The sequence below is a fragment of the Lytechinus pictus genome, chromosome 17 (assembly GCF_037042905.1).
Source record: "Lytechinus pictus isolate F3 Inbred chromosome 17, Lp3.0, whole genome shotgun sequence".
In the NCBI taxonomy this organism is placed as follows: domain Eukaryota; kingdom Metazoa; phylum Echinodermata; class Echinoidea; order Temnopleuroida; family Toxopneustidae; genus Lytechinus; species Lytechinus pictus.
Window position 1 is genome coordinate 11,134,899 of NC_087261.1, and position 72,089 is coordinate 11,206,987.

Genomic DNA, 72,089 nt, shown 5'->3' on the forward strand with positions numbered 1-72,089 from the left:
AGAATTTCCATTGGATTAAATATGTATACAAAATAATATTTTTTAGCAATTTTTGGTCCAACATAAACTCATAAAATGTTGGGTAACTGTGTATCCGGGCGTCTCGAATTTGGTCTCAAAAGCTCTGCGAGAATTGAACGAAAAAAAAATTGTGGTACCTCGTTTCTCATTGTGGACTTATCGTGAAAAATGTGGATAGGGGGGCTTATTAAGCCCCCCCCCCCCAGGGGCTAGATAGGGTTAATATATCATCATGAATATAAAAAAAAAAAACATTTATTTTGTTGCAAGTCACTGGAAAAGGTTTGATTCCTAAATAAATATTATTCTTCATGTATTATCAAATATTTAATTGAAAAATTGTAAGCTATCTTTTCATTCGATGTATTAAGCGCTATATAAAAGCGGATTATTATTATTATTAGGTTTTATCATAATTTTACTTTTTGAAAATTATGCTATTTTGTGACTAAGGCTACGTTTCATGTACTTTCCACCAATAGTATACGATATCAATGGATTCTAGTTAATCCTTTTGGGTAAGATTGGAACTATGTGTTTGGTAGATAAAGTTATATGACTAACTTGTCCAAGTGTTGAGAAACGGGCCCCTGCTGAGTACATGTAGGCCTAGAGTTTTTATGCCCCCACAGACGAAGCCCAGAGGGGGCATTAAGCGTTGCCCCTGTCCGTCCCCCCCCCCCCACTTGGGTTTCCGCGCAATAACTCGAAAAATATTTAATGGATTAAAAAAAAATTGGTGTGTAGGTAGATGACCACAAAATACAGGCTAAGTTCGAATTCGGAGTCCGCAGGTCAAAGGTCACATCTCATTATATATGCAAGTCGGTTCAAAGGTCTGAATTTGTTAATTATATATATATGCATATTGGTTTCTGTATGATATTAAGTTCAATCATATTGAATGGATTTCTGATCGCGTTAAGCAGGGGCATCTGTGTCCTTTGGACACGTCAAATTTTCTTAATTATGTGTAATTGATTTTATGACATGTGTTTACATTTGCTGCAGATTCCCATTCAGCCGTTGGACTGAACCGGTACTGTAACACAGTATGGATGGTCAATATGAAGCGAGCTTCATTGAATTCCTCCAAGAGCTTTGTACTCCGTTTTGCTCATTTTGAAGATGGTAGCTTTGACAGGACTGGGCAAGTGACTCGTCTTAGACAGGATGCTGTCCCAACCATATTTGATTTCCTGCATCGTCTTCAGAAGGTAGAGTAGATCTATATCATACATGTGTTCTAAAGAAATATTTTCTCTGTATTATCTACCTTTGGTTTGATAGAACATTGCTTTAAATATTCCATTTTCAGTAGCCAAATAGAGATGAAAATTATCCTATTTGGGAGGCTAACCATGGACCTGGGCCTTTACTGTGTATTTACAGTAAACTCTTACTAAATGAACAAATATATTAAAAATTTGGTTTACCCTACATAATAATCCTGGGCTACTTTTAGATTGCATAGCCCGGGGGGGGGGGGGGAGGCTTTTTGGTCCCCCTCTTCAGATCTCCGTCGATCGCAACGAAAACCAATACACACGTCACCATCAATGTAATCTGCAAGCATGGAGCTAAGGGTGTATCGCTGATTTTACAGAATTTAAATTTATTTTTAATAAATTAATAATGCTAATTTATGCCTAAATATAGAATTCTCTGCTTTAAAGGTAAATCTCTAAATAATTCCCCAAATTCTATGATTTCTAAACAAATGTGCTCCTGAAAAAAATGGTAAATCAAATTTCTAATCTTATGTATTGGTTCTATAATTCCATACGTATTTCTTAGTTTTGGGGCCTTATGTATTTTATTGGTTTTTGTCTCGCCTGCATAGCAGAGCGAGACTATAGGCGCCGCTTTTCCGACGGCGGCGGCGGCGTCAACATCAAATCTTAACCTAAGGTTAAGTTTTTGAAATGACATCATAACTTAGAAAGTATATGGACCTAGTTCATGAAACTTGGGAATAAGGTTAATCAAGTATTAGTAAACATCCTGCTCGAGTTTCAGGTCACGTGACCAAGGTCAAAGGTCATTTAGGGTCAATGAACTTTTGCCAAGTTGGGGGTATTTGTTGAATTACCATCATAACTTTGAAAATTTATGGATTTAGTTCATGAAACTTGGACATTAGGTTAATCAAGTACCACTGAATATCCTGTGCGAGTTTCAGGTCACATGACCATGGTGAATGGTCATTTAAGGTCAATGAACTTTGGCCGTGTTGGGGGTTTATGTTAAATTACCATCCTAGCTCTGAAAGTTTATGGATCTAGTTCATAACACTTGGGATATAAGAGTAATCAAGCATCACTGAACATCCCCTGTGAGTTTCAGGTCACAAAACCAAGTCAAAGGTCAGTTAAGGTCAATAAACTTAGGCCATGCCATCATAACTTTGAAAGTTTATGGATAGAGTGAATGAAATGTGGACATGGGTGTAGTTGACAGTCTTAAGTCTCCGTTCAAATGTCATTTATGGTCAATGAACGTGGTATTATGTCATTATATGAATGATGTTTTTGTGAATGATTATTTTATAGTAGTTTTCAAAGTTAGCACTGCTGCTATATTAAATTGCGTAATGCAGGCGAGACTACCAGAGGCGTTCCACTTGTTTTTCAATGAGATCACTTCGTGGTACTATTCCAATTATAAAAAGCAAAGATTTGATTATTTTCAACCAATCAGTGCAAGAATAATGATGCCTTTGTCAATTATGACTGAAAATAGAATTTCCATTGGATTAAATATGTATACAAAATAATATTTTTGAGCAGATTTTGATATTATGGTATTGTAGATAATGCCATGGGTAACGCGCGTGCCAATTTTCGTCGCGATTGCGAGATCAACGGCCGAGATCATAAGGGGGGCTGAATCAGCCCCCCCCCCCCCGTCTTCTTAGGCGTCGAAATAGCCCAGTCTATTTAGGGTTAAAGATAAATCCCTAAATAATTCCCCAAATTCTATGATTTCTAAACAAATGTGCTCCTGAAGAAATGGTAAATCAAATTTCTACTTTTATGTATTTTATTGGTTCTATAATTCCATACGTATTTCTTTGTTTTGGGGTCTTATGTATTTTATAGTTTTTTTTCAATGGGATCACTTCGTGGCACTATTCCAATTATAAAAAGCAAGATTTGATTATTTCCAACCAATTAGTGCAAGAATAATGATGCATTTGTCAATTATGACTGAAAATAGAATTTCCATTGGATTAAATATGTATACAAAATAATATTTTTGAGCAATTTTCGGTCCAACATGAACTCATAAAATGTTGCGTAACTGCGTATCTGGGCGTCTCGAATTTTGTCTAAAAGCTCTGTGAGAATTGAACTAAAAAAAAAATTGTGGTACCTCGTTTCTCATTGTGGACTTATCGTGAAAAATGTGGATGGGGGGGCTTATTAAGCTTATTAAGCCCCCCCCCCAGGGGCTAGATAGGGTTAATATATCATCATGAATATTTTAAAAAAAAACATTTATTTTGTTGCAAGTCACTGGAAAAGGTTTGATTCCTAAATAAATATTATTCTTCATGTATTATCGAATATTTAATTGAAAAATTTAAAGCTATCTTTTCATTCTTCTATCTGTTTTTGTTCAATATTTCTTATATGTTTCTTTTTTTTAATTCATTCATCTCGTACAGAGTTCATCCAAGCCAAGGAATTCCCCGAAAGAAAGACGTTTTGATTCAGCAAACAACCTCCCAGATACTGCAAAGTCTTCAGCACCTTCATTTCTCGAGGACCACTCCTACTCAATATCAGAAAGTCCAAGAGGGGTAAAGTGGAAGATAACAGCAATAATGGACTATTAAAAACTTGGAGAAGAGGCTGAAACCACACAGCAGAAGTCCCGCCGTGTACATTACTTGCTCTTAAGTTTGGACAAACATGACTCGCAAAACTTTACAACAAATAATTTACGCTATGTGCATTCTGATTATTTGAAATAGCTCAATGAAAAAGTTTACCACTGGGCATGTAACAAAAGTGCATTCATTAAATTTGAACGTGTTGCAAAAATGATGTCTTACAGTATATTCATTCTGACTTAGAATGTCAGAAGAGAAAAAAGTTTGTGAAAAGTAGGAATGACAGCAAGCTGACAGAAGAATAGAACAGGATAGAACAAGGCGATAGTTATGAATGAGCTGTTGGATAGAGACAAAAAGATGAATTAAGAATGGGGGTGATAGAGAAAGAGAGACGGGTGTTGGGGGAGCCTGTGATCAATGCCTGAGAAAGCGAAGATTACCATAATTTTTTTAAGGATTTGAACAGTCAGGAAGAATCTGGGTTTTTTTTTCTGTTGGTATTTCTCAAAATACTTGTATGTTTTATGTAACGAAACGGGTATAATCCTTCGGAAGTTTCACTCACACAGAAAATATTAACTAAACAAAAGAAAAAAAAGCCAAATAATTCACTGATTTTCAATTGTTCAGTAACTCTCATATCCAAAGTGCCCCCCCCCCCCCATCATTTCAATGTATTGGAGAGAGAGTATGAACGGGACATGGCTGTCTGCAGAAAAAAAAATACGGGGGGGGGGCAAAACATTTTTGGGATATGTGCAAGGGAGCGAAGCGACAGCAGAAAATTATTTTGCAATATATGCGAGAGAGCGAAATGACAGAGAAGAAAAATGCAAGGGACAAGAGATTTGGGGAATATGTGAGAGGGAGCGAAGTGACCAAACAGAAGAAATGTAGAGGACATAAAATTGTTGGGGTATGTGAGGGAGCAAAGCAACCGATAAAAAAAGCAGGTCAAAATATTTTTTGTGAATGATTATTTTATAGTAGTTTTCAAAGTTAGCACTGCTGCTATATTAAATTGCGTAATGCAGGCGAGAATTTAGGTGCTCTAAGAGTTAGATTCTGAATGAGCTGCATTTGCTGGTAAGACATGCGCAGAGGATCTTTGTCTTTCATCCATTTTCCACACTTTTCTTTTGATTTCAGTTTCCAGGCAGAAAGGCCCACCCTCCTGTGGATGCCAATGGGGCAGGGGATTACATGCTTAAAATGCCAATTTTTCTGGTTGGAATATCAAACATTATCCTGAGCTTCGCGCTCATTTTAAAAATTATGTATAAACTATTAATGCTGATAAATACATTTAGATGTGCAGTGCTCTCTTGTAAAGCAGTTTTGTACTGAAGAGGCTACCCTGGGTAAATAAAACAATAAATGAATAAAGAAATAAATAAAAATGATGTTTCTAATCTCAGACTTTCTTATGCCCCTCGAAAGCTCACCCATTTTTACAATTCTTTGTTTCTCTTTTGATATCTAAAGTTCCGGTTTTTCCCTTTCTATCGTGCACTATTCTAAGCCCCAGCCCCACTGGCTTCCACAGGAGGGGGGGGGGGGGGGGGCTTCCCCTGAAAAATGAAATCAAACAAAAGAAATGTGAAAAATAAAAATGGATAAGAGACACAGATCCTTGCCGCATGTCTTACCAGCCAATACAGTTCATTCAGAATATGACTCGTAAAACACCTAAATTCTACCGTAGGCCTATAATAGGTTTATTGCCATTTCGTCTACTGCCATTTTGTCCACTCACCAAATGGTATGTCATTTCATCTACCATCAGTTGTTCCTTTTCCACATCTTCCAATTACCATTTTGTCCAATAGCTAGTTCGTCTAATAACCAATTTGTCTACTTTCATTTGGTCTAATTGCATTTTTGGCCAATTTGTCCAATAGCCACTTTGTCCATTTTCATTATGTCTATTACCATTTAGTCCAATAGCCAATTGGTCTAAGGGCAAATGGCCACTGACCACTTAGTCTACTTACATTTTGTCTATGTTCCATTTTGTCCAACTGCAGTTGATCCACTGTCACTTAGTCTAAACCCATTTCATCTAACAATCATTTGGTCTAATCATCAATGGGTCCAATTGCCATCCCGGTCAATATTCGTTTCGTCTACAATCAAATAGGAATAGTCTACTACTAGCAGTCCTTCTAGTTTGGTGCCTGTGTATTGCTACCTCGACTCCTGTTGCTCTTGTGATTTGTTATTAATTTACACCTGTCGTTTGATTAATCTTTTATTAGTGTTTTTTTAAGCTCCATTGTAATACATTTTATGTTTTTATGTAATGTTCTCCCCATCCTTTCCCACTTTTCTCTCTTTTTTATTTTTTTTGTACCGTCAAGGCTGTTATCGTTATTATTATAGTACATTTCTTGTTTATTAGTACTATCATTAATTACTATTATTACAATTATTATCATTGTTATATGATGAGTGATGATTATCATTTTTAGGTGTGCATTTGTAAAAAAAAAGAAATGAGGGTAAATTCCAAATCAAAGGACCCTATTTCAATTTTATCATTTTTAACCACTCCAATCCCCCCCTTTTGTGTGCATGATGTGGTAGAGAGAGCGGGGGGGGGGGGGGTAGGAGGCTGCATGCTGTACCGCATCATTCCATTCCTGATAGCAGGCCTAGTTATATATTTTTTTATCTTCAGGAATTTCAAGGTATATTTAAGAAGTCATTTTGTCCCCCCCCCCCCCCGGATGATGCATTATATTTGTATTAGACAACATGGCTATTGGACCAATTGGCTATTAGACTAAATGACTATTGGACGATTTGAGAATTGAACGAACTGGGCGATTTGGTTGTTAGACAAACTGATTATTGGACCTAATGGGTGGTGGACGAAATGATAGACGAAATGACAATTATCCGGTAGATAATTTGGATATTGGACCAACTGATATTAGCCAACATGGCTTGGACTAAATGAACATTGGACGAACTGATTAATGGAGATGGCATTAGCCTTAATAGAATTAGACTAAATGGGTGGTAAACGAAATTGCTATTGGACGAAATGGCATTTATAGACAAAATGAAGGTAGACCATGTGGTGAGTGGACTGTATGGCAGTAGACGAATTGGCAATTTACCTTAAAATATGGGTTTACCATTCTTAGAAAACGCATGTTTCCTAAAACAAGTCCCTACCGCTCGGGAGTGAATGTGTCGCTCCCTCGCACATATTCCAAAATATTTTGACTGACCCTGGGTAAATGAAATAAACAATTACAAAAACAAAAATGTTGTTTTTAATCTGAGACTTTTTAATGCCCCTCGAAAGAAAAATGTGAAAATAAAAATGGATAAAGACAAATAATCCTCTGCGCATGTCTAACCAGCCAATACAGTTCATTCATAATTTAACTCTTACAACACCTAAATTCTACCATATTATCAGTTTACCATGATTATAGAAAACGCATATTTCCTATGCCATTTTTAAACAAGTCCCTATCGCTCGGGAGTGAACGTGTCGCGCACCAGCACAAATTCGAAAAATATTTTGATTGACCTGCTTTCTGGTTTTTTTTATCGGATGCTTTGCTCCCTCACACATACCACAATTTTTGTCCCTCTTTCCTTTTACTTCTGCTTGGTCACTTTGCTCCCTCTCACATATTCTCGAAATATTTTGGCCCCTGCATTTGTTCTTCTCGTCACTTTGCTCTCTCACATATATCCCCAGAATAATTTTTCTGCTCGGTCGCTTCGCTCCCTTGAACATATCCTAAAAATGTTTTGCTCCCCCTGCATTTTTTTCTGCAGACAGCCAATCCATTTCTCATCCAACCTTTCTCTCTCTCCAATACCTTGAAATGAGGGGGGGGGTACTTTTGATATGAGAGTGTCTGAACAGTTGAAAATAAGTAAAATATAATTTGGCTTTTTTTTTTGTTTAGTTAATATTTTCTGAATGAGTGTATCTTACAAAAGGATTATACCCATTTCATTACATACAACATACACATATTTTGAGAAATACCAACAGAAAAAACATGTACTATTCATTACTATCCAAATCCTCAAAAAAAAATTATGGTAATGTTCGCTTTCTCAGGCATTCATCAAAGGCTCCCCCACACCTGTCTCTCTTTCTCTATCACCCTCAATCTCAATTCATCTTTTTGTCTCTATCCAACAGCTCATTAGTAAAGGTCAAGTCTACCCAAGAAAATTGTTGGTTCAGTTAAATTGAGAAAAATCAAACTAGCATAACGCTGAAAATTTCATCAAAATGGGATGTAAACTAAGAAAGTTATGGCATTTTAAATTTTCACTTATTTTTCACAAAACAAAAATATTCACAACTCAGTGACATGCAAATGAGACAGTCGATAATGTCCCTCACTCACTGTTTATTTTGTTTTTTATTGTTTGAATTATACAATATTTCATTTTTTACAGATTTTACCATAAGGACAAACTTTACTGAACCAAAAAAGTATTGAATAATGCTAATTCCACATGATCAGGGAGGAATAAAATTTTGTTTAACATGACAAGGAGAAAATTAGAATATACCTTATTCTATATATCAAATGAAATAGTGAGTGAATGACGTCATCAGTCTCCTCATTTGCATACTGACTGTGTACAGAATGTGCATATAACTCTTTTGTAAAATTTAGCAAAATTTTTAAATGTCATAACTTTCTTATTTTACATCCGATTTTTTATCAAATTTTCAGTGTTATGCTTGTTGGATTTTTCTCTTTTTATTCATATCAACAATTTTTGGGGTGGACTTGTCCTTTATCTGTCCCCCTTGCTCTATCCTGTTCTATTCTTCTGTCATCTTGCCGTCATTCCTACTTTTCACAAACTTTTTTCTCTTCTGACATTCTAAGTCAGAATGAATATACTGTAAGACATCATTTTTGCAACACGTTCAAATTTAATGAATTCACTTTTGTTACATGCCCACTGATAAACTATTTCATTGAGCTATTTTAAATAATCAGAATGCACATTGGGGTAATTATTTGTTGTAAAGTTTTGCAAGTTATGTTTGTCCAAACTTAAGAGCAAGTAATGTACACGGCGGGACTTCTCGTGTGTGGTTTTCAGCCTCTTCTCCAAGTTCTTAATACAGTCCATTATTGCTGTTATCTTCCACTTTACCCCTCTTGGACTTTCTGATATTGAGTAGGAGTGGTCCTCGAGAAATTAAGGTGCTGAAGACTTTGCAGTATCTGGGAGGTTGTTTGCTGAATCAAAACGTCTTTCTTTCGGGAAATTCCTTGGCTTGGGTGAATTCTGTACGAGATGAATGAATTAAAAAAAAGAAACATATAAGAAATATTGAACAAAAACAGATAGAAGAATGAAAAGATAGCTTTAAATTTTTCAATTAAATATTCGATAATACATGAAGAATAATATTTATTTAGGAATCAAACCTTTTCCAGTGACTTGCAACAAAATAAATGTTTTTTTTTTTTATATTCATGATGATATATTAACCCTATCTAGCCCCTGGGGGGGGGGGGGGCTTAATAAGCCCCCCCCCCCATCCACATTTTTCACGATAAGTCCACAATGAGAAACGAGGTACCACAATTTTTTTTCCCGTTCAATTCTCGCAGAGCTTTTAGACAAAATTCGAGACGCCCAGATACGCAACATTTTATGAGTTCATGTTGGACCGAAAATTGCTCAAAAATATTATTTTGTATACATATTTAATCCAATGGAAATTCTATTTTCAGTCATAATTGACAAATGCATCATTATTCTTGCACTAATTGGTTGGAAATAATCAAATCTTGCTTTTTATAATTGGAATAGTGCCACGAAATGATCCCATTGAAAAAAAACTATAAAATACATAAGGCCCCAAAACAAAGAAATACGTATGGAATTATAGAACCAATAAAATACATAAAAGTAGAAATTTGATTTACCATTTCTTCAGGAGCACATTTGTTTAGAAATCATAGAATTTGGGGAATTATTTAGGGATTTATCCTTAACCCTAAATAGACTGGGCTATTTCGACGCCTAAGAAGACGGGGGGGGGGAGGCTGATTCAGCCCCCTTATGATCTCGGCCGTTGATCTCGCAATCGCGACGAAAATTGGCACGCGCGTTACCCATGGCATTATCTACAATACCATAATATCAAAATCTGCGAAAAATCTCATTGCTCATTATGTTAATTAATGCGTAAAATCATAAGTTTGCTCTAATTAACAAAATAATGCCCCTAAAATGCTTTCATGTTTCACTTACTCTTTATAGGCATCTGATTAAATTAATTTTTAAAAAAGTTGTCAACATCACATTCATTTTTTATGTATTTTATTGTTTTCTAAATTTCTTATGTATTTCTGTGTTTTTCGACTTTTTGTTTTTTATTGTTTTTTCAATGGAAATTGTCGGAGACGTTTTTTTTTACCATAAACAAGATAAAATTAATTGATTTTGAGCAGTAAAAGGAAAAATATGATACATTTTATAAATTTTGGCTAAAAACACTACTTGCATTGGATTTGTACACAAATACACGTTTTTGAGCAATTTTGGTTCTGCATGCAGTTACGAAATGTTGCGTAATTTCGGAACCCTGTACCTGGGGGTCACAATTTTGGTCTCAAAAGTTGCGCAAGACTTGAAAGTAAAAAGTCAACGAGTGACGCGGTCAAAAAAATGTCGAGCTCCATGCTTGCAGATTACATTGATGGTGACGTGTGCATCGGTTTTCGTTGCGATCGACAGTGCATGGAGATCTGAAGAGGGGGACCAAAATGGCCCCCCCCCCCCCCCCCCCCCCGGGCTATGCAATCTAAAAGTAGCCCAGGATTATTATGTAGGGTAAACCAAATTTTTAATATATTTGTTCATTTAGTAAGAGTTTACTGTAAATACACAGTATAGGCCCAGGTCCATGGTTACCCTCCCAAATAGGATAATTTTCATCTCTATTTGGCTACTGAAAATGGAATATTTAAAGCAATGTTCTATCAAACCAAAGGTAGATAATACAGAGAAAATATTTCTTTAGAACACATGTATGATATAGATCTACTGTACCTTCTGAAGACGAGGCAGGAAATCAAACATGGTTGGGACAGCATCCTGTCTAAGACGAGTCACTTGCCCAGTCCTGTCAAAGCAACCATCTTCAAAATGGTCAGAACGGAGTACAGAGCTCTTGGAGGAATTCAATGAAGCTCGCTTCATATTGACCATCCATACTGTGTTACAGACAGTACAGGTTCAGTCCAACGGCTGAATGGGAATCTGCAGCAAATGTAAACACATGCCATAAAATCAATTACACATAATTAAGAAAATTTGACTTGTCCAAAGGACACAGATGCCCCCGCTTAAAGGGGAATCCAACCCAAATAAAAAATTGTTTTTATAAGGAAAAGAAAAATCAGACAAGTAGATATGTGAAAGTTTGAACAATATTGGACAAACAACAAGAAAGTTATGAATTTTTAAAAGTTGTAAATATTGGTAATCACTGTACCCATGGAGACTTCAAATTGGCTGCATATGGGATGTCATAGTGATGTAAGGCAAGGACTACTCTTCCATGTACTCCAATTCATATTATGGCGAAAATGTGATTTTTTTTCCCAAAAGTTTTATTTCAAATTAATATTTTTCTTTCATGAGGACATAAAACAATATACTACCTGGGTTATATTTAGATTACTGCCCCAGGGGAATGGGTACTTAGGAGAAAACCACTAATCCCTTATAATAAAGTACATGGCCTATGGGAAAGTTGTCCTTGCCCCTTGTCATAATTTACTTATCCAGTTGCCAATTTGAAATCTACATAGTATTAGTGATCTCAATTTTAAAGCAGCTATAACTTTCTTATTGCTTGTCTGATTTCTTTCAAACTTTCACCATTCTGTTTAATTTATTTTTCTCCTTCCCAACACAACATTTAATGGCCAAGGCTGGATTCCCCTTTAACGCGATCAGAAATTCATTCAATATGATTGAACTTAATATCATGCAGAAACCAATATGCATATATATAATTAATTAACAAATTTAGACCTTTGAACAGACTTGCATATATAATGAGATGTGACCTTTGACCTGCGTACACCGAATTCGAACTTAGCCTGTATTTTGTGGTCATCTACCTACACACCAACATTTTTTAAAATCCATTAAATATTTTTCGAGTTATTGCGCAGAAACCAAGTGGGGGGACGGACAGGGGCAACGCTTACTGCCCCTTCCGGGCTTCGTCTGCTGGGGCATAAAAACTCTAGGCCTACTCAGCAGGGGCCCATTTCTCATTACCTGGACAAGTTAGTCATATATCTTTATCTATTAAACACAGAGTTAGTTCCAATCTTACCCAAAAGGATTAACTAGAATCCATTGATATCGTCATATTGATACTATTGGTGGAACAAAAATAGCATAATTTTCAAAAAGTAAAATTATGATAAAACTTACAATTATTGTGATGAATTTGGAAATACATCCTATCAAAATAATAGCAGAGGCGAAATATGCATAAAACATACTCAAACATGCAGACATGGGCATTAAATTGCTGAGGAAATGAAATTATCAGTAATTCATTTCATGACAAAAAAAAATCACATGTATGTGGACATTGAGATGGGTATCCCCAGATATAAAATTTGAATAGTTTAAGTAAACCATACAGGCTTTCTTCCTAAAATGATGATAATTATACAGGTTTTTAGGATTCCAAACACCATCAAAATATTATCATCATGAATAAACTCTTTAGATACCGAAACACACGATTTTATAAATTCTATGCGTATATTAGAGAGAGAATTGATCAAAATCTTGATAAGGGTCTGAAAGCGACGAGTACGAGTCCAATTATGGATGGCCTGAAGTGGTAGAATCTTTGTCAATTCAATTATTTTACTACTTTAAAATGAATGGTTTTGTGATGTTTTACCAACACTTGTTATAATTCTGTGCATTACAATTACTATTGAATGATTTATCCCACTTGTGTACAATATAATTCATTTTCTATGAATTATTATGTAATATTATAATTTTCGAATTTCGAGGCTCATTTGCATGTATTATGGTGTCATCTATCTAAACACCCAATTTTTTAAAAATCTGTTGAAATTTTTAAAGTTATTATGAGGATACCAACTCGCATATTTAATGACCCTGTGTAGTGGTCCACCTGCATTCCCCCAACCAGTTATCGGGAGGAGAGACCTGCGGGTCACAGTTCTGTGTGCGCGCCCTTGTAGGCGACCCAGATTGGCTGGCTCCTCCAATATGCCTTTGAATGTCTTTGACAGATATATGGTGCTATAAAAATGCAGTGGCGTAACAGGCGGGGGGGGCAGGGGGGGCAAGTTACCCCCCCCTGGCGGATTTCACCGGGAAAATTAAAAAACAACGGGAAAAAGAAAAAAAGGAGGGAGAAAGAAAGGGAAAGGGGAAGGAAAGGGGAAGGAAAAGGAGGAAAGGGAAATGGAAAGAGAAAAGGAAAAAGACAACGAAGAAAAAACTGTTTTTAGTAAAAAAAGGGAGGAAAGCGGGAAAATGTACGATAGAATTAACATTTGAAAAAGAACAAATCATTGAGAAAAGGGCCTATGTAATGCAATAGCACGGTGGGAAATAAATTAAAAGATGACAAAATGGCAAACAATAGCGGGAAATGAAGGTAGAATGTAATTAGTCAAGAGCTAAATTAGAAAACAAAGAAAAGGAACAAGAAAAAAAATAACACGACCGGGCTGCTGATGATTGAAATTAAAGAGCGGGAAGAAAGATGGACTGCATACAACATTGTGCTATAAGTTTTCTAAATTTTATGCAAATAAGCTACCGGGGCTTTGCCCCAGACCCCACAAAGTAGGGGCTCTTCATTTATAATCTTCAAATGGCTCTATAACGCCCCCGTTCAATCACGTTCAATCACTGCCATACAGGCGGGGGGGGGGGGGGGGGGTCGTGGTTCCACACCCAAGAGGATATAAAAGAAATTTTATAGGAGACAACGTACATGACGTATAATGAAATGAATAAAAACAAGGAAATGTGTTATTTGCTGATTATAATGGAAAAATCTATCACATAATTAGATTTTAATTTCAATAGGCAATTTTTTCCAGCTTGCTTTGCACACTGGCGACTTTTTACAAATTTTTCCCACATTTCTATGTTTTGCCCCCTCAAAATATTTGGTTCATTACGCAACTGGGTTGAATAAATGTGTTGTGTAAAAGCTATATTATGCCCGCGATTTGATTAAAATTGGGGAAATCTGCAAGGTTTAAATGGCTTTGATATCAAGAAGTTCCTGGGGCTCTGCCCTGGACCCCAAACGCACAGCACTGCGTATGGAAGGGTTGGGCCATGGCCCCAAAAAGTTCTACAGCCAAGAACAAAAAAAGGAGGAATTACCTCCTTTTTTGTTGGAAAAGTATTGTAGGATATGATTTTAATTACTGAATATGTTAAAAAATAGCTCAAAGTTAGATTCTCATGAAAAGTTGATTTTTTTTCTCGCTTGCTTCGCTCGCTCAGGACTTATATATATAAAGCAGCCTTTTGGCACATGTTCTATACTGCGCTCCTCGTTGTTTTTTTGTTTTGTTTTTTACTCTTCACGCTACTGCCGCAAAGAATCCTCTTCACAGTGGCGTACAGACCACCGTGACAAAAAAGGAATCTAAAGAGAGAAGAATTAAATAAATTTATTATCTGGATATCATGTCAAAATCTATCACAAAATTGGATTTTTGTATTAAAAAGGTATAAAAAAAATTGCTCGCTCGCAACTTTTTTTAAAGGTAAGTTCTGGCCTTCTCAAAATAGTCGCCTTACTACACCATTACGCCTATTCATACCATGATATGACCGGGAAATTTTTTGCTCTTGCCCCCCCCCCCCCCCCACCACCGAACCCTGTTACGCCGCTGTAAAAATGCTGTGCATCATCATCATCTACCTACACACCCAAATTTTTTAAAAATCTGTTGAATATTTCATAAGATATCTTTAAGGAGCTGTGATCTTTGACCTGCATACTCCGAATTCGAACTTAGCCTGTATTGGTATCATCTACCTACACACTCAAATTTGTTTAAATATGTAGAATATTTTATAAGTAATCATGCGGAAACTAAATTGCATATTTAATGAGCCGTGACCTTTGACCTGCCGACTACGAATTCGAACTTGACCTGTATTTTGGTGTCGTCTACCTACACACTCAAATTCGTTTAAATATGTAGAATATTTCATAAGTAATCATGCGGAAACTAAATTGCATATTTAATGAGCCGTGACCTTTGACCTGCCGACTCCGAACTTAGCCTGTATATGGTGTCATCTACCTACACACCCTAATTTTTATAAATCTGTTGAATATTTCATAAGTCATCATGCGGAAACCAACTCGGATATTTCATGAGCTGTGACCTTGGACCTGCAGACTCCGAATTCAAAGTTAGCCTGTACTATGGTGTCATGTACCTACACACCAATTTTTTTTAAAATCAATATATATAAATCGAAATATATTTCGATTTATTGCGCGGAAACCAATTGGGGGGGCGGGCGAATCAACGGACAGGGGCAACGCTTAATGCCCCCTCCAGACTTTGTCTGCGGGGGCATAATTACCGAGGAGCTGCATTTGAAGCGAGCCTGAATCAAGGCTGTGAAATTTATTAGCGCCACCATCAGGCTTCCTTTTATTTGCGTAAAAAGAAGAGACACGCAAAGTCACTTTCTAGTCCAAACTCCAAAGTAATCAAATTTGCTTTTTTTTAAATATGATTTTGATTTAGGCCTAATTAAAAATATACTATTGACTTTTTGTATTATGGCTACTCACCGCAAAGCGCCCCGGTGAGTAGCGAGGAGTTTCGGCAAATATTAATTCTGTATTGTAATGAAGCGATGTTTGCCAACTTCACAGAAATCCAGGGCCAAATGCAGTTCGGTGTACGAGGTTAGTACTGTAGATCTATACATGTACTGTAGCAACTATATGTAGCCACTAACCTCGAACTAGTAATGAGTGGGGCCAGGGCTAAGGCTACCACAACTATACTAGTACAGCAGGCGATGGTTCGTGTAAGCTCCACTACACTTCACTAATGCTAACCTCTGCTTCACCTATAGGCTATAGTGGAGTGTTTAATGGCTGGCTATACGAACCATTGCCTGAGTTTTTTAGGCCTAGTCACTCAAGGGTTCATTACATGCCGCCGCGCACAGAAAAATCAAGCAATAGAAGTTGTGTGTTGTGGACACCAGAAGTGGGATCACAGCACGCGTGACCCACTAGTTAGAAATCCATTGCCAAACGTGGTTAATGGTGCGAGGTTAGTATACTAATACTAACCTCGCAATACGCGTGAGTCACTGAGTGGAGTAGCCTAACGTTAGAGTTTCATACGGCATGTACCATGTGTACGGCCAGGCATCAATAACTTTTGTTGTCATCCAATTTCAATGAAATTTTCAGCATTTTGCTCGGAATGAATTTTACATTATTTATTAAGATCAAGGCCTAAATATCTTCAACCTGTATAATTCATAACCATTTTACTTTTTAGGTGTGCAGAAAAGACCAACCCCCCCCCCCCCCCAATGGTCTGCTGACTACAGTACATAAACTTAAATACACGGGACTAGTATTGTTACACAGCTTTTTGCAAATGCAAGTTTGGTAACGACTAACGAATTCCCATTTTTTTTTCAACGTAATTTTGAAGTCGAAAACATAGCTGAACTTACGAATGCAATGTCCGTCCACATCCTACCGATTAGAGCAGTTGTATGCAGCTCATGTAGGCATGAATAACGTGAAATTTAATCTAAGCTAATAAGTTCACCAACATGCCAATCTGAGCTGTGAAAAAGTGTGATCGATCGTCCCGGAGCGAAAACAGCTTGAGCAAGGTGCAGCCAATCAGCGACCTTCTTATGTCCCATTGGAGACAGAGGAGACGAAATGATTTTATGTCAAAAAGACTCAAAACACAAAATCATTTCGTCGACGAAATTTTTTTGTCTTTTGACACAAAATCATTTCGTCGACGAAATTTTTTGGTGTTTTGACACAAAATCATTTCGTAGACGAAATTTTTTTGTGTTTTGACACAAAATCATTTCGTCAACGAAATTTTTTTGTGGTTTTGACACAAAATGATTTCGTCGACGGAATAGATTTTCGCATCGCAACGAAATAAATTTTGTGGACGCAATTACATTTAGTCTCGACGAAAATTGATTTTGTGTGACAAAAAATAATTTCGTATACGAAATAAAACTGCGTCATGACGAAATGATTTTCATATGAACAAAAACACATTTTGTGTACGGAATTGCGTGAATTGGACGGAATTTACCATCGGACATTTGGTGCGCCATTTCGTTTGATAAAAATTCATTTCGTATGGCACGCCAAATAAACTTGGTGGACGCAATTACATTTCGTCTAGACGAAATTGATTTCGTGCATTTCGTCGAGACGAAATTGATTTTGTTTGACAAAAAATAAATTTTGTGTACGAAATAAAAAAGCGTCATGACGAAATGATTTTCGTCTGAATAAAAACACATTTTGTGTACGGAATGCCGTGATTTGGACGGAAATCACTGGCGGACACTTGGCGCCCCATACGGTACCGGGTACGTTTTGCTTCAGGAAAGTAAAAAAGTCAAAACAATGTTAAATTCTCCTCCAAAGTTGGCCTAGGCTAGATCTAACTATAGGCCTAATGTTAGACCCAAGACTACTCTCAAAAGTTACAAAAAATGTCCCTTACTTAAAGTTAGAATAAAGATGTCGACCATTTAACTTATTGTTTTAGATCTAGGACTAGAGTCTAGACTCTAGTCTAGAGTGGGTAAGGGGAATCTAGTCAATTTAGATTTTGACAAACATGAAAAGCAATAAATGGGACTGATACACAAAAAACTGTGCAGGTCACTCGGTTTGGGGTTGAAATGTTTTAGTAATTAACAAAAATCAAGATAATGTGAATGGAAATTTCTTACCATATATGGATGATGAATGCTTTTCTTTCACTACAATAGTTGTAATTAGTTTACATAGAATCCAAATTTTTAAGAAAAAACAACTTTAGTGACATTTTTTCAACTATATGTTGCAGTCATCCCTGCAGCAGTAATGGGCACACATGAGTATTACAGACCCCCAGTGACTCACGTGTTAAATCATAGCTCATCAAAAAATCATCAAAAATCAATCCCACGATAGATTTTGCTTTAATTCTCTGACATTAGTCACAATTAACGGTACATTAAGACCTGATATGTTAATCGGGTACTTGCCCAGCTCAATCAAAAGTTAAGTGGCCTGAAATAAGACTAACCATAATTTCGGCCAGTTCATCGCCAGAAAACCCCGAACTGCATTTTGGGTAATAATAATTCAAATGAAATACAAAAATGCAGTCTAGCCTCCCCAAACGCCTTAATTATGAAAGAGGATGAACATAGCATTATCTCTATCCTTTTTCTTTTGATATACAAACATTTGATCTATTTTTACTGAATTATTTTAATCAAAAAAGTCATGTGATCTTTACTTACGCCTGTCCGACATGCTTTGCGCGCGGTTGAATTACTCTCATGTGCCCTAATTTACCAAAAAAGTGCTAGTCTTGGTTAAAAGAGGGTTATTATTTCCAAAAAGAATTTTAAACCCGGGTTTAACCCAGGTTTAGTTAAACCTGGCTATCAGAATACCAAAGTAATTAAACTACACTTAGACAAGAGGTGAGGTTTAGAGGAGGTTTAGTTAAACCAGGGTTAACTTTAGACTAGGGTTAAATTAAACCTGCTATCAGAATACGGGCCATTGTATTGAGCGTCATAGAAGTATATTGCACTAAATAGTGATATCATTATTGTCAAAATTATTATCATTAATAATGATATGAGTAAAGCCTAACACTGTCTTTCTTTTTACACTTACCACGTTAATACTAACATGCACAAATGAAAGTTTGAAATCACAATAATATTAAGTACTTTTCATAAGATTTACAAATGCCTACTACCCTGATAGCAGACACGGTCGTAATGACGTCATTAACTGATCGTAAAGTGGTAATACTCGTCATGTCGTCGTATTTATGACGTTCTTACGACGTCATTTTGACGACTTAGAATGGCAACTTTCATTTGCATTTTTATTTGACCAGATTATGACGTGATTTCGACGTCACTTACTGACCAATTTACGACAAGTAAATTTGCTCGCTTATATGACCAGATTATGACGTGATTACGACGTCATTTACTGACCAATTTACGACAAGTAAATTTGCTTTCTTATATGACCAGATTATTACGTGATTACGACGTCATTTATCGACCAATCTGCAACAAATGAATTTGCATTTTTATATGACCACATTATGACGTGATTATGACATCATTTATTTACCAAACAACGACAAAGAAATTTGCGTTTTCATATGACCACATTACGACGTGATTATGACATCAAATTTTACCAATCAACGACGAGGAAATTTACAAGTTTAATTTCAAAGCCGCATACTATTTTGCCATTTTTTCAACCTTGCCATGTTAGCAAGGCTATTTCTACTTATAAAAGGAAAAGTAAAACTAAAAAAAAATAGTACAGAATTTTTTTTATTTTAGGTAAAGTATATAATTCTTCAAAGAAAAAAAGTTTCAAAAGCAGTGGCAAAAATAATCATTTCTTAACTGGTTGCCAACCAAACCAAACTAGAGGAAGCTTTATATGTCAAAGAAGTTTGTATCTATTTTAAAACTTTTTTTTCGCAAGTGGTGTCATGCCCCGGTGTCATGCAAACCCCCTATCTAGTTAGCTCACCCCCCCCCCCCCCCCATGCACGCCCCCCCCCCATGCACGCCCCCCCCCCTATAATTCGCCGCCGGGCGTCGAGCCTGCGCATGCGCGCTGCACTGCATGCAACTGGCGCAGTCGCAACCATTTAATTTGAAAAAGGAATGCGCCCGTTTTTCGCCGTTAAATGTTGCAGCCTAATTTTGGATCGAGAATTAAGTGCGACGAAGATGGCCGTTAATAATAGTTCTACTACTTTAAGAACACGGTTCAGATTTGGATAACGACTTCGAAGGCATTCGCAGGAGACCAAACAGTAAGTTAGATAACCATCTTCTAAGATTTTCTTTTCGGAGCGCGGCTTGCCTTTGGCTTTAGATTTCGTGCATTGACACTGCACGGCCGGGGTGGCTGCCCCGAGCGCCGGCATGCTGAATAGGACAGGCTGCGCTGGTGGGCTCAGGGCCCAAGTCTGCACAGACACAGTGCACACTTTAAGGTAAATGCCAGTTGTGGTAACGATATCAAAATGAGTTCGTACAGAATCCAATGAAATGACCACCAAAGTGTCTGTCTATATTTATAAATAATATACCGGTAGGCTATGTGCCAAAGCCAGGATTCTGGAAGAAATTGTGTAATTGCTGCGCATGCTGCGAAATAAGCAAAAAAAGCACAGGATTCGGGTCAACTCGAGCCAAGGCAAGCGTCGGGCCGGGCCGACATTAATCAGAGCAATAATAACTGTCCCACGTGCTCTTATCTGTGTTGGTGATCTTCAGTTTGAACATTTTTCAGCGTAGATTTCTAGATTTCACAAAGTTCAGTTTATGTAACTGTACCAGATCTACATGTACTACCGTAGTAGATCCTCGATGATATACCGTACTGACAATTTTTTAAATCCTAAATCTACCGGGGTATTTTGATTCTTGTCATTCCCGGGGGGGAGGGGGGGGGTATTATTGCCCCCCCCCCCTTATAAGATCTCGGCCGTGGATTGCACGATCACAACGAAAATTTGTATGATGGTAGAGAATGACGTAATCTACATTGCATTGGTAAATTTCACTGAATTCATATTTTTTTATTTTATATGAATTAATTATGCTAATTTATTCATGAAATCATACTTTTTGCTCTGATTCACTAAATAAAGCTCCTAGAATGCTATTTTTTGGGTGAAAATATTCTATATAGCATTCCTAACAATTGTGAATGAAAAAAAATCTGGTACCAAGACCGATTTCTTATGTATTTTATTTATTTTTTAATCATGTATTTCTTTGTTTTTTTACATTTTGTTTTTTATTACAAGTATTTTCGATGGAAATCGTTCTAGACTTAATTCTAATCATAAACAAGGCAAAATTAATTAAGTTTAATCAGTAAAAGTAGAAATAATGATAAATTTATGAATTTTGGCTAAATACACAATTTGCATTGGATTTGTACATGAAATCATGTTTATGAGCAATTTTGGGTCTGACATGCACTTACATAATGTTGCGTAATGTCGTAACTGCGTACCCGGGTGTCACCAATTTGGTCTCAAAATTTGCGCGAGACTTGAAAGTAAAAAGTCAGTGAGCGGCGCGATCAAAATTTTTTGCGCGACAGCGTAGTGATGAAATTTGTTGAGGGGGGGGTCAAATTGACCCCCCCCCCCCAGTTTAATAAGGGTTAAGGCCGTCACATGAAATGCCCTATATTCATTATTTTTCTACCAAAAGCACCATTTTGAGTAAGATTTTTAATGAATAGATCTGTTTGACATTTCAGGAGAAAGAGAGGGAGACACAAAACCACCTGTCTCGGTGTCACACATGAGGAGTTGAGGAGGAGATGAAGTCAGTGAATATTACCTGGCCTGGGGGAGTTTCCAGAAGAAGGCCAAGAATCGCTGGATGCCAGGAGTGGAGATCCTTCGTTGCTGCCCTACATGATAGGAGGCATTGGGCAGTAGGTAAGTTAGAAGGCTATTTCAGATGTAAAGCCTTTTTTTGGGGGGGGGGGATCATTGGGAATCTCTATTATCAGAATCACGCAGATTTGGGTGTGCACAAACTCGGGGCACCTTATAATCTGTTAATGGTCCTGACTGTACTTCGAGGACTCTGTGATATTTTTTCATTGTATTTTCATTCACGGAGCCTAGACAAGTCTCTGTTGCCTGTAGAACTTTGTACACTAAGATGGATTTCCCTAGAAAATCCACCCTTCCCACAATAATTTTGGGGCAAACATTTAATTTGTCCAATTTGTAAGCTTTTGTACTCTAAATGCATACAAAGGCTTAAAAAATGTTAATTGTTGGAAGGTAAAAATTTTGAAGGATCACTTTCTTACAATTCCCACGCTATATAACGCAATGACATGAACTTTAACTCGAGTGACGTACGTATGCAAGAAATACAGAATTGGTGCACATGCATAGCTGATTGATTCATTGTGCTAGTACTGGTACTAGATCGGTTTGGACGTTCTAATTTCAATGACAAGTTTAGATGGTAAATTGGCGCTAATAAAATTTTGCATTGGTCGATCTCGCGATGCCAGAAAACTAATTCCACCTCAAAATTTGTCAGATTTTTTTTGAAAAATATATATTTAATTGATCCTTGACCTGAATTTAAGCCAAATCAGGCATAGGGAATGGCTGTATTTCAGCCTCGAAGTTCGAATTCTCGGTCCTGACAGTCCTGGTTACCCCATAACCATTTAAAACACATAAAAAAGGCATGAATTAAAATTGTAATTATAAAAAAATAATATGTTTTATGTGTCAAATAAATTGATTCTAAAATTTCCTTCCTTATACAGAGATGGTTAAAGGTCTTGAGGGCATCATGCCCCCCCCCCCGACTTGACTTAACATGTTAATATTTGAAGTATAAAATATGTAACAAACCCCACATCGTTTTTTAATCATTTAAAATAAATTGGAAATTAATATTGAAACCATCTAGTTTTTAATGAAGATTAATAAATAGTTTATGTAGAAAAAGTTTTTATGTTTCTCCTCTTCTGTTATTTTTGCAGATGCTGTAATTTGAAACGGAAGGTGTCCTGCCAATAAATTTTCATCCCACCTGAACTGCCTTGCCTGCCTGCACCCAGTCATCTGTTCCTGAGCATTTTCATTTTCCTCTATTTTTCATCATCGTTTGTTTCGGCCTGTATGAAGTGAATTTCACATTGATTGGTGGAGCTGCTAAGTTGGCATTACAGGGCCACGCCGGGGTATGATCCTTTGGGTTGAACATCATGACTGCTAGTTGGTCGGCAAAGGTGATGGGATCGATCAATGTCACATGGAGTAAGATCGATACCAATCTGCTTTGCTACATTTCGAACAATCTCATACGGATACGGATATTATTGCGACAGGAGTACTGCTCGATGTGGTCAAGCCTATTTGACAAAGCATTATGGTGTTAGTCATGTTATCAGAAACCGATTTTTCAAAATCACGGAGTTGCTTCAATTTAGTATCGATAGATATTTCAAGAACGTGTAGACTAGTGAGCTTTTCATCAAGAATTTCACGCAATTTATTTTCGCGCTTATCCATGTCATCATTGAGTTTTTGTCTCTCGCGTTCCATTGCCACGGCCACCGCTCTTTGAACGACTGTATCAATATGATCTAGGTATGCTGGGCTTTGTTTAGATCCAGTTAATGATGAAGCAGAGGATTGTGTACATGCGTTAGCCGAGTGCAAGCGGCCTCTTGATCTGGTGGATATCTTAGACATGTTAGAGATTACGTAATGATATAATTGAAAAGTGGGATGGGCTGTGCATCTGCCAACTCACCAGTCAACCAATTAGAGATGGCCTTCCAAAGTGACACAGCACGAAAATATCAATATGGGACTGGTCTAGTCAACACATAGATCCTGAAAAAACCATGGAGACTGCAGACGCAAAATGACTTCCATACATAAAGATATGATGCACAATTTCCAGTGGGTTCAAAACACTGAACACATGCTATGCTGATACACAGACTATCATAAGAACTTTATCAAGCAAAGGAAATCTGGTATGAAATCTCTCATCTCACATAAAAAGCCTACGTAGCTACATGTAGGGAAGAAAATGCGTAATTGCTGAGAAATGAGCAAAATAAGCATGTAATTCTATCAAATGTCAGGTATTTTTCGAATCGATTATAATACACAGTCCCACATATGCTTTTCTGTGTTTACAGCGATCACCAGAATTATCGATTTTAAGTTAAAAAATTCATGATTTTACAAAGATACAAGTTTACATTAATGTACCAGATGTAGATTATGTACAAATATATTGACAATTAACTTTTATTTTATAGATTTTCTCAAGAAATAATTGTTTGCTGCAACTACTGTCTTTTCCTTCTAAGTGATAGTGTAATACAACAGTTCCACAAACTATTTTCATCAGACTTATTGATGCATGATTCTTTCACCCAAATGCAAGCTTCCATAAATCCTGAAAACTTTGCAACTCAGGTATTTTTTTTTTTACATACCGTATGGGTACTAGTATTCAACCCGGCATAATTCAAAGATTTTGACATATTCCCCAAAATATTTAGAAATAGGGAATTTATCTTAATTTCATACCTTTGTTATGTACAGGGTAATCTGTTGTCGGTATTTTCTTTATCAATCTGTCGACTGTATGCGCGGAGGATCGAATTATGCGGCGATGGCCTTTTGCACTGAATGGTACTAGTATTCAACCTAGTGAGGATTGATAGCAAATCTCAAAAGGGTTTAGATTGCTAAATTAGATCTAGATCTATGTAAGTCTCTGGCTTTGATTAATTCCCTGTTTGGTCTCATCTCAAATGGTCTAGTCCATAGTCGGTTGGGACAAGGGCAGATTGAGAGACAGGGCCATCTTTCATCGCTAGGTTGAATACTAGTGCCGACGGGTTGAATACTAGTACTAAAATCCGTCGCCGTATAATTCGATCGCCCGCGCACACAGTCAACTGGTTGAAGAAAAAAATAACGGAAAAAGAATAACCAGCATTTGCTCTTGGAAATAAGACGGGTCTGAAATTCAGGTAAATTCTATATTTCTATATATTTGAGGAAACTCTCCAAACGGGTTGAATACTAGTACCCTTACGGTACAGTATATTTTTTCCTACATTACATAGTTGCCTTAAGTTAATAGCGCACCTCTAGTAGTAACTATCTTAAAATGAGTTCGAACAGAATCCAACAGAATTACCAGCAAAGTGTATGTATATATAAAAGATGTGTGCCAAAAAGCTCGGGAAGAAAATGTGTAATTGCTGAGAAATGAGCAAAATAAGCATGTAATTCTATCAAATGTCGGGTATTTTTCAAATCAATCATAATACACTGTCCTGTCCCACATATGCTTTTCTGTGTTAGTGATCATCAGAATTATTGATTTTAAGATCAAAATTCATGATTTTACAAAGATACAAGTTTACATTAATATACCAGGGCCCCGTCTTACAAAGAGTTATGATTGATCCGATCAATCGCAACTATGGACGGTCAGCAACGTTAACATCTATTAAGCATGTTTGTTCAAAATATTTTCTAGCTATGATGTATGTTCATGCATTCATTGTTTTCTCAAAAATTCGCTGCGCTTCTCTTTGCATACAAAGGACATTGTGCAAATTTTTCGTAGAAAAAAATTATGACACTGATGGATTTCCATAGAGTTATGATTGATCGGATCAATCGTAACTCTTTGTAAGACAGGGCCCAGATCTAGATTATGTACAATATTTTGACAATTAACCTTAATTTAAAAGACTTTCCGAAGAAATAATTGTTTGCTGCAACTACTGTCTTTTACCCCTGGCCCTAAGTGATAGTGTAATACAACCCAAACATTTCATAAGAATTAATGTACATGTATGATTCTTTCACCCAAATGCGAGCTTCCATAAATCCTGAAACTATTCCAACTCGGGTATTTTTTTTTTACATACAGTATATTTTTACCTACATTACATAGTTGTCTAAAAGTTGAAGGTATATTTAATTACAATTTCAACGAAAAAGCTTTATTCTTGGAGATCATTATGCCTCTGTTATGTATTAATGTGTATTTATACATGTACAATTGTATGTATTGGTATAACAAACATTGTAATTTCATTCCTTTGACCCTAATACTGCATTTTCATAGAAAAGTGTTTTTTTTTTCAATCTATTTAGAGTTTTCAACATTTTGTATTCCTTTTTTTTTCCTGGTAATATGTTATGCGACTTTTATTTATTAATAGAATATTTGCCACGATTTCGTAATTGAAATGCGTACATGTATTTGATTTCGTTTTCCATTTTTGTATATATTCTTTTTCGGGGGGGGGGGGGGTCATGTTCTTGAGACTGAGACAAGTTATGCAAGGCCCTGGCATGGAGGATCATTATATTGTTACTAGGAATGCTGGACATTGTCAGACCACCTCAGTATTCACCAAATATAGATAATCCTCAATGACAAGGTCTTTGAAGTGATGTGTGTATGTACATTGCATGTAGAATTTAATGTTTAGGTCATTATCACGTCAGAATACGTTAAGATATCATAGTTGACTCCAAAAGACGTCATATTCATTTCAATATGCGACGTCAATATGACGTCTATTACTAGTCAGCAATATGTTGCAAAGTCGTCATTCAGACGTCGTAGTTGACTTATAAAGACGTCATAATTACATCAATATGACGTCTGAAACTGGTCAGGAATACGTCGCAAAGTTGTCATTAAGACGTCGTAGATGACTTTTAAAGACGTCATAATTACATCAATATGACGTCTAAAACCGGTCAGGAACACGTTGCACGGATGTCATTAAGACGTCGTTGTTGACTCTCGAAGACGTCATAATCACGTCAATACACGACGTCAATCTGACCCTTGATACTGGTCAGGAAAACGTTGTAAAAACGTTGCTAAGACGTCATTAAGACGTCGTAGTCACTCTTGGAGACGTCATAATGACGTCAATATACGACGTCATAATGACGTTATTCGCGGGTGCAAGATCCCGTCAATAAGACGTCATGTTACGACGTCAAAATGACGTGACACTCGTCGTTAAACTGACGTAATTATGACGTCATTTTTACCAGTTTCTGCTATCAGGGTATGATCAAATATCTGAAATGCTTAATTTGTTCAGAAACTACACCCGTTATGCCATTTATGTCAGCTATAAGGTTAATTACTATTTTAATAAGACACAAATATTTACAACTTTAGGCTACCTATGCTATTTATATATAAAAAAAAACGAAATGCGATAGTAGGGTATTTTTTTTATTTCTGAAAAATACTCAAACAGGACCGAATAAGTGACTTAGTAGGCCTATGTAAATTTACAATGGTTATTTCACAATCACGTACAAGTACGAACATACCCACAAGCACACACACACACGTTTCCACTATGCTTGCATTTATCCATATAGAGATACACGTGCAGCTGATATTCTTCATTCGTAGTAGGAAAATAATCCTACACAATCTACATGATCTATATTCAATGTCAAAATCAAACATTGATTGCATTAATGGGTAACTCGGTGGCGTATCTAGGAAAAACGGCGCCCGGGGCAAGTGCTAACCCCCCCCCCCCTCCTAGATACGCCACTGAGGTAACTATTAGAGTGGATTAGTGACTCGGTGAAAAAAAAATTAACTACATACTATAAATATAATATATGGTATAATCTAATTAATACATGAGAAGTCCATGTACAAAAAAAAATGTATAATGCAATAGATTCATTATTTCAACAAATTCACTATTCGGGATTTTTTCTTTGTTTTATATAGGCATACTGCATACAACACTGATACAACAAAAACGACAATTTATACGTTCTAATGAAATTCTCAAAAAATATTCATGTCAATATTGAAATTGAAAATGAGCAAATCCATTTTTTACGGTATGTTTATTGATACAAAAGAAATAGTGGGGTGTTCATTAGCCTCCACATATTTATTAATTGATAGAATAAATTGATGATGCACGTTATAATAGAATCTCTTTTAATAAATTTGTATGATACTAAATCGTAGTACTTAAAAAATAAGAAAAATTTAAACTCGGTCGTTATATGAAAACTCTTTCAACTTAACTTTAAGTCAAGAGCTGATTTTCATTAAAGATGAACAGCGAATTACTCTAACTGTACTAACACTATGACAGTTTTTATCAAACACGGTTTTAGATTAAGTTATGATATTTTACGATTCTGAAAATAGCCAAAGTGCACTTGAATTAAAAATAATGATCAATAATGTTCATTATTAAAATGATGAGTTGAGACATATCAGAGTTCTGGTTGAGTTTGATACACACTTAAAATGTTGGGCAACATACTGTCCACTGTGTTGGGTAATGTATGTTGGTAAATATATATATATTCTGGGCAATTATTATCCAATTGAGCAAATTTATTACCCAATTATTAGTTTTTATTACCCAATTTGGGCAGATTTTAACCAATAGTTGTGTGGACAGTAAGTTGCAATTCGGTGTTTCCAGGAATTCATTTACATATCCAGTGTAGACTCGTACAATCCGTCATCAATGTTACTGAGTGACATGTAATTCTGTGAAAAATAGCAATAACATACTTATTATTTCACGATACAAATCATGATCACTGCTGAACTAATTCTATTTAATGTCAAATAAGATATTATAGTCATTCGGCTTTGCGTTCTTTTGTGATAATAATGATAATAACAATCATAATGATGATAACAATAAAAATAACAATGACGATGATAATAATCATAATAATAATTCACTATGACATAAATAGTTATAATATATAAATTGTTAAGAGTTACAAAAACGTTTTCAAATAGATTTAAACAGGTTTGATAGATCCATTCCCCTATATTACAGTAAGTCATTTAAGAATGGATATGTCACAGTATAAAATATGTATCTGATTTCTTTCTTACGTGTGCCTTTTCAAGAATTGTTTCCAGACTCTTCAGGATCTGATCAAAACTACTTCGCTTCCCAGCTTCTTTCTCCCAACAACCAGACATTACTGTGTACCTATATACAATTAAAAAGAGACAAATATATTGTAGGAGGAACCGTGTAATGATTAAAAGATTTTTTTCTAGATTATAATGCTTCAGATTTTGAATAGTAGAATATGATTATGTTTATCTCGTGCTATTTAACTTTATATCAACATTAATTATATTGTCTCATTGCAGAGCTCGTGAATTGTTCCAGAAAACTGATAAACTCTTAAAGTCGATATTCTTCAAAGTCTTTACTGTTTACCGGATACTGACTCAAAAACTTTCCTTCTGATAGGTTTCATGCTGTCTAGCTTGAGAGCATTTCTGTCAAGAGCTCTTCTATACACCGACGTGGGGGTCTTGATGCCATTCCGACTTGTTTACTGAAGGAATGCTGAAATCAACTGAATTTCTTCAATCAAATCCAGAAATTAATTCTGTAGATAAAATTGGAAAGCAATCACCAACTTTTTTAATAGGTGTATGTCTGAGCTTGTCCCCTCCAAAATGAGTAAGGGTTAGAGGCATCTCCCCTGGGTTACTGCAACCATTAAACGTCAGATGAGGAAGAGAGATAGGCTTTTCAAGAAGGCACATACACAGTCCTGTCCAGAAGCATGGAAAGCATACAGGCAACATAGGAATCATGTTGCTAAAAATGTGCATCGGGCACGTCGGGAGTACATCAACAACATCATCGGGAAAAGCCTTAAAGACAATCCAAAGTCTTTCTGGTCATACATCAGGACATGTCGATCGGAAAACATTGGTATCCCAACATTGCGTACTCCGACCAAGCTTTGTGCCACAGCCTTGGATAAGGCAGAGGCATTGAATGACTTCTTCCAGTCAGTCTTCACTCGTAGCCAGCCTCAATCACATGTGCAGAAGAGACCATCTCCTTACCCAACCATTGGTCACTTGCACATCCACAGGACTGGGGTTGAGAAGCGCCTTCAACAGCTCAATTCATCCAAGGCTAGCGGACCTGACGAAATTCCTCCAAAACTTCTGAAGCTGATAGCTCATGAGATTGCCGCACCTCTATCATTCCTCTTCCAGCAAAGTTACAACTGTGGGGTTGTACCATCTCAGTGGAAGCAGGCATTAGTCTCTCCCATACACAAGTCTGGTGAAAAGTGTGACCCCTCAAACTATAGACCAATCTCGCTGACATGCATATGCAGTAAGGTTATGGAGCATATCATCCTGAGCCTTACATCTAAGCACATAGCAAGAAACAACATCATTACTGATGTTCAGCATGGATTTAGACAAGGCCTCTCAACTACGACTCAACTACCATCAGTAGTACATGATTGATCTTCTATCCTTCAAGGTCGAAGTCAAGCGGACATCATCTTCCTCGACTTCCAGAAGGCCTTTGACCGGGTCCCACACCATCTGTTGTCTTCTAAGCTTGAATTCTATGGAATCACCGGAAACTCTCTACGTTGGATAATGTCACTCCTCACTGATCGGAAGCAGGCAGTTGTTGTTGATGGATCAAAGTCAACATGGAGAGACGTAACACCAGGAGTGCCGCAGGGTTCCGTTATCGGGCCAACCCTGTTTTGCTGTACATCAATGACATCCTAGATAACGTAAAATCAACGATGCGTCTCTTTGCAGATGACAGTGTCATTTACCGCGAGATCAAGCATTGTGACGACCACCAAATCCTCCAAAATGATCTCCAACAACTGTCTAGTTTGTCTACCAAATGGATGATGGACTTCAACATCAAAAAGTGTGCAGTGTTAACTATTACACGCAAACGCACTCCCAACATCCAGCAGTATCATCTGACAAATAGTGTAATCCCTAGAGTTAACAACTACAAGTACTTGGGTGTTACAGTTTCTTCTGATCTGCGATGGAACAAACATTCCCAACTCATCCGGCAGAAAGCAAGTCGTACACTTGGTCTCCTGCGTAGGACATTTCCTCTTGTACAAGAGATGTGAAGTCGAGGGCCTACACATCCTTAGTGCGCCCCCAACTAAAGTATGGCTGTGAGGCCTGGAATCCATACACAGTCACAGTCATGATCCGGCTTGAGCAAGTACAAAGATCAGCGGCTCGCTTCGTGTACTCGGCCTACAGGATTTCCACATCACCTTCTTCTCTTGTGACGTCACTGGAATGGGAAGCACTACACACACGCCGAATCCTCGCCCAATGTTCACTCTTTCACTACCATCATGTCTTCATAACTCGTCCACCTATCGTCACCCCAGCAACATTTTGTACAAGACATGATCACAACTTGAAGTACATCACTCCTTAAGCCACAATCGACCCCTTCAAGTTCTCGTTCTATCCAAGAACGATAAGGAACTGGAACAACCTACCCAGCTCAGCTGTCAACACCAAAGGAACGTCCACTTTCAAGGAGGCTGCTCTCCCTGCCATCAGAATGATGCAGCCCCCTATTGAATCCCATATAATTTAAAGTCAAAAGCTTGTTTTTTTACTTGCACTCAGCATAGCATATTTTACTGTACATATACACAATTGCTATGTCTATCCATCACCATTTCTGCACTTCATGACACTCCTTCCAGTGGCTCACCTTATTCATCATCCCAGTATAGCTTGTGTTTGAGCTGCCAAAGGGATTACTACATCAAGTATCAAGTAGGAGCTGGTACCTATAATTACTATTAACAAATTGGCTATTTTCCAAGTGACTTTAAAGCGGTCCTATAAATGTCTTCTCATCAAATATCATGAAATGAACAGTGATGATTTAAAGAACTGCCGACCAATTTCGAGTTTTAAGTTTCTGGCCCAGACACTTAAATATAGGACCACCTTAAAGCCACTTGGAAAATAGCAAATTTCTGGGAAATACAGTAGAAACTGCAGCAGTTACTCATCTACAGAGCTACTCTTCTGAAAAGCTGTCTCCTTGAAAGAACCCATTCGGTCTAAATGCATTTCTACAGCATGTGAGGCAGCACTTTCCAATGATACATTGATGTCCTTTGACAGAGTTCATAAAGAAATTCTGTTTTTTGGACAATTCGCCAGGACAGCATCTTCCAGAGAATGTCACATTGTGTTTTTTTTTAATCCAAGGTCATAAATTTGACTGGATTTACACACTTCCAACAGTTTGGACTCTGTATTTATAAATGGTGAACAAACATTGACAAAGGTCATCTTAAAAAATTGTAGTAGGTTTCACGGTACACCACGTATCTTTCTTGGGCAAGTGTTGGTCCTGAAAAGGACCATCCAATCTCGACGTTTTGACAAGATTGTTCTTGTCGTCTTCAGGAGAATGAGCAAAGTTTTTAAAAGCAGGCCTTGCAGGGTACATGTCTCTGATTGGCTGGATAAGTCACATGACATCCACATATGCAGACGTGAGTGACAACACACAAAATTGGGTGCGCAAAAGGTCATTTTATGCAAGGACCCATGCTGTGCCACAAGGGTCTGTCATCGGAAAGTTGGTAATCACCATTTATACATATTTAGAATTTTTCCGATTCTCAGGGATTGTGTAAAATGTTTTATGTAGACAATACTAAGTAAAAAGTAGTCTTCCAGTTGAATAGTCCGAGAACAGAGGTTCTTTGCAGCAATTAGAAATGGAGGGTGTAGAGGTTATTCATGTCAAGACTGGAAGAAATATTGGTGTTTTATTTGATGATCAGATTACATTGCACAATTACATCAATTATGAATGTTCTGCTTCATATACATGGCTTATTCAGGTTATTCAAAACTCGGCTGCTAGGATTTTTAACCAGAACAAAACAGATACAAAACTGTACCATCTGTATATTTGAAGATCCGCTTGCATTGATTTCCGGTCAGATCACGTATGGTCTTACTACTCTCATTTCAGTGTTTTCATGAACAGAAACGATCAAAGTTACTTGTAAAATGTGAACCTGTTTTAAATCTAAGATCATTCCAGGACCTAACAGAATATAGTACCTTTCTGAAAACAACATTCCGCGGTAAACGAGGATTTGCGTATACAGCGTCGGAACTGGCATCCTACACAATTCAAGGTAAATTGTTACACTTGGGCAATTCAAATCTGCGTTGAAAAAAAATATATTTAACTGATGATTATTTAACATTTTCAGCACCTTTCTCTCATCTTTTATTCTAGATTTTCCTGATATGCAATGAGACCTTTTATAAAACGCGCTATATAAAAACAGTTCTTTATCATGATTGTTATTATTATTTACAGATTATCCAACATTACTATCAAACGATACGAACAGGTAATGTCAGACAGAATTGCAAACAATAAAAACTAAAATGAAGAATATTATGGTAAAATAATTACACTTCTTGTCCACAATGATGAGGGCGTGGCATCTGGTAACCATCGATAACTTTCATCTGGACCATGTCAAATGTCATTTTAGGGTAAGGTCTGGATCCTGTGAGAATAAAGATATTGTACTTATCCGTTCACTATCTATTTTAACAATTAAAATAATGACGATAATAGTGCTTAGTATCAGTACAAATATCATGAATGTTGAGTTGTTGTTATTATTCTACTAGTAGTATTACTCTTAAGTATAAACATGATTAAGTTCCAAGTTGTTATACTCTTTTCCTACTACACTGTAAAAAATATATTGGGTGAAATTTTAACCAGCACGAGGGTAATTATGTGTCCAACCAATTTGGGGCAGTATTTTACCCAATGCGTGAAGCATATTGTCCAGTAAGGATAAAAAAATAAGCAGCAATTACTTTAGAATGGGCAAAGTTTCATCACACTTGATAAATTAAAAATGCCCAAAAGAAATGTCCAATGTTCATTGGACACATAATTACCCTCATGGAGCATTTTTACCTAATAATTTTTTTAGAGTGTATTGTTTCTGTTGCTGCCACTTCTACAATTATTGCATTGACGCCCAACGGCGACAATGTATTGTTCTTGTTACTACTGTTATTATTACACTACGCCTATATCTTTCAACATGTTCAATACAAATTGCAACTTCGTGTATGTCTGCTTTATCATTGGAGATGAAGGTAAGGTTATACACAATATTCCAAATTTCGTTTATTTCGCTTTGTTTTTGTTTACCTAATGTTACAATTTCCCACAAGACGATTCCAAAAGACCAAATGTCTCCTTCAGTCGATTGTCCACCCGTTGCCATTGTTTCAGGGCAACTCCATCTTGTTAGTTTCTAGGAATGTGAAAAAGAAAAAGAAAGCCAAAATGTAGTAATTAAGTCCATCCTGACATCAACCTAGTTTGTATTAAAGAAAAATTAAGAAAGAAACCGAACGAAAGTTTATTGCTGAAGTAAATGTATCAAATTATCAGAAAGTGATTTTCTTTCACGATTTGTGTTTGTAACGTGACATGCAAACTAAGATCTTCCCTTTTAAAAATGCGTCATCTAATATAAAAAGATCATGATAAATTGACATTTTCAATGGCGTATGAGGATATAATATCATATTTCTCACAAAAAACTTATGTGAATTAGAATGAGTAAGATTATTATCCACGGATAAACATTTTTAAATTTTCCAGGGAAAAAAGGCACTTTATAGATATTGCATCATGGTCAATCGCTCATGTGACGACACAGGTTCAAAAATCTGAAAAATCAATTATTCTTAGATGGATTTTGCCTTCCTTTCTTAATATTCAATGCTCCGGCTTTCTGGAATAAACTTTATTTCCATATCCATCAATCGGTCCACGTTTCATGATAAAACTTTACTATTAGTTGTCTTGACTGAAGGTAATTAGAGATACTTGAATTTTTCGGTTAACTTAAGTTATCAGAATAGTCCAACTTCACATGATCTAAATCCATTTCGTCTACAACCATTTTGTCTATTATCAATTTCGTCTAATTCCCACTTGGTTTACCATACAATTCTTCTAATGATCAATTGGGTTAGAGCCATTTTTTGTAATTCCAATCTGAAGATTAGAGCAACGGGTTTTAGACCAAGCGTTATTCCATTCAAAATAACCATGTCATTAAATGAATAAGTAGTAGGGCTTAAATGCTGTCTCAACTTAAAAAGTCTGATGAACTTCACGAACAGATTATCATTACAACTCGAAATACCCACAACTTTGTCCCTAAATAGCGATGTAGATAGTCCATAATCCGATATCTTGCACAGCTTTTCATCTGCCAGTAGCACATTGTGGGCACAGAGAGCTCCATGGGTGATCTGTACAACGAATCACAATACATACTCCTTTACATATGAATTGAGAGGAATTGATAAATTTAAATGACAGTGTATCTATACATTTGTGTCATGGAAAATGACAGATTGATATCTACGGGCAACCATAAAAAGTAATGGTGGAAAGTTGCGCAGCAACATGTAAGAAATTAATACCTTTGTTTTTTTTTCGTGAATTCCTAGCGAATTGTTGCGCAATTTTCCACTGTCACTTTTCAGGTTTACCGTTAAAAAATGGGGCTTTGATATTATTTTCAATGATGATTATATTAATAGGAGCAATAAATAATATCAATGATAATTATATTAATAGTAGCAATAACTAATGATTTTTCTTCTCGGGTCACTAGATAAGACCTGTTCAGTGGATGGAACGAGATCTAGCTTTGGGGTTAAAAGACTCCAGATCTTTGGCAGTGCATGGCTCTGGTAGGAGGGGGCAAACCAAAAGGTGTTGCATCGTCTGATTGTCCCCAACAGTCGCAGGCAGTGTCTCAATCCCTGCTGAAGCCCCATTGCCATGATTTCTGAATAAGGACTTTGCACGTTCCTGTTCCAGCCCGTACGCGATTATGACATCCAAGTTGTTCGTTCCTCACACCGGGGGGGGGGGGGGGCGTGATTCACTAGGTCCATAGGAGAGCTTGTGCAGAGCCATCAATGATTCAGTCGAGTGAAGGAAGCTGTGTCTTGGCATGCTTGAGTCTCTTTTGACAGGTTTTAGTTAAAGAGTGGATGGAGAGGCTTATCTTCTTCCTTGGTCCCCCTCCCGCTCTACTGCATGATACACCCCTTCTGTTGTATGGATGGGCAATACCACACAGTAGGTAAAGATCATCTACGATTGTTGGTCGCAGACATCCAGTAATTGCTCGACAAGCAGCATTCAGGACTGGGTCAAGCTTTGCAGCATGGGATGGCCTACATCAGACAGGAGCTGCGTAATCAGCAGTTGAGTAGCATAGAGCAAGAGCAGTCGTGAGATGGCTTTCCATCTGTTGTTGGAAACCTTCAGTTCCTTAGTCAGGTTTTTGTCTTTGTCTTGGCAAAATATTCGTTGTACGTAAGACAACGGTCTACGGTGAACTTGACGTCGTTCGTCATCTCAAATATTTTACTCATGATTATCCTATGATTCATGATGTCAACAAATACTGGTCTAGTTATCAGCCTTTTCTCGACGGCATTTTGAACGAACTGTGTCAGATTCACCAGTTGACTACAGGACGTTTCTGGCCTATAAATCCTCCCTGTACCGAATCAAAAGGAGCTCGTCAACAAAGGGAGCAATGCCCTTGGGTAGAAGCCTTTCAAAGAGCTTGTATGTTTGACATAGCAGAGAGATGGGTCTGTAGCTCTTTGGGCTGGCTGGGTCTTTGTCTGGTTTGAGTAAGGCGACTGCCCTCTATTTCCTCAATTTTTTGACATGGTGTTTTCACTCAGACAGTGGTTTCGTATGTCAAACAGCCACTGGAGTGCACCAGATACAAGATGATTTTTCAGCAGCATTACAAACGTGTGGTGTAATGGGTAGGGACTACATGGAGGTCCTGAAAATATTGTACCCAGATCTAAGGCAGTTGACACGTCATGATTAAAAAACTGCTCGGAATATTCCATTTTCATTTCCAATTATATACGATATAGGCCTAAAAACATGTTAGCTTGCGCTTCCTGCTCGCATGAATTATATTTAGACATCATGAGATTATTGTTTGTAAGAATAAAGCAAAGATGTAGGCCTACTTTAAACTTCAGTCATTATTCATGACTAGCCCCTCGGAAAAAAAACAACGAATATCAGAATATGGCTGCTGATCTGAAAGAAAATATGAATGGAAATATTGTTTTCATCCCCTCCTATTGATGAAAACCAGCTCTGCACTTTTAATAGGAATGACGAAAGACAATGTGAATGGGAAGAATGAGGATCACTACCATGACGCATGGTCGTCGGACGTCGGTACAGATATATGTCGGTAATCGAATGCCTCCACACCCTTCCCACTGGAAAAGGTCTAACGACGCCCCTGCGAACAACCTCCATTCCCTTGAGAAGAATTCCAACAATAATCAGTAATTTCCCTTTCATCGTCCACATCGTATTGTGTACCTGTTTAACGCCTGGGTGGAAACGTCTTTCCAAAGGCCACGATGACACCTATTCGAACACATGGCCCTCTTATTACAAGTGGATGGTCAGAACCCCTACACCACGGCGCCATTCGTAGTCTACTTCGGCAAAATAGAGTCGGCGCATGCCCCTTGTAGCAGGCGTATAATTATTTGATTAGAATCCGGTATTTTTACGAGAATCTTGTAAAAGCGACCAGAACAGAATTTGGTTACCAAGAATCACAACTTGAATCATGATATTGGACATAAGGTGTTCTTGTGATCCCATCAGCTAGTAAAATCTGTTAATTTAAAGTGAATCTTTATACCAAGGTTTTGATTCTTTTTTTGTAGTTATATTTCATCTGTTTATATCCACCCCCCCCCCCCCAAAAAAAAAAAAAAAACAAGTATTCTTCCAACAATTGTAAGTTGTCTTACGTTGTCTTTGGTAAATATGGCATGCAAAGTCTAGCTGATGTCGTATAAAAGAATTTACCTTTTGCGACACGAGAAACTCCATCCCTTTTGCCACCTGCCAGGCCATGTTTAATAGCCTACCTTCATCATCATCGGTGAGACGTTCTCTCTTTGGTTTCAGATTGTTGTACGTTGGTTGAGATTGTCCCCGTTTGGCTTGCAGATAGGTGAGTAGTGAGCCACCAGAAACAAACTCATACAGAATGCTTCCTGTACAAGGCAACAACAAATAATACGACAATGATCATGGAAACATTTCAGGGCCCCGTCTTACAAAGAGTTGCGATTGATCCATTCAATCGTAACTCTATGGAAATCCATCAGTGTCAATTTTTTTTCTACAGGAAATTTGCACAATGTCCTTTGTAAACATAAAGAAGCAGAGTGAATTTTCAAGAAAACAATGAATGCATGAAAATATATTATAGTTAGAAAATATTTTGAGCACACATGCATAATAGATGTTGACGTTGCTGGCCGTCCATAGTTGTGATTGACCGGATCAATCCCAACTCTTTAAGACGGGGCCCAGAATTGATATGAGTACATTGAAACAAGATGAAAGAAACATGTTACTGCCGTTAACATATATAAGGAATAACAACCCTACTATTTGATCAGAAATAGCAGCAATTATAAGTATTGAACCTTCTGAAAAATGTCCCGTCTCTCGTATTATGAAGAGGTCTAATATTCACGACCCATTATCAGGTGTCAACCCGCTTCTTTGATTATATAAAGCAGACTTCTCCTGGTATCACTAATAGCAATCCGTATAATAATCATAATAAATACAGCATAATGCTACACTGATTCCAACAAAACCGACTCCAAAGCGACCGATGGTAGGCCTATATCATTGGTAATGTAAACGTAATTGTTGCTTTTTATTGCATTAAATCACAATGTATTGTATCTTGTTTTGTTAAGAGACGTGAAATAAATTAATTTGAATTTAGTAATTTTACCGGTGTGACTCTAGCTACAATTGCACTATCCATCTCAGACGGTTTTCCTGAGACGAATAATGATAAATAAACTAAAGGAGTCCGTAATAACAATAAGAGGAAATAAATTATTTATAAAGTTAGCATTCCTGTTTATACTTTGGATTCACATGTATACATGATCAAACTAGATTTACTCAAAAAAGGATGAAAACAGAAGGGACATTTAACAAATTTTATATTTGAAGCCATCCTGATGAATGGATCCTTCGTAATAACAGTGTTCTAGAGAGATGGGGCTAAACATGTTGAAGGTTTCAGTTTGAATAGTTTTTTTTTCTTATTATGAATAGCGGTTATCATCAACAGCAGTTAATTTGATGAGCGGGTGGATCCTCCCAGAAACAACCATAGAATGTTGAATGTTCTATTCAACATCGTTTCGGCTCACTTTGCTTCACCTCTTGACAGTTTCTGGTCATGAATGGTAACTTAAGTCCAGATTACAGGATTTTCAAATTGAGGAGAGCAATCAATATGAATATGTCCTGTTTATTTTAATCATCGTTTGCTGAAAGGAGTGGAGGTGCCGTGGCCGTGTTAGGCGTATAACTAGACACGTAAAAGTCCGGGCTCGATCCCTGGCCACGACACCAATGCCTTGGAGCAACGCATTATTTTAATCGACAATGCTGTTTTGTCCTATATTCAAATATACTTTCTTTGTGAATGTGTGCGCGCTCATTTTCATATATTATTTTTGTCATGGTTGACACGTAAGCTTAGATTATCAGAGAGAAATAATATAGAAGTAATTGGTGACACTAATCACCTGTTGTATAGTGTTTGAGGATACTAATATTTAATTACTAAAGATTGTGCTTTACCTTTTTCTCGACAATATCCTAGGCATTTTACAACATTTAATTGATCCGTCAGCTCATAGAGTACCCGGATAGCTTGAGGAAAGTTACCCGATTCGACCACTTGATCTGAGGGACGAAACGACATTTTTATTGATTTTCAAAAACGAAGAATGTGCTGTAGAATATTTGAAGAATGTAATCAGTGTACATGTTTAAGAGTTTGATCAGAAGCGTTAATCGCCAAGAAAATTGAGAAAGTTGTATTGTAAATTTGTAGTTACGAATACCTCCTGAAAATTGCCAAATGAGCTGAGCCATTGGCTCGAAGAAAATTGATGTTTCAGTTACGGGAATAGTAAATGTTTATCACGTTTATGGAAATACGAGTTTAGAGGAGGCCAACATGTGCATGCTGTACATGTATTGATAAAAGAAACTGACCCTCGAACCGTCAAAATATTTCAGGATATGTTGCAAAATGCAATTCTGTGGCATCATTGGACCACCCCTCACTCCCCCCCCCCCCCCCCGAAAAAATCACTTGCACTCTAGCCAATTCATATCTATTTCTGATGATGCTTGAAGCAATAATACCTAAAATCTTTAAAGTAGATCCAATTAAGCTGTCTGCAGTTCTCTAGTGATATATGAAGGAAGCAAACTTAAACTTTTTCAAGTAGAGTCAATTCAGTAACTCTGCAGTTTAAACTAGGATGATCAAATATGTTAATGATAAATCGATAATTCGTAAGTTTAATCGTAAAACTCCTACATCACTAATGTCCATTCTATACTAGTATATTTATAAATGGCATTTGTTTTTAGGAATGAACTAACCTGAAACCAGCCTGATAGCAACATCTCTATGGATTTGATTAACACTGATGTCTCCCTTCCATACCTCTCCAAATTCACCTCGACCAATCGAACTGAGTCTTGCAAAAAACGTTAAGTTTTCAGGACCGATGATAGGTGCTCCGGATGAACCGATTTTCAGGGCTGTGTATGCTATAAGAAGAATTGATTTCGTCTGTACACACATTGTTTCTTGTTTATCGTCACTGTAATACGTATTGCAGCATCATAAAATTTCCCCTTAAAAGGGGTACGGCAGGCTGAAAATAATATGACTTGAAAAGATAAAATCGTGAAAATCGTTTTAAAATAGCAAAGTTTGCATAGATAGTTGTGAAGCTTCACGACCAAAATTGCAAACTTCGCAACGAAAAACCCGAACTTCGCAACCAACAACTGGAAAATTTGCAACGAAAATCGCTAACTTCTGAAGTGGAATGTGATCGACCGTACTTTTGAGCCACCCCAATACAATACAGGAATGTGACATGATACGAAGGACAGCTCCAAAGGTGCAAGTTGCTCATCATATTATTTTATTATTATTATTATTGGGGGCATCTTTCACATTAGAGGATAGGCCTTTCTGCATGGCATGTACGTAGGGTCTATATTTTTTAAGTAAGAAATATCGCCTAAAATTTGGAACCTTGAGGTAAGGTAAGTTAACCCTAAAAGGACTGGGGACCATGATGCCCACCCCCCCCCCCCCTCCCTCGACGCTTCGCGCGATATTTCCAAAACGCAAAAAGAAAGCGCCGCAAGATCTTAAGCCTTTTAACCCAAATTCGCGACATACGGGTTTGCATCGCGACGCCACGTAACTTTTTACGAGACAATGTCGTGCAGAAAATGGCTCAATTTTATACTTTGTGTATAATTGTATAATTGGGAGATGAAATTCATGAAAGGGTGAATATTTTCCATTAAAACAAATGAATATCAAAAGAAAAAAAACATAGAAATACATGAAAAATTCTAAACACAAATACATTAGCAAAAAATTGGCTTTCGCAAAAAGTTTTTCTTTGTGGAAACCTTTAAATTAGAGTACAAAGATGACATTTGTGAAAAAAACAAGAAGAAAATCTGAAGTGAAATTGGGTGTCAAATATGCAAATAATGTTTTTCATGACTAAATTTGCATATTTTATTCATAATAAATAAAAAATAATTATTTTCATAATATTTTAATACTGCCTTGTCGTTTATGTAAAGAACCTGCGTGCCAAATTTCGGCGCGATCGCGCTAACAGCGGCCCACCTCAGAAGGGGGCCATTAACCCCCCATCCCCCGTCCTCAGGGTTAAGGTCACGTTTCAGGTGTGCATTTCCACTGCTGCATATATGATACTTATACATGGACTACTACATATACATATATATATATATACACACTCATATATTTGTAAGTAACATATATAAATATATATATATATATATATATATATATATATATATATATATATATATATATATATATATATATATATATATATATATATAAATATATATATGTGTGTGTAAGTGTCATATTATGTATACGTATTTCATGGATTATTACACTATACTTTTGTATGTGAATGTAAATGTATATGCAAGGCCTATTCACAGACAACAGGAAATGCTTTATTAATATTACAGACTGTAAATTTGACTATAGCGCTGCTTTCTCCGAGTTAACTTTCGGTTGAGTTGCGGAAGGAGTGAACGATATGTTGGTCGGATTTTAATCTTCTTTTTACAATTCTTAAAAGAATTCTGTGAAAAAAGTTACGAGCCGACCAGTCACCCGAACGTTTAAGGAAGCACCGCTAGTCAAATTTACAATATGAGTATTATCAATTTACCATTTTCCTGATGTTTGTGAACAGGCCTGATATATAAATCTTTACGTGAAACATGACATCAGGTTTCCTGATTAGATTCTCATGCTATAGGTATAGTAAGAATCTAATAAGGAAAAAGAATAAGTCTTGGGGTTTTTTTTTCCTTGGAAAATATGCTATTATACAGTTTTTGTTTTGTCTGCTTGTTAATGCATAAACAATATTCATGAAGGTCAATAATGATAAACCCCTTTACTTTACAGACTGTCTATCAAATTGATTTTTTTTTCTTACCAGCTCCGCTGTCAATAGTTTCGTAGGTTACGGTACAGTTTCGATCCTGGGCCAAATTCTGTTCTCTCCTGACAAGAAAAAAATAAAATAAACGAACATCTTATTGACAAATTCATGTATATCAAGGTTTAAGCCACTATTCAGTAAAGCTTGTCTATGTCCGTAATTTCAGGTTACTAGGCTTAGGTCAAAGGTTATTTGAATGTCAGTAAAATAGGATCGACTTCAGGACTTAACCAAATACTAAGAGTTTGAGTTTTCAAGATAATTTTTATTTTATTTTAACTCCTTAGTTAGTTAAACTTGGAAATAATGGTTATTATGTATAATAATAATAATATTCCGCATTTATATAGCGCTTAATACATCGGAACGACGTCTCTAAGCGCTTTACAGACATATTATTACCCCGGTCATCGGATCCTTGCATGCCCGCATACAATGTATGCACCTTCTCCACTCCCTGGGGAGCATTCCAACAAGAGTTCCAAGACTCAATTGCTAGGCATACTACATATAGGCTTTCACATCCTACCGGGTACCCATTTAACACCTGGGTGGAGAGTGGCAAAGTGTGGATTAACGCCTTGCCAAAGGACGCTAGGCCATGGTGGGATTCGAACACACGACCCTCTGATTACAAGGCGAGAGTCAGAACCGCTACACCACGACGCTTCCACTATAGGCCTGTATAGGCCTGGACAATTACATGGGGGCATATTCTTAGGTCACTGGGTAAATGTCAAAGGTCATTTTAGATTAACTAACAGTTGTGAACAACTATGTTGATGCGATAATTCAAATTACATTCATATATATTTTAACAGAGTTTCAGTCACATACGAAACTTTAATTGTTTATTTTGATGAGAGAATTTGGAACTTGTTAAAGGAGAATAGTTATATGTTTGAGTATATGTTTTATAAGATTCTCATGGACTTTGCCTTAATGTTAAATACAAATTGAAGAAAAAAAAAACAAATTTATAATTGATTTAATATTGGAATTCTGTTTTATCATGAAAATCATTTACCTTTGATAATTTGTTTGCCCACTTATTTTGTGTAATGTTTTCAAAATATGACATTCAATGGAAATGATGAAATATATATTATACATGTATGTTCATATCTGAGACAGGATTCTAATATTCTTAGAAAAAGGAAAAAAATGATTGCATGATTATTTTTACAAAAATTTGATTTGCAAGTTTACATCGTCCAAAGTTAGTTCAAATTTGAAAAAAGAGTACTATTACGGACAAGTTTGTTATGTCAAAATGTTGTATTTTTTTGGTTGATGAAACGTTAATGAGAGAAATATACAAATAGAAAAAGAAATAAAATTATTAGTTTGAATAGGTCCAGGTATAGAACGAGGATCTTATTCAATTTTATCTTGATAGGATCTCAATTTATTATGAAATGATTTCTTGTGTCCTTCATGACTTGAAGATTCTGATGGAATATTGTCATATGAATAATTTACAGATTCGAAAATCATTTTCTATGTACTGTTATTTTATAGTTTAATTTATGACCATGTTTACTTTAAATTTGTTTTGAGATCCTAAAATGAGGACATTTTATTTGGAGAAAGGAATATTATGTGGGGAACTAGTTTGTACATTATTCAAGTTTATTGCTGTTTTGTTTGTTCATTTCAGTTTTCGTTACAAGTTCCTTACTCTTAAGCCAGAGTCCAAAGTTCTTTAACCCCTCTCTCATTTACAGGACATTGCTCTACTCTAAAATAACCCTGATTTACATTCCCCCTTTTCTTTAGTCACCATCAGCCTTCTTGCTTTTGTTATCCCCATCTCCTTTGTTATATACCTTCATCCATCCTTTATTCCTTGCATCTCACACTTGACCATTCCTTTTGTTATCAAATTCCTTTATCTCTTGGTCTTCTCTTCAGCTGTGTTACTCCCCTCCTCTCTCTTGGTTGACTGAATCATGAATATTTATGTTGTATGACTCCTTATGTGTGATTGGTTATTATCCATGATGATTCCTTACTTTCTTATTGTCACCTTCCAAGTTAATTTGAATATGTATTGAAATCTAGTACCTTGCGCAAAGAAAGCCTAGAGAAGATATGAAGAATAATATATGCCCTGCCAAGCTAAGGCAGTTGAGCACAGACCTTCAAACCAGCAACATCTACCTCTTCATCTGTTCTTGTTCTGTGTTGGAAGAACCCGCGTATACTTAGAGCTAATCAAGTAAAAAATATAGCTCCTACAGTTTGTTTATATCATTGATAAAAGAAGTAAGCAGAGAAAATGGAAGAAAAAAAAATAAGTAAAATGATATTTAAAAAAACCGTAACAATTATAATAATAATGATAATAATCACTATATTACTGAAGAAGATTAACAAGAGGAAGGAGATGAACAAGAATAATGATAAGAAGAAGAAGACGAAGAAGAAAAAAAAGAAGAAGAAAAAGAAGGAGGAGGAGAAGGAGATGAAGAAAAGGAAAAATAAAACTAGAAGCATAAACGTAGGTATCATAATGCTAATGATAATGGTGGTTGCGGTTGTGATTATTTTATGAAGACTAATAGGCCCTTTCTAATATTTTTTCAAGAGTACTCTTATAAATTTCTCTCACCTATTACGTCTTCTACACAGAAAGACCAATCCAATGACAAAGACGATGACTATCAGAGCGGAGGCAATGCCAACACTAATATAGATGATACCTGAATACGGGAAACAAGGAAATACGTTAGATCAATATCTGTTCATTTTCGAAGTACACAAGTCATGTTACAGGGAAGGAAACAAAGGCCTTTGTGAATTTCCTAAATATATACTCTATGTAAGACAAATGACTGGAATGGCAAGTTAAACACAGTTAACCAAAAATGTTACCTTAAATCTTCGAGATTCACAGGAGTTGGGAAATGTAAAGCTAAATCTGGAAAGATTGAAATTATGTAGAATTATAATGCTGCCTGTCATCAATAACATAATATCAGAATATAACAAAACAAAGAAGATGAAACGGGGGTCGGAGACATTGCACTTTTTAGCAGATTGGTTGTAAGCGGACAAAGCAAGTAAAGTCTGGATTGATTTTAAAGAAAATTCGACATTTCACCCCTCCCCCTGCAAAAAAATGTAACACAAGAACCAATCATCGATCTTACTTATGACCGATAACAGTAGTTTTAAGGGGTGTGAGAGTTCAATTTTTAGCTGATTTCAGCTATTTTTGCTAGTGACTTTTAGCTTAATTTCAGCTTACTTTCGCTTTCCTCTGTAATAAAAAACGTATGGGAGCTCTTTCAATTTCAGTTTTTTTCTAGCTCTTTGTATCCGTGATTGCTCACACCCTTTGATCATGTTTTGATCGTATACTTCATTCAATAGTAGATCCATTCACAATGTGAGTCATATGGTAATACTCGATGGAAAACTAACAAGTGCAATAGGCAATTGTAGTTTTTACGACTAAGGCCCACTCTTTTCAGTACTTTTCTTTAAAATTCTCCTTTTTTATTCCCCTTCTAGTAATTTTCACTCCTTTTGTTTCAATTACATCCCTTGAATAACCACACGGAGGCGTCACCCCCATCCCTGATGGTCAAGGACAAGACCGTTAGTTTGAGAATGAGTGCAATGCCATCGTCACCCGACGAAACCGACATCAGACCGACCAGTAGGTCCATGGTTGTATCCAATGACATACCATCGGTCCGTTAGGCGCCGGTTCCGTTGATGTGACTGCAGCATAATGCGTAATAAAAATCATAGTCACCCCTTTGGTTTTCAGTGTGATTCACATCGGCCATGCCAGTGAACGTGATTTGGTATCTCTCCTCTTCTTGATTTGCGGTCACAGGTGGTAAATGTGAAGGTGAAGTGGAACTGAAACCTACAAATCATATATTGGTAAATGGAACAAGTGTTATAAACAATGAAAAAATATTCGCTTTGAATATTAACAAAGAATGATGATGGTGATGATGATGGTGGTGGTGGTGATGGTAACGATGATGACGATGGGATGATGATGATGATGTTGAATGTAATAACAATAGCTTTTAGTTTTAATAACAATCGTAATGACATTAATAATCATTATCGTCACATATAGTGACGGAAAATGTCCATCTCAATGATGAGTAACTTCATAAAAGCCTATTTTGCATGCCACGGCTGTGCGTTTTGGTGTACGCATGGGACAAGCATGGAGCTATTAACATAGAATAGCTCCATGGGACATGGTGGAAATTTCAAACTGATTCAGAGATCATCTGTTAATAGCTCCATGGTTCTAGATTCGCCCTGGACATGATGGGTGCATTCACTGTGACGGTGGCATGAAAGAAGCTCGTATACAGACGCAAATACCTGAATAATCACATCTGATGATTATACATGAAACTGTACGTCTTCAACAAACAAAATTAGGCAAACAGATCAAGACACGCTTCCCCACCTGCCCACAGCCCAATGGAATCTTTAAGATTCAATCTATTCGAAAAATGAGGCAGTATGAAAAAACAAGCATAAACCACTTGTTTCTACAACAAATTATATTATATGCTTTTCCATTATCATTATCATTATTGTTATTATTATTAATATTATCATTTGCTTTTTTTATCATATCGAATCATTCCAATCTTGTAAACATGTAATTGTGTTGACTTATTTCAATAAAACATACAAAAAAACGTTTCAATCTAACAATTATAATATGCATCTAGAAATCTGATTGAATTTGTATACCGATCCAAATCAATGTATGTTGTTGATTATTAGCTGGAAATTAACTGGATCTTTTTCTAGATCGATCCTTTTTCTAAAGTCTAGAGCTATTACCTTTTTGATCATTGGTCAGCGTCATGCTATATGTTCTGGTCGATGGAATTAGGTTGGTTTGTCCTCTTACCTTGGTCGTCGGAAAAGGGGGTAAAGTTGAAATAAAACCTGCAAATTATGGTAAAGTAGAAATATATTGATAAATACGAAGATCTTTTTTAGTTTATTACTAAACGCAACGCAACTATAATAGCTCGTCCTTCCACTATTCTATACTATCACTGGTGCTTACACTGATACTGTACCTATAGTGCTGCTGATGCTACGATACTTCTGTTGCTACTGATCATACTTACTAAGAAATTACTATTCCTAATCTACACCGTCCTTTAGATTCGATACAGTATTGGATTCTTTGAATAACATATTGTTCATATCAAACTAGATGAAACTCTCTGAAAGTTTCAAAGGTTTCCTAGTTTGGATTATATTTCTTCTCTAAGCGTTTCCATTGTCACAATGTCTCGTGCTAGATCCCTGTACATCTTGCATGGACCTTACTAGTTAAGATATATTGTTGCTGTACAGGTGAGTCTCAATCGAAGTAAGTGGGAAGAGAAAACCTAAGTTCCAAAAATAATAATAACGAAAATGATACACGTAAATAACATTTCTGCGACACCGATATCTATTTGCATTTTAACATTTTGACAGTAAAATTATTAAAAATAGCCTTAAAAACGGTCTGGTGAACAGACTTGAAGTAGAAGATTTTCCACGTTAAAATGTTCCCAAAGAAAGGTTTTCATTTTTGCTCATCAATCAAATGAAAAACTTACCCGTTGGCCTACATGTTGGAGGATCATGATCCCAGACAACATCATGTGTACTATTACGAGGACTGTAGCTCCTATTTCTGTACTTCTGAACACATTGGATAGCATCGGGTCCTTGTAGATCATATCCATCGGAGCAGTTGAAGTATACCTTGCTACCATAACGGAGAAGATCCGTTTCGTTATAGCGGAATCCGTTTACAGGGGTACCTGGGTCTTTGCAGACACCGATGCCAACTTAGAAAAAACAGGATTGAACACAAATTATAAGGATAAACTTTTAAAGTCACGCTGATTTTAAATTATGTCTCAAATATATTCAAATATATAATCATGATAATAGATCGTTTCTGATGAAGTAAATAAATAAAAATGAATAAAGAGAAATTTGAAGCGCAACTGGATCCGATTTCTGGAATAGGAATATATATATCTGCTTTGGCTGTGCATAAACATGTCATATTATTTTGTTAATGAGCAAAGGGCATACCCAAGAAAGCTTTTCATTTTTGCTCATCAATCAAATGAAAAACTTACCTGTTGGCCTACATGTTGGAGGATCATGATCCCAAACAACATCATGTGTACTATTACGAGGACTGTAGCTCCTATTTCTGTACTTCTGAACACATTGGATAACATCGGGTCCTTGTAGATCATATCCATCGGAGCAGTTGAAGTATACCTTGCTACCATAGCGGAGAAGATCCGTTTCGTTATAGCGGAATCCGTTTACAGGGGTACCAGGGTCTTCGCAAACACCGATATCGACTTAGATATGCAATATGATTAAACATAAAAATAAGTGGCTAGAATGATAGTGTTTGAAAAAGAATATGGATAAAGTAAACGTGGATATATGTTGCCTTATTTGTAAATACTAGTAAATGTCTATTATCAATAACGTGCTAACCAGAATGAGAATGTATAGATCTCTATTCAAATGTTTAGAGCTTTATAAAAAAATGTATGTTGGAGTGATATAGGATATGAACCGTTTCGTCTTTTCCAGTTGAAACTTAATATAATTATTACCAGCATATCGAGGGTATTATGTGATGAGATGAAGCGGCTAAGGGAAAAATAACCGCCTCCCCCTCCCTCCCAGCCGCCAACCCCCCCCCCCCCTCCCACCCCCTCCCCGATATGCTGAGCACACAAAGTTCACCCATTCACCTAATTTAACGCATAAGAAATATAATGTAGAGAATACATATATTTTACCTTGGTAAATGGAGATTCTATCTGAGCCTCCACATGACTCAAGATTATCCCCAGGACAAATATCATCACATTGGTGATCCCGAACTTTTCCATCTCGGGAAATGTCTTCATCTCGTGCACCGCAGAAACATTGTACAGTATACTCTACACCTGCGTAAAAGTGTCCTTCATTTTTACATATTTTGATGCAGAGGTCAATTGTCAGACTACCATGATATCCTGGACCATCGGAAAGCAAACGAATTCTTCCGAATCCAAACTGGTTTTCATCTATGTAACAGCCTAGGTATCCTGGTTCTGAATTAAAATGAGAATTAAAACGTTCATGGAGATGTATGATCGGCCATGAGTCAGACAACCCAGGTCAAGCTAGATACAGTTGTTTTTCGTAACCCAAAGACTAAAATACATAGTAAAACCCCGGGAGTAATACATCATAATGCAATTCAATCAATACAATCAAGATTCTGCATAATTTTCTATTCAACAAAAGTATTGTAGATTAATATTTGACTTCTTTAATTTCTTTTCAGTAAAGATATACACCACATAGGGAAGAAACTTACAACTCTGTGAAATTTATTCGTCACACTGTGACAGTTTCCCCTTTTTCATTTTTTTAAGTATGGTTTTCTCACACATTCAACTGTAATAAAGTTGGACACCTTTCATTCCTTGGCTAAGTTACTGTATGAGAATATCCACAATGTTGTCATACTGTACCGTGTACCATACATGCCATAATGTGAAAACGGGTGTGTCAATGGGTGTACAGATGCGCCGACCAGGATATGCATGTACTAGACAGAATTATTAGACAATTTAAATGTTATAACTTTTATGTAATGATATAAAAAAAAAAAAAAAAATCCTTAGCACTATGGTACATGTATTTTGGTGTTTCCTTGTTTATCCAAAACAACTGTTTGATGGGGTAGATAAGCCTCATCTGGTTGTTACCTTTGCAAGAAACAGCTCTTATGCGAAGTTTCACATTCTCCTTGCATTCACGATCAGATATTTGACATTGCAAATTCGTCCCATCTGAAATGAATCAATATCCAATCCAAATCATTTCATTTTCATATGTAGGAGGATTTTGTTTGAAATTCGAAATCACCATTATGTAAGATAAAAGCAATATTAGCAAAAGGAGAAGTGCTGGTGTTGGTGTTCGTTGTAGAAGTCGAAGTAGAAAAAGATTTTTTTTTAAGTTAATAAAGGAGTAACATTAGTAGTAGGGCCTAGTATATGGTTGTAGTAGTAGTAGTAGCAGCAGTAGTAGCATTTCTATGAAAAGAAGTTTTACACTGTTAAAAAAACAGTAGATTTTACAGATGAAAAAATAAAAAACAGATTTTACAAAAAGAAATAACAAAATCATTATGTAAATTAATATATCATGAACATTTTCTACAATATTACAAAACAGGCCTGTTTTAAAAAAGGGGGAAAACAGTTTTATTACAACAAATTTCTAGGGTTACATACACCCAATACAAATTGTATGTAATTTTACACAAATGCATGTAAGATTACACAGTGCAGTAAGATTACAGGTGTTCTCGAGACTCTGCTGCAGGAATGTTTGTTTTTTAAGTAGAAATTTTCTAACAGTGTAGAGGAAGTTGTTTAGTTTTGTTTGGTTTTATTTACCCTATAAAAATCGCATCAATATACATTTTACGAATATGAAAAATAATTGCGAACATTGTCAGGATGTGTAAACAAAAAAAATAAAGAAATACGGATGGATCTCTTTATTTATGGCACTGTGATCCTAATTATTCCAAGAGACCCAATAGAAGACAGTCGGCAGTGGTAGCAGTGATCGTAGTAGTCGATGGTAATACTATTATATAATAGTAGTGGTATCAGTAGTAATATAGTAGTAGTAGTAGTAATAATAATAATAACAATAATGAAACGTTTTTGTATAGCGCAAAATACATAAGCAAAGGTGCATGTCTCTAAGCTCTTTTTACAAAAGGAGTGGAGATGGAGGGGAGAGCACTGGGTTCTTACATTAATTGTTTACAAAATGGTGACTAAATGTACTTTCAAGCTATTTCTAAACTTTCGTATGGTTGTATATTTCCAAGATATTCTGGCAGATTATTCCATAAAATAGCAGCTGCATGTGAAAATGATCTTTCCCATATGACTCTGTCACATGGTAGTAGTAGTAGTTGTAGTAGAAGTAGTAGTAGTAGTAGTAGTAGTAGTAGTAGTAGTAGTAGTAGTAGTAGAAGAAGGGTTAGTAGTAGTCAGTAGTAGTAGTAGTAGTAGTAGTAGTAGTAGGAGTAGTATTGGTAGTAGGAGGAGGAGGAGTAGTAGTAAAAGTAGTAGTAGAAGTAGTAGTAGTAGTAGTAGTAGTAGTAGTAGTAGTAGTAGAGGTAGTAGTAGTAGTAGTTGTTGTTGTAGCAGCAGCAGCAGCATTAGTAGTAGTAGTAGTAGTAGTAGTAGTAGTAGTAGTAGTAGTAGTAGTAGTAGTAGTAATAGTAATAGTAGCTGTCAGGTAGTAGACGTTGAAGTACAAGTAGTAGTAGCGATAGTATTATAGTCCAGGAAAAATAACTGATTTTGGGGGTCAACCGCAAACAAATTGCAATATAATTTTTTTTACCACAATGCATTTCCCTGAAGTCCCCAAAATGACATACTAAAAGTCCAGAAAAATTCCAGTAGTGGAAAGACGTCTAATTTGCATAAATCCAAAATGGCTGCCAAATTTTCAGAAAATTTGAATTTTCGTACATACATTTTGACAAGAACATCTAATTGCCACAAAATTAGTGTCATATGAAAGAGAAATAAATTTCCTATAATTTGGTACTATACACAACAAAAAAAGTAAGTCCCCCCTTAAACAAACATCAATAATTTCCGAACCAATGCGAGTTTTTATTATATTTTTACATGAGCGTGTAGGTAATTTTATAGGCTACCCTCTGAGTAAATGATATGGACGTATTTTACGTCATGCTTCAGTGGGCACGGTCAGAAGGCAAAAATGCCACTTTTCAAAAGTCACAAGCCAAATATCATGACTTTGATTCCATTTTTATTGGAACTAATTCCACATTCTCATCATGAAAAATAGTCAGAAGGCTTGTAAAAGGTACTTTCTAAAAGACGATACAACTTTTCTGGCTAAATTTCACGGTTGAATGAACACCAGTCCAAATTTGCTATAATTGGATTTTTACACATATCTATCAATAAAAATGATAGAATATGATGACAGTTATTTTTGGGAAGAGTATCTTCAACAATATTCATTGTTTCACGGTTCAATGAACATTAATTGAAAACAAAAGATACGATTTTCAAATATCATAGGCAAGTATTGTTTCATTTTGGTAACTGAAAATGATCTTTTCTCAACTTTTTCGTTATGTTCATGACCAATTAATATGCTTCAATGATTCACAGGCGTTTAATTAAACATTCACGCTTGAATGAACATGTGGAATGTGATTAGCTCTTTTTTACGTTATTGGAAAAAATGTAATTTGTAACTATGGATATCTATCACAAACCTCCTTGCATGGTTCATTTGATTTGATTTTTATGAAAATCCCGATGTTTAATGCATCAGTGAGCACACAATATTCGAAAATTATGCAAATGAGAAGAAAGTTCAAGGCCCTGGCCCCACTCTGTGTCGTATCAAATGGTTATTTTGGTGTGCGCACATTTTGGATAGTGTTACACTGAATCCATGTGCGAAGTTTCATGAAATAACTGTTGGCAGAAGTAACAAAAACCGTCCATGAAACAAACCCTCCTTTCATATTTGTTAAAATGTTGACTTCCTCTCTCATAGACTTGTGTACATTATGGGTGCATATGTTTAAGAAGAAGTAACCCCCTATTCAATGTGGTGGAACTTCTTTTCAAGTCTGTCTTTAGCAATGTCATTTGGCAGTAATGTTTATCAACCTATGGGCATAATTCTGTGCAAAAATGAAATCGATTTGTTTATTTATGGATGAGTGAGCACACATCAAAGTGGGAAATTGGGTATTTTCAATGTCACAGACCCATTTTAAATGGTAATAAAGTGAATATTGGGGGCAAATTCGGTTTCAAATGTGACTTTAATTGCTGTTGTTTTTATCATCCATCATTTCTATCACCACACACTTTCCGAAGTTTTAAAATTTTCATGGTTGAGCGAGCACATTCGAAAACTTAGGAATGAATACTCTTTATACTGCATAAATGTATTTATTCTTACAAATTCTCATGATCAGTTTAATTTATGGACAAATCAGTGGTGGATCCAGAATTTTAAAATGGGGGAGGGGCCTATAATAGGGGGAGCCACCAACATTTTCAAATTTTAACATGATCTAACAAGTTGTAGAGGATACTACCATAAACCCCTTTTGATGATACGTCACTATACAGGGGCCGCGGAACGGTTTTCAAAGTGGGGGGGGGGGCTGACCATGCAAAAAATCACAATCGTATGGTCATTTTTACATTTTTGTACATGCTTTTGGAAAATAGTGGGGGGCTGAGCCCCCCCCCCCCCCCCCCCCGCGGCCCCTGCATTATTGTGCTCACTCAACCATGAACATACGATATCAAAATTGTGTGTGGAGTGGCTAAATGATGGATAGTAAAACAGCATTGACACCATAAAATTCACCTAAAAACAACTTTTGCCCAGCTTTGTATTTGCACAATCTGAAAAACGACTCTTGTGACTTTCAAAAATGGTCATTTTTAATTCAATCTTTAATTACTCACGCATGGCTCAACCGATCAATCTCATTTTTCCCCAGAGGTTGCTTAATGAGTGTAGAAAACCACCTACGAAATATCATATCTCAAAATAATTCCGTTCAAAAGTTACAGCAATTTGATTTAGGGGGGACTTACTTTTTTTGTTGTGTATATTTATAAGGGATAAATAGATAATTTGGCTGAGATTTTTTAGTAGAAAACTGCATTTTGTCATTTTTTCCAAAAATTGAAAATTTTGGAAATACATGATTTTACATAAATCTAAGAAAAATGAAGCAATTACCTTGAAATGTTCCAGAAAACTTTAATGATATACTATTATCATGTGGATGCAATTCTAAATTGGTGTCATTCTTTTTAACAAATTTATAAGGTATCAAAGTTGACTATTCAAATTTCACAAATGTCGCGTTTTGTATGCATTTTCGTACACTAATATGTATAACGTATCTAGTGTATACAGTACAGTAGTTAAAGATCGTATGCATTTATCTACGCTTTTTAACCACTTAGTTAAGATTAGGCTTTTCTTTATCAGCTACATAAAAATGGCTGGCACATTGACGCCTACCCCTCTCAGGCATGTCAGGGGGCTGTCAAAGTCACGCCCTCTGGCTATATCATGTTGAACAATGTGTATCAAAATTAACGCAACCACATTTCGTTCCAAATTTGTGAAAAATTTATTAGCTTTATAATTCAGGAAAAAATACTGATTTAGGGGGTCAACCTCAAACAAATTGCACAAGAATTTTTTTACTGCAATGCATTTCCTTGAAGTCCCCAAAATTTCATACTAAAAGTGTTTTTAAAATCCATGTAGTGGAAAGACGTCTTATTTGCATAAATCCAAAATGGCAGCCATCGCAAGAATTTTCAGTAATGATTACTTATAGTAGTACAAACACTTGTCTGATCTAGCACTTTAAAAAAATTATGATTAAAGCATTTACCTTTCACCAGTGTTATATCTTACCATAGGCTTCTTCTTAAAATTGGGATGCAAGTCAGATTTGGCCTCTGCTGACCTCTAGAGGTCAATGACCTTAAGGTCAACGACCACAGAATATCAGAAAATTGATGTTTTGCATCATTAGCTCATGATAAATATAATAATAATGCAAACAAAATTATTATTCAACATTGACTTTCAATGTAACCTGATATTCTAGAACGAATTTTGTGTATTATGTTGACCTTTGACCCTGGAGCACTGGAAAAGGTCAATAACATTAACATATTACAATATTGATACTTAGCATCAGTGGTTTATGATAAACAGGCCTATCGTGAAAAAATTGCAATACAATTTATTTCAGCACAATGCATTTTCATGAAGTCTCAAAAATGACATACTAAAAGTCCAGAAAAATCCATGTAGTGGAAAGATATCTAGTTTGTATAAATCCGAAATGTAGGCCATCGTGATAATTTTTATTTGAAATGCCTCAATTAATTTTTTACAGTTATCATCTATGTACACTTCCCGAGAGACTTGCAAGTTTTCCCATCTAGATTGTAACCTGGTGTAGTTGCTCTTTAGAAGGGAGATGCAGCTTACCACGATGCTGGTTCGCACTGCACTTCTCTTCCCATAACTTGCAGAATGGTGACTCTGTCAGAGCATGGACCTATAATAGGTCCATGGTCAGAGGTTGGACAGAATTAAAAATATGTTTCCTAGATTTTAGGCTTTTTCAACTAGTTTGGCATCATAGATTTGATGGACGCTACGCCAGTATGAGTTATATGTATTTATAGTATTACGCCTCTTGGCGTTCCATACTTGTCATGTGTTGTACACAATTACGATGCTTTGTATTTTATGTTTAACGATGACTCGGTCACGGTTAATTAAACTCATCCCAACCTATACTTGGATCGTCTGACGTTTCACCTTTTATTTGTTCTTGCGTGGTGTCATGCGGTGGTCATAACCTAGGCCAAATTAAGCTACCATTAATATAGACGAAGGTGAATCTCGCCCATAAACAAGGGATCAGGCGTTCCGTTGTAACTTACGGTGATAACCCAGGTATAGTTTTCATTGATTGGGTAAGGTGGATTTGTGCAGTCCCATACATTGAGATGCACGTTGCGTCGACACACAGATGCGCTTTAACCGTGGCCGGGCCCGCGGATGTGTCCACGCCCACGGGCACTGCGTCGAAGCGGCGACGCGCTAGTGGTCCTAGCAGTAGGCCTTGGTTCCCTGCCGTGATTCAGGGATGTGATTTTGAACAAACCTTGCAAATTGATGTCTTTAGTGCCTCCACAATCAGTATGGTGAGACAATCGACCGCTGACGACCTCGGTCTTGATATTGTTGGTGATGATTGTGATTTTGATGATTTTCAGTCCTATTTTGTTTCTGCTGAAGTGGTCCCTGTACCACAGTCATCTATCATTGGCTTCAGCAGCTTTTATTTGATTCATAATGGTTGTGAATTATTTTTTGATGGATTTGTTGTTACTGACGAGATCATGGATTCCTATGGCGGAGATGTCTTGGTAGGTGCTCCTTTCATGGAATGCAATGACGTATTGATTAGACCATCCAAACGCTTGATCACGTTTGGCGATTATGACATCAGTTACTCTTATGGTTCCTATTCCAGTGAGTGTGATCCAGCCTTGAGCGTGAATCGCATTGTTCCCAATAGCCCCTACGATCATTTGAGTCATAGCGAGTGTGAACGTGGCGCCGTAATTGTAACCTCTCAGAGAGTGAGTGTTGCTAAGAATGCTAATGCTGATGTTGGTCCTGACCCAGTGGACACGTATTGTGCTGTCATTTCAGAAGGAGATGTAAATGGTGGTGCAAATTATGGAAGTTCTGACATGCATGATTACCCAGAGAGTCATAGGGCTTCAGTCCTGCAGACGAGTGAGAACGAGGGTAATGTTGTTGATTGCTGTGTGACCCCTGATTCTGTCTGTCAAAGGAGTGAGAGTGATGATGATTTTATCCTTCAGGAGAGTGATAGTGACGGTAATGATCGCAAATACTATGCAAGCCCAGACCCAGTCCTTTATGAGTTTGAGTGTTGTCATGTTGAGCAGTACATTAATCCAGATTCCGTATTACCTGAGAATGATGGTGAGAGTAGTAATGATACACATAGTCCTGAATTCCCTGAGTCTGTTGAGGTAACATGTACCCAATTAGATAATCTGAGTGATGAGAGTCGTGGAGACGAGAATAATCATGTGAGTTGTGATGTTTACCGTAATGTTGATCTCTCTTGTAAAGAGAACAGAGCTCAAGTCTTCGGTGATATCGGTTGCGATATTACTGTTGGTAGTCAGGAGGATAGTAGTAACGTACATGTGGTCCCGGTACTGAGCAGTGCTCTGGAATTTCCTGGTACAGTGACTTCAAGTACTGAGCATAGCTCTGTAGTTCCAAAGTGCAGCTTCTATGGTAATCAGTTTACATGTAGCCCTGGATTTTACAACTCCGCAGTTCTTCCTGATACTCAGCAACTCATTGTTGGTCATCATTGCATTGATGAAAGTGCTGTCCAATCCGGGCGCAAATCTGACATATCGTATCATAGCAATACCGTAAATACTACGTTCGTATCCGATTCGTTTGTCCGTAGCGAGTCCGTCTGCTCCGTGGCCATAACCGAGTTATGTGGCAATCGTATCGATCGCAACTCAATCGGTCACATTATCGCTATTACTCCGTCCAGTCGTATTGGAGTTTGTAACGACGGCCGTTCGATAAAGGCGCTTCTCGCGATGCATCACCAGAACATGATTGGCAGTAAGAGAGTGTTGTACTCACCAGCACCGTATCATTCCTTACCCGTGGAAATCTGCAGTGATACCATCTTCTACCATGATCGCATGCAGAATTGGGATATCTCAGCAATGCGACGTCGACCGTATCATCTCTCCATCTTCAATGCCCAAGCGTTGCCTCCATCCTCCAGGCAGGTTGACGCACTTGATACAATCCCAAGCATCACTGAATCTTCAGCTCTGGACATATTCTCCTGCCTTCCTAGTTGGTATCCCCCTGTGGATAGTGTGAACTCTGCTGGCCAAACTATCCACTCGTCTGCCTACCTAGTCCCTTCACTGACTGACCACTTGCTTGTGAATGGCACCTCTGGTGACCTTGATCAGTCCTCCACGCACCATGTCCCACAGTGTATGCCCTGTGACACTGGCTCTGATGACCATCGCTCATGCCTTACTGGGAATCCCATCATCTGGTCTCTTGGACCTCGCCCACCTTCATCTAGCTGGGTCCTTTCTCATGAGAGATCTCTGTATGCCTCGAGCTGGATCTACCTCACCGAGCCCGCGTGGGTTATTCTGAATCCTGCCCTGGTTATTGGTGACGTAGCTTACATGGACATACTTCACTCTTGTGTGCTATCAGACTTGCCCCCATAGTGTTTGAGTTTATACTTAGTCTACAGCTTACATGGACTTCTACCTATTTTTACATCACAGTCTACGAGGAAGTTGAATTTTATGGACTCATATTATCATGATATGGACTTCATACACAGAGGAATGTTGGTTAATTATTTTGCTGGTCTTTAAAATTTTAAACCTGTATCACATTGGATTGCTGATTACTGTTTTTTCATGATCTCTTATTTTTTATTCATGCATGTCATAATGTGTATTACCTGGTTCTTTATTGTTTATTGCTTTATGTTTTAATTGCACCCCTTTACCTTGATTGTGCTGGATTGTGTAGATACTGCGGAATTATAAGTTGCTTTATAATAATACATTTAGTTTTTTAATTAGCATATTAGCAGGTTTTTATTGCTTTCTTAATATGTTTACATTTATTGACAATAAGTTTGTATATACATGTGCCCGATTAATGTTGTTTTATGGCAGATATGACATTAAATTTTGGTGTATTAATTTTTTTATATTAATCGTGCATTTTTAGCTGTTGCAGACATTGTGATTAGTTGGTTGTGGAATTATGTGGTAGGCCTATACTTGTGTGAGTGAATTTGGGTTCTCGCCTACCAAGTATGGTTTGATTGTTTGTGTTGCTGACCTTAAACTGTTGTTGATGTTTATAATGTGTTGACTGCAATGTGTGCTGATGCATGCTATGGTGTTATGTTTTATTGTTGGGATGTTTAAAAAATCAAGTAGAAATGTGTTTAATTACAATTTTTGGTAGTGTTTTACACCGGCTTATGCATATGTTGTTATATTATTATACAATAATATGTGTGCTGAATTCAGTATAGTGCTTCATGCTACAAAAGGTGCATAGTTTATTTTTATAGCTGGGAAGTGATTATTTACATGTAGTTTTATGATTTGTTTATAATAGTCAAGATGCGAGAACAATGAACAGTTACCGCCAATTATCAGTTCAATTTGTTTTTGTAATATTTTGAATAAATCATGATATGCCTATACATAGTGCATGTTCAGGTCATTGGATGCAGTGTTGCTAAGTGTTGGTAACCACTGGGAGATATGTGTAGCAGGAATGTACAGAAGTTAATTTATGATAGTTTCAAAGATTTTGGTATTATTCCTTAAGTAACCATTGTTTACAAGTAGTTGGGATTGTACTTGTTGATAAGGACCTGCTGGTGTAAATAAAAATTGATTTGTACTTTAGAAATTTGATAGTTGTAGTATGCGTTAACTTTATTGGTTTAAATGATATTATGCAGATGTATGTAGATCAGGATGTTTGGTATAGTTTAGATACTAACGATCAAATATTGTGTTACTGAGTTTTATTGCATGGTCAATCTTTTATGATGGTAAATTTTTAGGAAACGTAATCATTGTATAATATTTGATTGTTTTTTTCCATGCAGTTATTCTAACATACGATTTTTAGCGTATGTTTAGGTTGCTTGCAAAAAGATCATGCTGTTACGTTTATTACTCATGCAGTTTCCAACATGTGTTAAGGTTGCTTGTAAACGATAACGTTAAGTTTACTCATACTGGTTTGATTTTATTTTAGGCATCAGTTCTTGTGCATACATTGTCATGATTGAAAAGAGAAGAGAAAAGTAGTCACGCCAGTATGAGTTATATGTATTTATAGTATTACGCCTCTTGGCGTTCCATACTTGTCATGTGTTGTACACAATTACGATGCTTTGTATTTTATGTTTAACGATGACTCGGTCACGGTTAATTAAACTCATCCCAACCTATACTTGGATCGTCTGACGTTTCACCTATTATTTGTTCTTGCGCTATATCTTCGCTGAGAGCTCTGTGGTATAGCTACTGATCTGCGTATATCAGATGGGAAATACCTGACAGGACATACAGACTCTTCACATTTTTTGGCTTTAGATAGTTTGTGATAGTCCCACAAGTGTTGTCTAGGGGTAGACGTGTCCAAGACAGCACATGCATACTCTGTAGCAGAGTATTGATGGAGGAGTTTGTCAGTTCCGGAGAAGGTTATTATGGATCCTCACTTCCCCCCCTTCACTCTTAATGTGACTGATCAAGGTTGACACCAAGATATATTGCATGGTCGCAGTGCTGGAATGGAATTAAAACCATAGGTTGTTTTGAGTTTCCTCAAAGCATGAGGATTGTGGGGTTGAAACAAGCTAACCTTGGTCTTTGGGTTTGAAGACTGGACTCAAGCAAGAACACTACCCTGAGAGAGTTGGTTCTTTTGAATTCTTTACCTGCTGGTCTTCCTGTTGAGCTCCATAAAGAGATGTCTGTTTTATAGTAGAAGTTTGATGAGTTTGGTCAGATGAATGTCATCAATGATTTGTATAGTTGTACGAGAAGACCACAGTATCAGATGCAGCTGCTAATTCAACAAAATTTTCCTACACCCGTTAGTTAGTTACCGTATTAAGTCGGAAGTCCTCGGTGAACTGAGTCTGGTTGAGAACCTAGCCTGTATTATTTCCAAAGTTAAAAACCAGCCTGGTTAGGAATATGATATGTTGTTCTATAATGGGATCATTTTATTTTGAGATGAGATGCTCAAGTAGCTTGTAGAGATATCAGAAAAGGGCGATTGGCCTGTAGCTTCTAGGCACATTTGGATCTTTCCAAGGTTTGAGGAATTACTTTAGCCTTCCTCAAAATTTCTGGGAGATGGGACTGTGTAGCACATTGTTAAACAGGCTCACAAGCCATTCTTAAGTATGGAAGCTTAAGATGTTCATATAATCATCTCGTCATGTCTACATCTCTTAAGGAAAAAAGATAAGATGACGAAATCTCGGATCTCGTCTTGTCTACATCCTGTGGGAGAGATGATCAGGTGACAAGATCTTGGATCTCGTCTTGTCTACATCCTGTAGGAGAGATGATCAGATGAGAAGATCTGTGATCTCGTCATGTCTACATCTTTTAGAAGAGATGATCAGATGGCAAGATCTTGGATCTCGTCATGTCTACAACTCTTAGGGAAAAGGATAAGATGACAATATCTTAGATCTGATCATCTCTCCCACAGGATGTAAAAAATGGCGAGATCCAAGATCTTGCCATCTGATCATCTCTCACACAGGATGTAGACATGACGAGATCTAAGATATTGTCATCTTATCCTTTTCCCTATGTAGACATGACGAGATGATTAATGAACATCTGGGTGGCAGATCAACATGTTTCATTTACTCAGAGTGGTGTCACCGAGGCGTGCTGCCTTTCCCTTCTTTGTTCCTTCAGTTTCAATATCCAGGTGAAGTCTCCATTGGACTGGTCCCATGGAAGATATCCACTTTGGTGTATCTTGTACTGGGTTGTTCTATTCAGCAGAAGCTGGATAGTAAACTAGTTAAGTTTAATATTCTAAATAAATTGATCTTTGAAAGTTTCAGGGTTAAAGGTCACAACTTTTAATACTCACAAATTTTCTCATGTATCAAGGGACCTTATAAGTTAACAAATTATTATGATGCAAAACATAAATTTTTATGATATTCCGACGTCAATAATCCTTTAGGTCATTGCCTCTAGAGTTCAGCACAGGTCAATTCTAAATTGCATCCGATTTTTAAAATGAAACCTATGATGAAATTTAAAAGTGATGAAAGTTTAACGCTTTATTCATATTCTTAGTGTTATGATCAGACCAGTGTTTGTACTACTAAGATTAATCATTTTGGATCACTTTTGATGCCAATAAGACGCTTTTCCACCACTTGGATTTTTCTGGACTCTTGGTGTGTCATTTTGGAGACTTCATGGAGATGCAATGTGTTGAAAGAAATAGTATTGCAATTTTTACACCTTGAGACCTGTTTATCATAAAACAGTGATGCTTAGCGTCAATATTCCAAAATGTTAAGGTCATTGACCCTTTCTAGCTCTCCAGTGTTCAAAGGTCAAAGTTTATAACCCACCAAATTCTTTCTAAAATACCAGAATACCTTGGAAGTCAATATTGAATAACTTTGTTTTCATTATTACTATTTTTATCATGAGCTAATGATGCAAAACATCAATTTTTATATATTTTGAGGTCATTGACCTTAAGTTCATTGACCTCTAGAGGTCAGCGGAGGTCAAATCGGACTTGCATCCTAATTTTGAAATGAAGCATATGGTAAGATATAACACTGATGAAAGTTCAATGCTTCAATAATATTTTTTTTAAGTGCTATGATCAGACCAGTGCTTGTACTAATAATCATGAAAAGTTTTCATGATGGTCGCCATTTTGGATTTATGCAAATTAGATGTCTTTCCACTACATGGATTTTTCTGGACTTTTAGTATGTCATTTTGGTGACTTCATGGAAATGCATCGTGCTCAAATTAATTGTATTGCAATTTTTACACTAGAAGCCTGTTCATAAATCAGAGATGCTACGTGTCAATATTCTAAAATGTTAAGGTCATTGACCTTTTCCAGCTCTCCAAGGTCAAAGGTCAAGACTTATAACCCACCAAATTCTTTATAAAATATCAAGATACCTTGAAAGTCAATATTGAATCATTTTGTTTTCATTATAACAATATTTATTATGTACTAATGTACTAATGTACTAATTTTCTAATATTAAGAGGTCATTGAACTTAAGGTCATTGACCTCTAGAGGTCAGCGGAGGTCAAATTTGACTTGCATCTTGCTTTCAAAATGAAGTCTATGGTAAGATTTAAAAAACTGGTTAAAGTTTCATGCTTTTATCATAATTTTTGAAAGTGCTATGATCAGAACAATGTTTGTACTACTATCAATAATCATCAAAAATTCTCACGATAGTCGCCATTTTGGATTTATGCAAATTAGACATCTTTCCACTACATGGATTTTTCTGGACTTTTAGTATGTCATTTTGGTGACTTCATGGAAATGCATCGTGCTCAAATTAATTGTATTGCAATTTTTACACTAGTAGTCTGGTAGGGAGATAGGGTTCCCATGCACCCGAATGATATATTTTTTTAACCTACATTTTTGTAATCCGTAAGATGTGTAGTGAATGAATTTTGATGTTCCCAAAACGAAATATTGTCCCATGGGGTTCAAATTCAAGATGGCGTCCAAAATGGCCGCCATATTCATGGGATTTGGTTTTTCGTACATAGATTCCGACACAAACATTCATTTGCCACAAAATTAGTGTCATATGAAAGATAAATAAATTTTCTACAAGTTGATACTATTCATGGGTGATGAAAAGCTAATTCGGCTGAGATTTTGATAAGAAAAGTGCAATTTTGAGAATTTTTTCCAAAAAATTGAAAATTCGCGAAATACATGATTTACCATAAATCTAAAGAAAATAAAGGAATCGCCTCAAAAATTTCTAGAAAACTTTTCTTATATACAATTATTAAGCGGACGAAATTCCAAATTGATATCGTTTTTAGTCACAAACTTATAATGTCTCAAACTTGAAAATTCAATTTTCAGAAATTTAGCTTTTTTACTGCATATCGGAGACTTGGATACACTAATGTATATTGTCACATTTTCAACCCAGAAAATGGAGATAGGCCTTAATAAAATGCGAAATTATCTATTATTTTGTTGTTAGAATTTACTACAATCCCTTTATTCTACAATATAAAGTCGGTTGATTTAGTTTTTGAAAGAATAAAGACTTTTGGCCAAAATTTGTATGTTTTTGGTAAAAAAAAATGCACATGCACTGTTATTAATCAGATTTATTATGAATATCAGTAATAAATGCACAATCTCAACATTCGATATGAAAGAGGATGTATCAACGAAAATATTGGCAGGCTTCATGCCACCATGAGTATCTTCATTTGCTTTAGAAAGAAGGAAAATATGCTGAATGTATTAAGCGATTTTGCGCTAAAGTGAGGCCAAAAAGCAACCTCGGTGTGGCAGTCACACCCATGAAAACTATTGCAAAGTGATGAATGGTATGCCATTCAAATAATACAATAGCTTGGATCAGCCTCTCGCATCGATTGTGTTGGTATGACTAACACACCTTAATGTACATTATGTAATGTGCATCGTAATAGAAATGTATCTGATTCAGAAGGATGTAAAGGCAAAAAAAGTGTTTCTGTTACATCATAAAGAATTTATTTAATTGAGTCTTTTTTAAAACAGTTATAAGATACACTAGCACTGCAGGTAATAAAGATGAAGTTCTGACACATCAATACACAACTGAAAGGAACATGTCAAAGCTACCTCCACCTTATCTGTATTTGAATTTATGGCCTGTATTCCAAAATCAGGTTTATTTTTCAACACGTTCTAACTCTTTTCTAAATTTATGAAGAGCCAAAATTCTGTTTATTGTATATCTCTTATGTTTACAACTCTGTTCCGTTTGCTTTCATAATGAAGGAAAAAAACTCAATTATCATTCTCAGACAACTATGAACCGTTTGGGGGTCAATATTAATGAAATTGGCTCTCCACGTCAGTAAAAGTCATTGGGGGTAATTCTGTCGCCAGTCAAAAAGTGATCATCATTAGAAAACCATAACTTAGTTCAGATGACCGAAGATCTGACATGATATCTGATGATCGTTTACCAAAACAAAAGAAATCACGATCAAAATCAAAATGTCGAAAGAACTAACCAATCAGCGAAATGGACACAGCACACGATACTATCACAGATCATGATCATTATCAGTCTATCAAACTTTGCATAATTTGACACAATACACACCGATGGGCCACACACAGTTGTAAATTCAGAAGGTACAGTAGCATTTGCTAACATTTACATATGCCCACAGAGTCGGTCAACATAAGCTCTACCTAAGAGTTGACTCACGTGCAAGTACTAAGACTATCATAGTACGTACGCCAAGGAAATATAAAGTTCAAAGTGGGAATCATTAGTGAAACAAACACCAGTAAAACTTGAAGCTTATGGTGAGATTCCAATTAAATGTAAAGGTACACTTGACATAAAATGTTACAGTCCGAAATGGTCAACACAGACATTCTATGTACCAGATGTCAAGGTTTCAGCTATCCTTGGGTTGTTAGGTTGCACTGACCTTGGAATTATCACACTTCACGCAATGTACAATTATGACACACCTACACCTAACCCTAAACCTAAACAAACACCTATCACGAGTGAAAAGGATCTCGAACAAGCATTTCCAGAGCACTTCGATGCTATTGGTAGTTTCAAAGGAAAAGCGATGCTTCATGTCAAGGACATCGCTAAACCTACCATAGACGCACCACGCAAGTGCAGCACACTAATTGAAGGACAAGATCAAGATCAACGTGGAGGAACACAACAAGAATATGTACTTGTTCATGGAGACGGCAAAGCAAGAAGACTCAGTGTTCAACAGCTCCAAGTGCACAATCAAGAAAGAAGCTATCAACCTCTTTGGCTCCAAGTGCACTAGATCAGATATCTACCCAGATCCTAGCAAGGTAGAAGCCAACACATTACCCAAGTACTATTACCCAAGGCCAAAGATGATGTTCAGAAATGCCTAGTATTGTTCAAATACCTAGCAGCATATGTTCCTAATTTGTGGGAAAAGTCAGCACCACTTCGATAACTTCTCCACAAGGAAGTACCGTTTATCTGGGACGATGATCATGAACATTCCTTGAACAGCCTGAAATGTGCAGTATCATCAGGTGCATGTCTACAGTTCTATGACCCAGAGAGAGAGAGAACTGTCGAGATAGATACATCAATTCCCAGATCATTATGGCAGATTTGGCCTGAGTTGGCCTGAAACAATCCAAGAGTTATTGAAATCCCTTAGGCAGTATTGGTCGTATAGAGATAACATCGGATTATCACATGGAGTACTCTTCACGGGAAGTCAAGTCATCGTACCGAAGTCACTGAGGAATTATATCCTTGGACAGCTTCACCTAGGACACATGGGAATCGAAAGTACCAGACGACTTGCTCGTGAGACAGAGTTCTTGTCAAACATCAACGAGGACATCGACCAGTTGATAAAGCAGAGTGAAACATGCCAGAAACATCAAGCAAGGCAGCAGAAGAAAAGAAGTGGAATATCAAGCACATTACTTCTTCTCCACACTATCCAAGATCAAACGGATTAGCTCAGAGGATGGTTCGTACAGTCAAGAATCATTTGACAAAATGTTCTCAGACTGGCCAAGACAGTCAACTAGCAATGATGTACCTGAGAGCAACACCAGTCGAAAGTAACTTGAGATCACCAGCAGAAATGTTATTTGGTAGACCCATCAGAACCACATTATCAAGTCACTATTTCTCGAGAGATTCTACTACCACTGATTTTCTCTTGAATAGGCAAGACAAGGTGAAGGAAGTGCATTATCGACATGCAAGTTCTAATCTACCGCCTCTGCATGTAGGACAGCCAGTGTGAGTTAAACATCCAAGATAACACACTTGGATACCAGCTAAAGCATCCAAAGTCTGTGAGGAACCCAGGTCTTACGAAGTATCAAAGCCGAGCGGAGGAATCTTGAGAAGGAACAGATCACACGTGGGTGACGTTGGCAACCAAAACTGCCATCATGGTTGCCCGGATGGCAACCAAGAAAATTCCGTGGTTTTTTTCTCAAAGAGAATAAAAATCTCTTGAATTTTGCAGCAAACAAAATTGCTTTTCCAGTCCAAAGTTTACAACTTCTGGATCAGGAATATATCTTCCAAGATCACATTGGCACAAAGTTTTAGTTAAAAAAGATCGCCCAAATCTAGCACATGAGCCTGCCAATGACTTCTAAGATTGACTGCCTGTCTGTCAAAGTCCTCCCTAAGAACCATAAAGCTTACATTTTGACATGATATAAGTTAATTGTTGCAAGTTGTAAAATGCAATTTACAGGAGGCCTTTTCCGTGGTACTGATTCGTCACCACATTTTCTACTTTTGAAAATATTAAATAGATTAATAACACAACCATACACATCTCAATGTTCCAAAAAGACCTTCCCCTTCTTTACATTGGTCAACAGAGGTTTTTGTCATATTTGGCACTTTAATGTATCAGAATTGTTTAATTCAAATCGTAAAGAATAAAGATAACCCACTCAATTAATTTCTCATAATCAGAATACCCTCAAAACATTTGTAATTTGTTTTCCTATGACGTTGAATTGAAAAGTTCTGTTAAGAGTTTTTTTGTCAGAATCCAAGATGGCCGTCAAGGTGGCGGCCAAGGGACAATATTCAAGTTTTCAGAAGATCAAAATAAATTCATTCAGTATACGACTCCAGGATTGAAAAGGTGTAGGTTAGAAAAACTAATCAATATGTTGAAAAGGGTGGTCAAGATAATGACAATATAGTACATTTAAGTCTGTAAAATGCAGTAAAAAAAATAACTCAATTTCTTAATAATTGTATATTATTATATAGGAAAGTTTTCTAGAAAGTTTCAAGACAATTCCTTTATTTTCCTTAGATATATGGTAAATCAAGTATTTTGCAAATTTTCATTTTTGGGGGAAACAATTTCAAAATGCACTTTTCTTATTAAGATCTCAGCCGAATTACCTTTTCATCACCTATGAATAATATCAACTTGTAGAAAATTTATTCATCTTTCATATGACACTAATTTTGTGTTCGAAGATAAACCTGGTTTAGGAAGACAGGCCATAGATTCAAAATACAGATAAAGTGGGGGTAGCTTCGACATATTCCTTTGGGTTGTGTATTGATGTGTAAGAACTTCATCTCTATTACCTGCAGTGCAAGTGTATCTTATAACTGTTTCCAAGAGACTTCATTAAATAAATTTATATATAATGTAACAGAAACACCTTTTTTGCCTTTACATCCTTCTGAATCACATTTCTATTACCATTCACATTACATACTGTACATTACGGTGTGTTAGTCATACCAACACAATCGATGCGAGAGGCTGATCCAAGCTATTGTATAATTTGAATGACGTACCATTCATCACTTTGCAATCGTTTTCATGGGTGTGACTGCCACACTGAGGTTGCTTTTTGGCATCACTTTAGCGCAAAATCGCTTAATACATTCAGCATATTTTCCTTTTATTTGAAGAAAATGAAGATACTTATGGTGGCATGAAGCCTGCCAATATTCTCGTTGATACATCCTCTTTCATATCGAATGTTGAGATTGTGAATTTATTACTAACATTCATAATAAATCTGATCAATAACAGTGCATGTGCATTTTTTGTACCAAAAACATACAAATTTTGGCCAAAAGTCTTAATTCTTTCAAAAACTATATCAACCGACTTTAAATCGAAGAATAAAGGGACAAAATAATATATAATTTCGCATTTTATTAAGGCCTATCTCCATTTTCTGGGATGAAAATGTGACAATATACATTAGTGTATCCAAGTCTCCGATATGCAGTAAAAAAGCTAAATTTCTGAAAATTGAATTTTCAAGTTTGAGACATTATAAATTTGTGACTAAAAACGATATCAATTTGGAATTTCGTCCGCTTAATAGTTGTATATAAGAAAAGTTTTCTAGAAATTTTTGAGGCGATTCCTTTATTTTCTTTAGATTTATGGTAAATCATGTATTTCGCGAATTTTCAATTTTTTGGAAAAAATTCTCAAAATTGCACTTTTCTTATCAAAATCTCAGCCGAATTAGCTTTTCATCACCCATGAATAGTATCAATTTGTAGAAAATTTATTTATCTTTCATATGACACTAATTTTGTGGCAAATGAATGTTTGTGTCGGAATCTATGTACGAAAAACCAAATCCCATGAATATGGCGGCCATTTTGGACGCCATCTTGAATTTGAACCCCATGGGACAATATTTCGTTTTGGGAACATCAAAATTCATTCACTACACATCTTACGGATTACAAAAATGTAGGTTAAAAAAATATATCATTCGGGTGCATGGGAACCCTATCTCTCTCCCCTACTATAGAAGCCTGTTCATAAATCAGAGATGCTACGTGTCAATATTCTAAAATGTTAAGGTCATTGACCATTTCCAGCTCTCCAAGGTCAAAGGTCAAGACTTATAACCCACCAAATTCTTTATAAAATATCAAGATACCTTGAAAGTCAATATTGAATCATTTTGTTTTCATTATAACCATATTTATTATGTACTAATGATGCAAAGCATCAATTTTCTTATATTTGAGGTCATTGACCTTAAGGTCATTGACCTCTAGAGGTCAGCGGAGGTCAAATTTGACTTGTATTTTGATTTTAAAATGAAGCCTATAGTAAGATATAACCCTGGTGAAAGTTTCAAGCTTTTATCATAATTTTTTGAAAGAGCTATGATCAGAACAATGTTTGTACTACTATCAATAATCATCAAAAATTCGTACGGTAGCCGCCATTTTGGATTTATGCAAATTAGACATCTTTCCACTGAATGGATTTTTCTGGACTTTTAGTATGTCATTTTGGGGACTTCATGGAAATGCATTGCGTTGAAAAAAATTCTATTGCAATTTGTTTGCGGTAAAACCTTATTTTTCCTGGACTATTAGTACTATAGTCGATGTTGTTGTCATTGTTGTTGGTGGTGTTTTGTGGGCTGATAGTGCACTTACCAACAGATGAACAGCCATAGTAATATGTTGATATATTTTGTGTAATTTCAGCTGGCCAACCATCGTCGTCGTTGTTGAATTTCACTCCGTTGAGAGTCTGAGATGTTCCCGGAAAATTTAGTTGATGACAAACTATACTAGCTAGCTCGAATGTCCATCCAGATAGATCAGAGTTTGGTTCACAAATAATTCCCCATCCAATGCCCTCGCTAAAAACCTCGACAATTCCAGCATTGGGTCGATCTTTTGTGATTAATCTATAGTCTGTGGGAGAATAATACATGTTAGCATGATGACATAATCCTGTAACAATTCAAAACAAAGATACAAAGTTGCAGTTTAAACCATGTTTGTCGAATTATGACGATTAATTTAAAAGGGTGTGAAGCTGGCAATAAAACGCAATACACTCTTCATTTTCCTTGCCCCCCCCCCCCCCGCCCCCTTTATGGATGTCGTCCATAAAATCATGCTTTAAATATTGTATTCGTGTATGATCTCTGGATATTATTATAATGAATAATAATAATAATAATTGGATTGATATTTTTTCCAGACGATACAAAGCTCTGTTAATGACATAAGACAAGTTTGTTATACATGTTTTTATTTTTATTTTTGAAGAGGTCAAGAGGAAAGATGTTTCGTAGAGATGGTGGGGGGGGGTTAACTCCAAGGAAGGTGGCAAGAGATTGGAAAGAATTGAAGCCGGTCTGTTTTCTAGATTTAGGACTGACATAGGAAGGAGCAGATGTAGAACAAAGAGAGTATTTTTGTTGCTGAAATAGAGAAGACACGTGAGAAGGATGTGTGGTTGACAGAGATTTACAAATTTGAACAAGAATTTGTAGATAATGTATTATATTAGATAGAGGGAGCCAACGAAGTTCATTTAAAAATGGGGTAGCATGACACGATTTTGGTCTTTGAAAGATTAAGCGTGCACATTTATTCTAAAGGCGTTGATAGTCTTCCCAGATCTTCATGTTTACTGATACCCCCAAGCAATAAGCACCCACCATATAGTCAAGCATGAAGAGCACAGTCAAGTGCCCTAGCAACTCCTGATGCAATTGAGATTGTAGATTTGCCCGTTGAGAGTACAAGTACGTACATGTTCAGTCATTTTCGTTTCCCTATCAAAACAACTCCCAAATCCATGATATTGGTCGTGATCTCACAGGCATAAATACGGGGGGCACTAGAAGACAAAACAGATTTCTTTAATAGAAAGAAAGTAAAGAAACAAAAATGAATTGCTCCCCTCCGCCCCACACACACTCATTTGAATGTAAATGCATCAAAACTAGTCCTGGGAGACTTTACATGATTTTGATCGCTTTTCATCTTAGCATAATTTCGCGCTCTTTAATACAAACTAAGGCGACATGAATAAAGAAAACAGAGAACTGGCATTATAGTTAGGCCTCCAAACTTACCTGAAATGTTATGCATCGCCAAACAGGGATTTATTATAAAATTAATGAAGAACAAAAGCACGATAAAAAACGAGAATTCGTCCATGATTATTCCGAGGTATATATCCAGCAGCTGACTTCTTAACCATGAATAGAGTACCGTCTCGACGAGACAATAATTTATTAATATGCATGTAGCTCCAACCGTTAGAAAGGAAATTCTTAAGAAATTTATACCAATGTGTTGATAATTACAAGTATTTCCTTGAATTGAGTGTTAGAGATCATCAACACATCCTGGCCTACAGTACGTCTATCGTTAAGGTGATTGAGTTCGTTGTTCTGATGAACACGTTCAACACGATATTTGAGTCGGCGGGAAAGATCAGATGAGTATATTGTCGAATCGAGTAGCTATTCATCGTAATGAAGTCTATAGTCAAGCCGGGGGCACTCGTTTTTCTAGATCGAAAGGGGATTCCCCTAAATGTATAGTTCGAATACGATGAGGCACAGATCAGACAAACAAGTTCACGGTTAGCTCATGATCAACTTTTCTCAAATGACCTTTGTCATTTTTCATTAGGATAAGCACTATCATTTACAAATGTAGATGTTGCGTAAGCATTACCGGTAGAGTATTCAAATTCTAAGAACAAAAGGCATTGTCATAGTATAGACCAGGTGACTAGAATAGTACATCAGAGATAAAGTTTGGAAATCTGTTTTATTGTCTGCCTTTGG

The 72,089-nt window shown here is 36.5% G+C and overlaps 1 protein-coding gene and 2 long non-coding RNA genes across 3 annotated transcripts; 1 reads left to right on the forward strand and 2 right to left on the reverse strand.

Moving 5' to 3' along the window:
- Positions 1-4,610: 4,610 nt before the first annotated feature.
- Positions 4,611-16,734, reverse strand: LOC129258880 (uncharacterized). The gene is made up of 3 exons (XR_008584330.2): positions 16,640-16,734; positions 10,931-11,140; positions 4,611-9,154 (listed from the first exon to the last, which is right to left on the reverse strand). It is a non-coding gene; the product is annotated as an uncharacterized LOC129258880 (long non-coding RNA).
- A 3,101-nt stretch (positions 16,735-19,835) lies between these two features.
- LOC135157231 (uncharacterized) lies at positions 19,836-24,225 on the forward strand. The gene is made up of 3 exons (XR_010296260.1): positions 19,836-20,028; positions 21,495-21,678; positions 22,755-24,225. It is a non-coding gene; the product is annotated as an uncharacterized LOC135157231 (long non-coding RNA).
- A 1,159-nt stretch (positions 24,226-25,384) lies between these two features.
- LOC129280314 (tyrosine-protein kinase BTK-like) lies at positions 25,385-53,971 on the reverse strand. Its single transcript, XM_064112210.1, has 17 exons — positions 53,968-53,971; positions 50,167-50,250; positions 49,207-49,503; positions 48,520-48,753; positions 47,986-48,219; positions 47,207-47,314; positions 46,137-46,253; positions 44,985-45,075; positions 42,365-42,432; positions 40,224-40,394; positions 39,408-39,512; positions 37,593-37,783; positions 34,856-34,960; positions 33,843-33,948; positions 33,081-33,177; positions 28,688-28,787; positions 25,385-28,327 (listed from the first exon to the last, which is right to left on the reverse strand). Exons 1-17 carry the CDS (start codon positions 53,969-53,971, stop codon positions 28,268-28,270), a joined length of 2,172 nt encoding a protein of 723 aa, XP_063968280.1. The 3' UTR covers positions 25,385-28,267.
- Between the last annotated feature and the right edge of the window lie 18,118 nt (positions 53,972-72,089).

Bases quoted from the DNA above. Each gene is read 5' to 3' on its own strand.
- LOC129280314 (XM_064112210.1), bottom strand. The intron at 37,784-39,407 runs GTAAAGCACAAT...TGCCTTGTACAG, and splicing joins AGGATATTGTCGAGAAAAAG to GAAGCATTCTGTATGAGTTT. The intron at 28,328-28,687 runs GTAAGAAAGAAA...TATTTTTCACAG, and splicing joins CAATTCTTGAAAAGGCACAC to AATTACATGTCACTCAGTAA.